The sequence below is a fragment of the Oncorhynchus mykiss genome, chromosome 1 (genome assembly GCF_013265735.2).
Source record: "Oncorhynchus mykiss isolate Arlee chromosome 1, USDA_OmykA_1.1, whole genome shotgun sequence".
Classification (NCBI taxonomy): Eukaryota; Metazoa; Chordata; class Actinopteri; order Salmoniformes; family Salmonidae; genus Oncorhynchus; species Oncorhynchus mykiss.
The window spans coordinates 36,187,883-36,259,971 of NC_048565.1; the positions used below are offsets into that span (position 1 = coordinate 36,187,883).

At 42.6% G+C, this 72,089-nt stretch overlaps 3 protein-coding genes across 10 annotated transcripts in view; 1 reads left to right on the plus strand and 2 right to left on the minus strand.

The window, feature by feature from the left end:
- Positions 1-1,824, minus strand: part of LOC110522050 (serine/threonine-protein kinase WNK1) — a 48,656-nt gene extending 46,832 nt beyond the window's left edge. Inside the window, exon 1 of one of the 2 annotated variants that reach the window (XM_036976806.1) lies at positions 1,632-1,824. The gene's annotated coding sequence lies outside the window, so the exon portion shown is untranslated. The remainder of the gene's footprint in view (positions 1-1,631) is intronic. The other variant, XM_036976802.1, reaches the window with a different exon arrangement.
- A 10,594-nt stretch (positions 1,825-12,418) lies between these two features.
- LOC110522068 (ELKS/Rab6-interacting/CAST family member 1) lies at positions 12,419-43,314 on the plus strand. Of its 7 annotated transcripts, none has more exons than XM_036976840.1 (21): positions 12,419-12,626; positions 18,569-19,352; positions 19,589-19,777; positions 26,766-27,057; positions 27,146-27,273; positions 27,428-27,502; positions 27,582-27,737; positions 27,967-28,134; positions 28,209-28,376; positions 28,494-28,631; positions 29,536-29,676; positions 30,923-31,063; positions 31,157-31,350; positions 31,579-31,590; positions 31,840-31,975; positions 33,169-33,300; positions 35,359-35,519; positions 35,667-35,820; positions 36,242-36,337; positions 37,763-37,838; positions 38,411-38,548. In XM_036976840.1, the coding sequence occupies exons 2-20, from the start codon at positions 18,795-18,797 to the stop codon at positions 37,787-37,789; spliced, it is 3,066 nt and encodes a 1,021-aa protein (XP_036832735.1). In that variant the 5' UTR covers positions 12,419-12,626; positions 18,569-18,794; the 3' UTR covers positions 37,790-37,838; positions 38,411-38,548. The 7 variants fall into 7 exon arrangements, with proteins under 7 accessions (XP_036832735.1, XP_036832718.1, XP_036832737.1 ...); XM_036976823.1 differs by lacking the exon at positions 37,763-37,838 and adding an exon at positions 38,813-43,314 and having other exon boundaries at positions 12,420-12,626; positions 38,411-38,596; XM_036976842.1 differs by having other exon boundaries at positions 12,420-12,626; positions 35,673-35,820.
- Positions 43,315-43,604: 290 nt separating this feature from the next.
- Positions 43,605-46,426, minus strand: LOC110522124 (F-box/LRR-repeat protein 14). The gene has a single exon (XM_021600252.2). It carries the CDS (start codon positions 45,840-45,842, stop codon positions 44,631-44,633), a length of 1,212 nt encoding a protein of 403 aa, XP_021455927.1. The 5' UTR covers positions 45,843-46,426; the 3' UTR covers positions 43,605-44,630.
- Positions 46,427-72,089: the final 25,663 nt, after the last annotated feature.

Consider the following 72,089-nt stretch of genomic DNA (forward strand, 5'->3'; position numbering starts at 1 on the left):
CTTGCAAACTTTCAGTTACAAATCCAACGCTCTAACCACTAGGCTACCTGCTGCCCACTAACAAGGATGTTAACAAATTTGTGCACAAAATTAGAACAACCTTTTGGTGCGTATTGAACATTTCTGGGATCTTTTTGGGTTCAGAGTTTGATAAATCAGAGAAGTGAAAGATTACTTCTTAGCTGTTCATTTTCTCGAACTCTAAAGTAACAACCTTGATTATAGCTTAAAACATTTCACTTTCACGAGGTTGGGAATAATAACGTGTTCAACTAGTTATGACGTTATTATTCCCAACCTCGTGAAAGTGAAATGTTTTAATTTCCCTAAAAGCAACTTGATATTAAAGGAGTGCCTTTGATTTTACGGCCTACACATGCGCAGTTCGGCCGAGACGACACCTATTTATATTCGAGTTTAGCGAGCCAACGTCGCCTGCAATCAAAGATGTTACAATTGTGATTGGGGATTTATATTGGATTAACAGTTTTAGCCTAACTTTTTCTCTATTTTCCCCTAAAATGACATACTCAAATCCAACTGCCTGTAGCTCAGGCCCTGAAGCAAGAATATGCATATTCTTGGTACCATTTGAAAGGAAACACTTTGAAGTTTTGGGAAATTTGAATTGAATGTAGGAGAATATAACACAATAGATCTGGTAAAAGAAAATACAAAGAAAAAAAAAACCGTTAAAAAAATAAATATGTATCGTCTTTTTATTTATTTTTCTGTAGTCTTTCGACAAACGTTAGCTACTAGTTAGTTAGCTCACCATCATTCCATGGCGACTGCGCAGTTAGTTAGCTAGTATTATTAACTTACCTAAAAAATGAGTGATAGAAATATAAAGTTTCTAAACCCAAAGCCGCAACATTGCAAGACCTCCGGGAATGCTTGAGAAACAGACCAACCAAACCAGAGAAGTGAACAATTCTTACTTGGTTGTTAATTTTCTCAAAATCTAAAGGCGCAACCCTAGATTGAAGCAAATGTCTTAAGTGGTTTAACATCTTATTCCTCCAACCTCGTGAAACTGACCAACTGGCACGTTTTCATTTTCGTAAAAAAATAACTTTATATCACAGGAGTGCCTTTGAGTTGACAGCCTGCACATGCGCAGTTCGGCGCGAGACGACCGTTAGACCCGACGACGTGTTTCTACGCATGAGCTAAGGTAGCCAAGGTCCCCATGGTATCGCCAACTAGTGTGGTCGGAGAAGCAGTTAGCCTACCTTCACACTGTACTGTCTTTGGAAATATCTCATAGTTAACTAACTACTTTAAGTTACCGAGCTACGATGGCGACTAGCAACTTAACAGTTAGCTACCCCAACTTGATAAAATAACAATTGATTAACGTTTGTCAAATTACATTATCGTGAAATCGAAACGATAACTAACACAAAACAATAATAATAATACAAAGTCAAAAAACGAACATGAGATTTGGCACTTGACTGTTTGAAATCTGTCTGATTCGCGTTGGCTAGCTGGAGCGAGAGTTCTTTGTTAGCCCATCTCCGCATAGAACATCGAAGGACAGTTCCGCGTTGCCAAAACTGCGATTTCTCTCCCGCTCATAGAATGCTAATACTAATAGAAATACGTTAATCTGTCGTTTCATTTACCGTTGTGTGGTCAAGTTTCCATCCATAAGTAGCCATCAAGCTGTGAGAAAACTCCGAGACGTTTGTTTACCCAAGAAGGTCCTTGCCAAAGGAGCCGGTTGGAGCCTTCCAAACACAAACAGGCAGCGTTGATTCTTCTTCTTTGGGTTTATTGGCGAACTACACGGAAACATGTACATTGTCACCACCAACTGGACAGGGGTGAAAAATTCACTAAAGAAAAGTAAATTCCACTGTCTCCAGGAAAAATCAAATGAACATTATTCCACACAAACTACGAAACAAAAACGGTGTGTGTGTGTATATATGTGTGTGTGTGTGTGTGGGCCAGTGACATTTAAAAAAAAAATGGATTTCATTTTAAATGTAAGCTGTATCACAACAAAATGTGGAAAAGTCAAATGGTCTGAATAGTTTCTGAAGGCACTGTTCATCATTGGTTACTGACTCGAATATGTACGGTGCCTTCAGAAACTATTCAGATCCTTTGACTTTTTCCACATTTTGTTGTGATACAGCTTAAATTTAAAATGATATATATATATATATATATTTTAATTGTCACTGGCCCATACACACACAATACCCCATAATGTCAAAGTGGAATTTATGTTTCTTTCATGAAAAGCTGAAATGTCTTTAGTCAATAAGTATTCAACCCCTTTGTTCTGGCATGCCAAAATACCTTCAAGAGTAAATATGTGCTTAGCAAGTCACATAATCAGCTGATTGGACTGTGTGCAATAATAGTGTTTAAAATGTTTTTTTAGTGACTACCTCATCTCTGTCGAGCAGTACATTTCAAACACAGATTCAACCATAAAGACCAGGGAGGTTTTCCAATGCCTCGCAAAGAAGGGCACCTATTGGTAGATTGGTTAAAAACAATTGGGGATTGATCAACAACTTTGTAGTTATTCCACAATTCTAACCTAATTGACAGAGTGAAAAGGAAGCCTGTAAAGAATACAAATATTCCAAAACATGCATCCTGTTTGCAACAAGGCACTAAAGTAATACTGCAAAAAAATGCAGAAAGGACTTAACTTTTTGTCCTGAAAACAAAGTGTAATGATTGGGGCAAATCCATTACAACACATTACTGAGTACCACTCTCCATATTTTCAAGCATAGTGTATGCTGCATCACGTTATGGGTATGCTTGTAATTGTTAAGGACTGAGGAGTTTTCAGGATACAAAATAAATGGAATGAAGCTAAGCACAGGCAAAACAATCCAAGTGTGGAACGCTCTTAGAGACAGACTTACCCATAAAAACTCACAGCTGTAATCGCTGCCAAAGTTGCTTCCACAAAGTATTGTATGTACATTTTATATTTCTACTTATCTAAAAAATATATTTCCTTATTTCATTTTCAATACATTTGCAAAAACATGTTTTCACTGTCACCCATCAACCAATAGGTGCCCTTCTTTGCAAAAAAAATTGATTTCATTTTAAATTCAGGGTGTAACACAACAAAATGTGTAAAAAGTCAAGGGGTCTGAATACTTTCTGAAGCCACTGTACATCATTGGTACTGACTCGTGTGGTCCCACCCTGTCAAGCCTGAGCAGGGGATTTTAGGTTTCAAATGACTGAAGGAGCAGGAATAAATATATATATCGTTTTTTTTTCTTTTTTTCGTAGTTTGTGTGGAATAATGTTAATTTGATCTTTCCTGTAGACAGTGGAATTTACTTTTCTTTAGTGAATTTTTCACACCTGTTGGTGGCGACAATACACATTTTTGCATGTAGTTCTCCAATAAACCCAAAGAAGAAGAATCAAGGCTGCCTTTCTGTGTTTAGAAGGCACCAATCCTCTCCTTGGCAAGGACCTAGTATGTGTAGATAGGTGAGAAAAAAATAGAGTACATTTAATCCATTTTTAATTCAGGTATGAAAACTTTCTGAAGTTCGGAAAGTATTCAGACCCCTTGACTTTTTCTACATTTTGTTACCTTATAGCCAGCCTTATTCTAAAATGTAGTAAATAAAAAATATCCTCAGCAATCTATGCACAATACCTCATAATGACAAAGAGAATACAGTTTTTTTTGCAAATGTATTAAAAATTAAAAACTGAAATACCTTATTTACATAAGTTTTCAGACCCTTTGCTATGAGAATCGAAATTGAGCTCAGGTGCATCCTTTTTCCATTGATCATCCTTGAGATGTTTTTACAACTTAATTGGAGTACACCTGTGGTAAATTCAATTGATTGGACATTATTTGTAAAGGCACACACCTGTCTATATAAGGTCTCACAGTTGACAGTGCACGTTGGAGCAAAAACCAAGCCATGAGGTCGAAGGAATTGTCTCTAGAGCTCCAAGACAGGATTGTGTTGAGGCACAGATCTGGGGAAGGGTACCAAAAAATGTCTGCAGCATTGAAGATCCCCCAAGAACACAGTAGCCTCCATCATTCTTAAATGGGAGAATGTTGGAACCACCAAGACTCTTCCTAGAGCTGGCCACCTACCCAAACTGAGCCATTGGGGAAGAAGGGCCTTGTTCAGGAAGGTGACCAAGAACCCGATGGTCACTCTGACAGAGCTCTAGAGTTCCTCTGTGGAGATGGGAGAACCTTCCAGAAGGACAACCATCTCTGCGGCACTCCACCAATAAGACCTTTATGGTAGAATGGCCAGATGGAAGCCACTCCTCAGTAAAAGAAACATGACAGCCCACTTGGAATTTGCCAAAAGGCAGCTAAAGACAACTAAGACCACGAGAAACAAGATTCACTGGTCTGATGAAACCAACATTGAAATCTTTGGCCTGAATGCCTGGAGGTAACCTGCCACCATCCCTATGGAACATTTCTGGGATCATTTATTTCAGCTCATGAAACATGTTATGTTTATATTTTTGTTCAGTGTAGTTCAGCTGCAGAAACAATGATGTCAATCTTTCTTGAACACTTTTCAATTTGTGCAGTGCCATTTATCACCATTGCTATAAAAGCGACAAAGTCCACTTTCTTCAGTGTTGATTCTAACAGACTAGGCGGGTCTTGATTCTCTCGTGCCACCCGAGGCCTAGATCCTCCTCCTTCCCGCCAATGACAGCAGTTTGCTAGCTAGTTTAAAACTGGGCACTCCCCCGAATTCATCCTGCTTGTGGCTACATAAGCTACTACTATGTGTGAGCTATGGTCATTCAACTAAATGGCCTGAAATGTAGGCACCACAGCTTGCCAGTGATCATCAATGAATACTGCAACCTCACATAAACACTAAAGTTACAGTGCAAGTTAAGAGAACTACCATAGCAGGTTAGGATAATTGAGGTGGCAGGTTAGAAGAATAAAATTAAGGTTAGGAAAGGGGTTAGCTTTGCTAAAATGTATAGCTAGTTTGGATAATTAACGTGGCAGGTTAGTTGAATGAGGTTAAAGTTTGGAAAAAGGTTAAGGTTAGGCTTAGCTAAAATGATACAGTTAAACAATAAACTGGTCGTGCATCCCAATCAGCCACGCAAAACGGTCTTGAGTGGCAAGAAATCTCCCCAATTAGATGATCCGCTTCTGTTGACAAGCCCACTTTCATACACACTCCAAGAATGCAGATAGAACAATGGGCCAGATATTCCACCAGATGTATAAATTTGAAGCAACCGGTTGGCGGTTCCACTAACTACCAAATATGGTGATGAGAGGAATCCCAGTGGCAGGCAGTTGGGGAAGATGAAGCTGACATTCTGCAAATGTTCTTATCGATTTAACAGGTTTCTGTTTCCAAAACTAGAAACGGAAACAAACAGAGTAGACTGTGTTTTGTAGACTTCACCCTTTGCCAACGTTTAAAAAAATTGCGAGAAGGAGTGCAAGGGAATATTGCGTTATTGCATACGGGGAAGGCGTTCCATAAAGGAAATATGCAAATAAATGCTAGAACGCCCACTATGAAGCGACCGGATTTGGTCTATCTTGGGTTAGTTATAACAATCTTTGGCCATATATTTGGCGCTGTCCCTGCCATACTATTGGCCTACTGTCCTGTCCACTGCTGCTCCAGAAAAACACGAAGACCCGGTGTAAACCATTTGATGATGAAAAAGTAAACAAGACCACCCCCTTCAGGTGAAAATTAAATGTAGGCAGAGTTTTAGAATGCATAATGTTCCGTTACCTATATATCATGACACGTTCGTGATAATGTAGAAGAGAAAATCATACAAGACAACAATGACAAAACGGGACAAAACATACCAAGAATTTGAGTAGACATTCTACAGGGAAAGTTCAATCGCTTTTGGTTCAAGGAACAGTGGACTTGAGGCCTCACTTTTATCATAAGGGCCTCTAGCCACTTCGTAGGTCGCAGGCCAGGCCAACTGTCTCTCTAGGCCACGCCTAGCCCACGAATTCGTAGTTTTTTTTCAATATGGCCCATGCGGTGATTGAGTTTGACACCCCTGCTTTAGAAAGTTGGGTTGCCTCCAATGATTTATATATACAGTGCCTTGCGAAAGTATTTGGCCCCCTTGAACTTTGCGACCTTTTGCCACATTTCAGGCTTCAAACATAAAGATATAAAACTGTATTTTTTTGTGAAGAATCAACAACAAGTGGGACACAATCATGAAGTGGAACGACATTTATTGCATATTTCAAACTTTTTTAACAAATCAAAAACTGAAAAATTGGGCGTGCAAAATTATTCAGCCCCCTTAAGTTAATACTTTGTAGCGCCACCTTTTGCTGCGATTACAGCTGTAAGTCGCTTGGGGTATGTCTCTATCAGTTTTGCACATCGAGAGACTGAAATTCTTTCCCATTCCTCCTTGCAAAACAGCTCGAGCTCAGTGAGGTTGGATGGAGAGCATTTGTGAACAGCAGTTTTCAGTTCTTTCCACGGTTTCTCGATTGGATTCAGGTCTGGACTTTGACTTGGCCATTCTAACACCTGGATATGTTTATTTTTTAACCATTCCATTGTAGATTTTGCTTTATGTTTTGGATCATTGTCTTGTTGGAAGACAAATCTCCGTCCCAGTCTCAGGTCTTTTGCAGACTCCATCAGGTTTTCTTCCAGAATGGTCCTGTATTTGGCTCCATCCATCTTCCCATCAATTTTAACCATCTTCCCTGTCCCTGCTGAAGAAAAGCAGGCCCAACCATGATGCTGCCACCACCATGTTTGACAGTGGGGATGGTGTGTTCAGCTGTGTTGCTTTTACGCCAAACATAACGTTTTGCATTGTTGCCAAAAAGTTCAATTTTGGTTTCATCTGACCAGAGCACCTTCTTCCACATGTTTGGTGTGTCTCCCAGGTGGCTTGTGGCAAACTTTAAACGACACTTTTTATGGATATCTTTAAGAAATGGCTTTCTTCTTGCCACTCTTCCATAAAGGCCAGATTTGTGCAATATACGACTGATTGTTGTCCTATGGACAGAGTCTCCCACCTCAGCTGTAGATCTCTGCAGTTCATCCAGAGTGATCATGGGCCTCTTGGCTGCATCTCTGATCAGTCTTCTCCTTGTATGAGCTGAAAGTTTAGAGGGACGGCCAGGTCTTGGTAGATTTGCAGTGGTCTGATACTCCTTCCATTTCAATATTATCGCTTGCACAGTGCTCCTTGGGATGTTTAAAGCTTGGGAAATCTTTTTGTATCCAAATCCGGCTTTAAACTTCTTCACAACAGTATCTCGGACCTGCCTGGTGTGTTCCTTGTTCTTCATGATGCTCCCTGCGCTTTTAACGGACCTCTGAGACTATCACAGTGCAGGTGCATTTATACGGAGACTTGATTACACACAGGTGGATTGTATTTATCATCATTAGTCATTTAGGTCAACATTGGATCATTCAGAGATCCTCACTGAACTTCTGGAGAGAGTTTGCTGCACTGAAAGTAAAGGGGCTGAATAATTTTGCATGCCCAATTTTTCAGTTTTTGATATGTTAAAAAAGTTTGAAATATCCAATAAATGTCGTTCCACTTCATGATTGTGTCCCACTTGTTGTTGATTCTTCACAAAAAAATACAGTTTTATATCTTTATGTTTGAAGCCTGAAATGTGGCAAAAGGTCGCAAAGTTCAAGGGGGCCGAATACTTTCGCAAGGCACTGTACATTAGAACAGGGGTTCCCAAGCTTTTTAATTTGGGGTCCCCCTTCCAGCATTGGGGAACATCCCGTACCCCGCCTGCGCGCTCCATGTCTATATCTACGGGCACAAGCACTGTTCATGACACAAACTGTAAACAGCCCTCATTGGTGGAGAGAATTTTGAAGGTTTAATGTTTAATTCCTACAATACTACACATTTTGTCATGGGGTGCAAAGAAAATGTTGCAACTGTGAAGCACATTTTCTTGCAATTCTATACCATGTCTAATTTGTATTCATTTGATATTTGAGTGACAAAATAATTACAACAATATCTATGGGCGGAACAACCTAAATAAAAAAAAGTTTGCTGACATGGGCTAGTTGATGACAAGTTATAAATAGCTCTCTAAGGTCTGCAATGACTAACATGACAAGAGGAACTGATGGTGCACTACCCAATTTAGAAATAGCACCTTGTGCGTTCTCAGTGGTGCGTTCTCAAGTATGCGTACTTAGTCCCCTCCTGTACTCCCTGTTCACTCATGACTGCGTGGCCAAGCACGACTCCAACACCATCATTAAGTTTGCTGACAACACAACAGTGATAACCCTGATCACCAACAACAATGAGACAGCCTATAGGTAGGAGGTCAGAGACCTGGAAGTGTGGTGCCAGGACAACAACCTCTCCCTCATCGTGATCAAGACAAAGGAGCTGATCGTGGACTAGAGGAAAAGGAGGGCTGAGCACACCCCCATATGGCAACTGCTCGGCATCCAACCGCAAGGAGCTACAGGCCATCATTGTAAAAAATAATTTGTTCTTAACTGACTTGCCTAGTTAAATAAAAGGTTAAATTAAAAATATATAAAAAAATACAGAGGGTAGTGCGTGCGGCCCAGTAAATCACTGGGGCCAAGCTTCCTGCCATCAGGACCTCTATACCAGACGGTGTCAGAGTAAGGCCCTAAAAATGGCCAAAGTCTCCAGCCAACCTAGACTGTTCTCTCTGCTACCACATGGCAAGCAGTACCAGGAACGCCAAGTCTAGGTCCAAAAGGCATCTTAGCAGCTTCTACCCCCAAGCTATAAGACTGCTGAACAGCTAATCAAATGGCTACCTGAACTATTTGCATTGACCCCGCCCCCATTTTTTTTACTCTTCTGCTACTCACTGTTTATTAACTATGCATAGTCACTTTACCCCTACCTACATGTACCGTACCAGTCAAAAGCTTGGACACACCTACACATTCAATGGGTTTTCTTTATTTTAAAATATTTTCTACATTGTAGAATAATAGTGAAGACATCAACACTATGAAATACTACATAATTCAATATGTGTTAACCAAAAAAGTGTTAAACAAATCAAAAAATATTTTAAATTTGAGATTCTTCAAAGTAGCCACCCTTTGCCTTGATGACAGCTTTGCACGCTCTTGGTATTCTCTCAACCAGCATCACCTGGAATGCTTTCCCAACAGACTTAAAGGAGTTCCCACATATGCTGAGCACTTGTTGACTGCTTTTCCTTCACTCTGCGGTCCAACTCATTCCAAACCATCTCAATTGGGTTGAGGTCGGGTGATTGTGGATTCAAGGTCATTGAATGCATCACTAAACCACTCTCCTTCTTGGTCAAATAGTCCTTACACAGCCTGAAGGTGTGTTGGGTCATTGTCCTGTTGAAAAACAAATGATAGTCGCACTAAGCGCGAACCAGATGGGATGGAGTATCGCTGCAGCATGCTGTGGCAACCAAACTGGTCAAGTGTGCCTTTAATTCTAAATAAATCACAGACCATCACACCACGTCCTCCATGCTTCACGGTGGGAATCACACATGTGGAGATCATCCGTTCACCTACTCTGCGTCTCACAGAGAGACTGCCGTTGGAACCAAAAATCTCAAATTTGGACTCATCAGACCAAAGGACAGATTTCCACCAGTCTAATATCCATTACTCGTGTTTCTTGGCCCAAGCAAGTCTCTTCTTATTATTGGTGTCCTTTAGTAATGGTTTCTTTGTCACAATTTGACCATGAAGGCCCGATTCACGCAGTCTCCTCTGAACAGTTGATGTTGAGATGTGTCTGTTACTTGAACTCTGTGAAGCATTGATTTGGGCTGCAATTTCTTAGGCTGGTAACTGTAATGAACTTATCCTCTGCAGCAGAGGTAACTCTGGGTCTTCCTTTTCTGTTGCGGTCCTCATGAGAGCCAGTTTCATCATAGTGCTCGATGGTTTTTTTGCGACTGCACTTGAAGAATTGTTCAAAGTTCTTGACATTTTCTGTATTGACTGACCTTCATGTCTTAAAGTAATGATGGACTGTTGTTTCTCTTTGCTTATTTGAGCTGTTCTTGCCATTATATGGACTTGCTCTTTTACCAAATAGGGCTATCTTCTGTATATCACCCCTACCTTGTCACAACACAATTGGCTGGTTCAAACGAAGACCCAGAGTTACCTCTGCTGTAGAGGAACTCCTTCTTGATATCATCAGACCAGAGACTCTTGTTTCTCATGGTCTTAGTCTTTAGGTGCCTTTTGGCAAATTCCAAGCGGGCTGTCATGTGCCTTATTACTGAGGAGTGGCTTCCGTCTGTCCACACTACCATAAAAGGCCTGATTGGTGGAGTGCTGCAGAGATGGTTGTTCTTCTGTTTCTCCCATCTCCACAGAGGAACTCTAGAGCTCTGTCAGAGTGACCATCGGGTTCTTGGTCACCTGCCTGAACAAGGCCCTTGGTGGTTCCAAACATCTTCAATTCATGAATGATGGAGGCCACTGTGTTTTGCTCTGACATGCACTGTTAACTGCGAGACCTTATATAGACAGGTGTGTGCCTTTCCAAATCATGTCAAATCAATTGAATTTACCACAGGTGGACTCCAATCAAGTTGTAAAAGCATCTTAAGGATGATCAATGGAAACAGGATGCACCTGTGCTCAATTTCGATTCTCAAAGCAAAGGGTCTGAATACTTATGTAAATAAGGTATTTCAGTTTTTTATTTTTAATACATTTGCAAAATTTTCAAAAAAAAATGTTTTTGCTTTGTCGTTATGGGGTATTGTGCATAGATTGCTAATGATTTTTTTATTTATTTAATCACCCTACCACTGAGGGGATTAGATTAAGCTGTCCCTGCTGCCCGTGTGGGCGGAGTTTGCACCGGGTGGACAAAAAAATAAAGTGTTGGTCCCATGTTTCATGAGCTGAAATAAAAGATCCCAGAAATGTTCTATATGCACGAAAAGCTTATTTCTCTCAAATTTTGTGCACACATTTGTTTAACTCCCTTAATGACCATTTTTCCTTTGCCAAGATAATCCATTCACCTGACAGGTGTGGCATTTCAAGAAGCTGATTAAACAGCATGATCATTTCACAGGTGCACCTTGTGCTGGGGACAATAAAAGGCCACTCTAAAATGTGCAGTTTTGTCACAAAACGCAATGCCACAGATGTCTCAGGTTTTGAGGGAGTGTGCAATTGGCATGCTGACTGTAGGAATGTCCACCAGAGCTGTTGCCAAATAATTTAATGTTAATTTATTTACCTTAAACCATCTCCAACGTAATTTTAGGGAATTTGGCAGTATGTCCAACCCGCCTCACAACCGCAAACCACATGTATGATGTCATGTGGGCAAGCAGTTTGCTGATGTCAATGTTGTGAACAGAGTGCCCCGTGGTGGCGATGGGGTTATGGTATGGGCAGGCATAAGCTACGGACAACAAACACAATTGCACAGATATACCGTGACGAGATCTTGAGGCCCAATGCAAGGCCCATTTTTTAAGCTATTTGTGACCAACAGATGCATATCTGTATTCCCAGTCATGTGAAATCCATAGATTAAGGCCTAATGTATTCATTTTAATTGACTGATTTCCTCATATGAACTGTAACTCAGTAAAATATTTGAAATTGTTTCATGTTACATTTATATTTTTGTTCAGAATATTTTATGGAAAATAGATATTAACAGTATTACCTTACCGTGCGGCTCAGATTACTGTTCGATTTAAGCTGGGAAGGCCTCCCTCATCGGTTTTGTCCCCTTACGTTACGGGCCATAGCCCGGTACAACACAGGCTAGCTCAGCAGAATCCCCTCAGTGCCTCAGAATCAGTTGAGGCCACCCCCTCTATCTTACTCTTTATGGTTTTTCAGATGGCCATTTTAACCTGCCCTAACAAGCAGTTCATGAGGCAGTCCATCTGCCTGTTTGCCACGCTGTACTTGGGCCCCCCAACGTACAGCTGCAGGGTCCGCTCCATGCCCAGCCCCTCACACCACCTATCTAGGACCATGACCGAGAGATAGAGGGAGAGAGAGAAAGTAAAACAACAAAAAAAGTCAAATAAGATTTACCTAGCATAGGTCTACTAGACCTATCCAAGGAGAATGCCCACTGGCTTCATAACCAAACTGAGGAATTATGTCAGGTATCAAACATCTGACTCAATTTTTTTTTTAAAGGAAATTAATTCATTTTTACCATCCTCCTCTTGGTGATTGCAACCCTAAAATTGGTTCTCAAACACTTTAGGCCTATCTGGTGAAACAGTTCTAGGCTACACAAAATAACACACTTAGGTAAAGAGGCTAGTAAATTAATTGTAACGTAAACCGACTTTCTGTACATTATGGTATGTCGTCGGGAACACGCCTTTGGGATTAAAGCGGTTCGATGACAGTCGTGAACGCGCATCGCGGGCTTGACGTCACTGAAGCGCCCAGGCTCTCCAGAGCGAGAGCCGCTGGTTGTGTTGGCAAAAAATATGGGAAAATTAGATAGAGGTACGCTGAGGAAATAAGGGAAAATGTCCGTATATGTGCCGTTTTCCATTTGACGCAGGATACAACAAACTGACTTGACTGACCCCCATCAGACAGAGCTACAGCACGGTAGGCTAGTTCACTCTATAAGTGATTTTCGTCATCATTGTGTTCATTTCTAAGGATTCTGATTGACCATATCATATTTATGAATATGTATGCATCAGAATATTATGACATTTTTGGAAAGTAAATAACGGCATTATTGTTAGTCTTTTTTAAGGGGGAGCAAATTTCTTTAAATGAAGGAAAACCACGTAAATTATGTTCAGCCCTACAGCAATGGAGGAGGAAAAGAATGGATATTTGAGAGGGTGCGATTGGGTGGCTCCTGTATTTAACGATTTTTTATTTTTTAGATGTTGTCCATTACTATAGATTTTAGACGTCTTGCCATCCAAGTTGACAATCGTATTACCTTCAGACCATTTATCAGTTTTGTTAGCAGTCTATCTTGCATCCATGAGGCTTTTATTCCCCAATGTTTAAATGGCCAGCCCTTTCAGTCATAGCTAACGTAGCGAACAAGAAACAATGTAGCACGCTACCGTGCGCGATATAGGCTAGTGCAAGATCCATCTACATTCAATTTCGGAACAGTGTTACATTGCAATATTTTTTTTTTCGATATTGCAGCAAAACGTTACATTGTAACGCTTGATAAGTCACATTAGCGTCATTTTTGCTCTTAGCTAGGCTGCCATTTGAAACTCCTACTAGCTATGGATACGTTTATGAGGAGTCTACAATCGAAATGGTCCGTGGTGTAATGTATCACGGATAAAGATTGTATTTGGGTTTTCTTAGGAAATTCTGTACTATCGGTCGCATTTTTGGGCCCACAATTCGCAGTCATTGGATACAATTGAAAAGGGGCGCTCCTCCCTACATTAGCCAGGTGACGTGACACATACTGTACCATAACGTACCAGCGTCCCTACTTGAAATTCTATTTGACGCTGAACGTAAGGGGGGGGGGGGGGGGGGAATCGAAATTATCTATACAAAACGGTCTTTGCAGTCTACTATTGAACTGTAGGTGTAGCGGATTTCACATATGTATTGATACAACTGTACATTCATTCATTCATAGTAGGCCTATAGGCCTACATTAACACGGCAATATGGGAATTATTCCATAGTAGCCTTTATACATTGGCTAGTAGAAATAAAAAATGTCAACTAACCTTTTCTTGCCGATACTGTCTTCGTTCTCTATTGGGAAGAAACGTATTTTACATGCCCGTATTCAGTTGCAGGTGGTTCTCAAAAAAATCTGAGAATATTCAGAAAGATAGTCAAATTCATATTTGTCCACAAAGTAAGGAGTTCCCTCCTTTAATCTGCAGGACATTTTACATTTCCCAAAATATTTTCAGGAACAAATCGGCGATAAGTCAGAGCAAAACAGGAAAAATATCATGATTGCTTTATGAAACATAATACACAACATCCGGGACTAGCATTAGCCACTGTAGCATGGTGGGGAAAAGGGTGTTTCATAAAGAAAGTATGCATATTTTCCCCGTTTATTTTTGCCTTCTCTCCATTAAGTCGAATGAAGGCGAAAAGCGACGCCTTTGCAGCCTGAATGGACAATGTTTTATGTACGAACCGGTCCACGGGGGATACGAGTATATAGCTGGCTGCATACATTCCCTTTGGATGGTAAGATGACATGACTCTATCGACATCGTTTCTATGTGACACAACCGGGGCCATGTGTAGAAGTAGATGACAGCGCAACCAAAACAAAAATCAACACAAATACAAGAGGGGCGCCATAAAGCTCAGGTGTGAGTGCTACGCCACTGCTTATTAATTAGTTAATTTATTTGCCACCTCTTAGATAGTTATCTCCAGTTCAGGGTTCCAGCTATATGTCTCCAGTTCAGGGTTCCAGCTATATGGTTTGCTAACTTTCCATCTAAGTGGCAAGCTTGCTAGATCAAGCGTCTTGGTTACAGCAAATACCTCTTGGATCAAGATCCCTGCTGCCTAAATTAGTTTTGTGTGCACTACTGGTAATACTGTATACCCTGGTATGGTATGAAAATCTGGATACCGCCCAACCCCATTTCTCACTCCATACAAAATGTGGATTTGACCATTTTTTATTATGTTCTCTTGTTTTTGGAGAACCGCATGCAACTGAGCACAGACATTTACAAGATGCATGCTTTGTTCTCAATTCGGTAGAAAAGTGTATCAGCTAAAACAGGTTCATTTGAAAAATTGCTTTAAACACTTTTTACTAGCCACGGTATAATGGCTACTATGGAAGAATTCCCATATCACTGTTTTAATGGATATCTACAACCAGTTGGTGGGCTGTCTATATGGGAATTTCTTACTGGACACGCTCAAAGCATCTGCCAAAATGCATTGGCCCTTTGAAAAACCTTAGAGCAGGTTTTATTGCAAGATTATGCCCATGGTAGGTAGTCTGGTTTCCACTCTGGTTTCTCCTTTAGTCAGCTTGTCTTTGTTGTATTTGGAAAGGCAACAATGTAGTGTTGTTGAATGCAGAAACATGAGTATGACCTCTTCTGGAGTGTACGGTACAGACTCATCTAGAGTCTGTTTCTTCCTAGTTCCTGCCTACTAAGTTTTATTTTCTTGCCACTATAACCTCTGCTTGCTCTTTGGGGGTTACGGTCTGCATAGTTGTGACATTTGAGGCACTCATCCTACACGCTTGGTGTAGGGACCCTGGATGTACTGTCGTGGCCAAAAGTTTTGAGAATGACACAAATATTAATTTTCACAGTCTGCTGCCTCAGTTTGTACGATGGCAATTTGCAAATACTCCAGAATGTTATGAAGAGTGATCAGATGAATTGCAATTAATTGCAAAGTCCCTCTTTGCCATGCAAATGAACTGAATCCCAAAAGAACATTTCCACTAAATTTCAGCCATGCCACAAAAGGACCAGCTGACAACATGTCAGCGATTCTCTCGTTAACACAGGTGTGACTGTTGACGAAGACAAGGCTGGAGATCACTCTGTCATGCTGATTGAGTTCGAATAACAGACTGGAAGCTTCAAAAGGAGGGTGGTGCTTGGAATCATTATTCTTCCTCTTGTCAAGCATGGTTACCTGCAAGGAAACACGTGCCGTCATCATTGCTTTGCACAAAAAGGGCTTCACAGGCAAGGATATTGCTGCCAGTAATATTGCACCCAAACCAACCATTTATAGGATCATCAAGATCTTCAAGGAGAGCGGTTCAATTGTTGTGAAGAAAGCTTTAGGGCGACCAAGAAAGTCCAGCAAGCTCCAGGACCGTCTCCTAAAGTTGATTCAGCTGCGGGATCGGGGCACCACCAGAACAGAGCTTGCTCAGGAATGGCAGCAGGCAGGTGTGAGTGCATCTGCACGCACAGTGAGGCGAAGACTTTTGGAGGATGGCCTGGTGTCAAGAAGGGCAGCAAAGAAGCCACTTCTCTCCAGGAAAAACATCAGGGACAGACAGATATTAATGCGGCAGAGTAGCCTAGTTGTTAGAGCGTTGGACTAGTAACCAAAAGGCTGCAAGTTCAAATCCCCAAGCTGACAAGGTACAAATCTGTCGTTCTGCCCCTGAACAGGCAGTTAACCCACTGTTCCTAGGCCCTCATTGAAAATAAGAATTTGTTCTTAACTGACTTGCCTAGTTAAATAAAGGAAAAATAAAAATAATTCTGCAAAAGGCACAGGGATTGGACTGCTGAGGACTGGGGTAAAATCATTTTCTCTGATGAATCCCCTTTCTGATTGTTTGGGGCATCCGGAAAAAAGCTTGTCTGGAGAAGACAAGGTGAGCACTACCATCAGTCCTGTGTTATGCCAACTGTAAAGCATCCTGAGACCATTCATGTGTGGGGATGCTTCTCAGCCAAGGGAGTGGGCTCACTCACAATTTTTCCTAAGAACACAGCCATGAATAAAGAATGGTACCAACACATCCTCAGAGAGCAACTTCTCCCAACCATCCAGGAACAGTTTGGTGACGAACAATGCCTTTTCCAGCATGATGGAGCACCTTGCCATAAGGCAAAAGTGATCACTAAGTGACTCGGGGAACAAAACAGACCTTAAACCCATTGAGAACTTGTGGTCAATCCTCAGGAGGCGGGTAGACAAACAAAAACCCACAAATTCTGACAAACTCCAAGCATTGATTATGCAAGAATGGGCTGCCATCAGTCAGGATGTGGCCCAGAAGTTAATTGACAGCATGCCAGGGCGGATTTCAGAGGACTTGAAAGAGAAAGGTCAACACTGCAAATATTGACTCTTTGTATCAACTTCATGTAATTGTCAATAAAAGCCTTTGACACTTATGAAATGCTTGTAATTATACTTCAGTATTCCATAGTAACATCTGACAAAAATGTCTAAATACACTGAAGCAACAAACGTTGTGGAAATTAATATTTGTGTCATTCTCAACTTTTGGTCATGGCTGTACAGTACCAGTCAAAAGTTTGGACACCTACTCATTCAAGGGTTTTTCTTCATTTGTACTATTTTCTACATTGTAGAATAATCGTGAAGACATCAAAACTATGAAATAATAAAAATGTATTTTATATTTGAGATTCTTCAAAGTAGCCAGCCTGTGCCTTGATGACAGCTTTGTACACTCTTGGCATTAACTCAACCAGCTTCATGAGGTCGTCACCTGGAATGCATTTCAATTAACAGGTGTACCTGTTTTAAAGTTAATTTGTGGAATTTATTTCCTTCTTAATGCATTTGAGCCAATTAGTTGTGTTGGGACAAGTTAGGGGTCGTATACAGAAGATACCAATTCCATGTTATGGCAAGAACAGCTCAAATAAGCAAAGAGAAACAACAGTCCATCGTTACTTGAAAACATGAAGGTCATTCAATACGGAAAATGTCAAGAACTTTGATGAAACTGTCTCTCATGAGGACCGCCACAGGAAAGGAAGACCCAGAGTTACCTCTGCTGCAGAGGATATGTTTATTACAGTTACCAGCCTCAGAAATTGCAGTTCTTAGAGTACAGTTCAAGTACAGACACATCTCAACATCAACTGTTCAGAGGAGACTGCTTGAATCAGGCCTTCATTGTCGAATTGCTGCAAAGAAACCACTACTAAAGGAAACCAATAATAAGAAGAGACTTGCTTGGGCCAAGAAACACAAGCAATGTACATTAGACCGGTGGAAATCTGTCCTTTGGTCTGAGTCCAAATTTAAGATTTTTGGTTCCAACCTCTGTGTCTTTGTGAGACGCAGAGTAGTTGAACGGATGATCTCTGAATGTGTGGTTCCCACCGTGAATCATGGAGGTGGGGGTGCTTTGCTGGTGACACTGTCTGTGATTTATTTAGCATTTAAGGCACACTTAACCAGCTTGGCTACCACAGCATTCTGCAGTGATATCCCATCTGGTTTGCGCTTCGTCCAACTGTCATTTTTTAATCAACAGGACAATTGTGTGCCGCCCTATGGGACTCCCAATCACGGCCCGTTGTGATACAGCCTGGAATCTAACCAGGTTCTGTAGTGACGCCTCTAGCACTGAGATGCAGTGCCTTAGATCGTTGCGCTACTAGGGAGTGAAGGAAAAGCAGCCAACAAGTGCTCCGCATATGTGGGAACTTCTTCAAGATTGTTGGAAAAGCATTCAAGGTGAAGTTGGTTGAGTGAATGCCAAGAGTGTGCAAAGCTGTCAAGGCGAAGGGTGGCTATTTTGAAGAATCTCAAACATAGAATACATTTTGATTTGTTTTGTTTAACACTTTTTTGGGGTTACTACATGAATCCATATGTGTTATTTCATAGTTTTGATGTCTTCACTAATTATTCTACAATGTAGAAAATATAAAAATAAAGATAAACCCTTAGGTGTGTCCAAATGAGTAGGTGTGATATTCAACTTGTTCCTCATTTCATGCATCATGGCTAGATCGATATTACAGTAACGCAGCGATGGTATGCTTTTGCCTTTCGGTGTACAGACTTTCTAATTTAGCTAACTCTGTTCCTTCTAGATCAGTCTCCTGTGTATCGACCCTCTGAATGGTCGTTATCTAACTCCAAGAGCAGCTGTCACTCAGTCCCTTCTGAGATTGAGAGAGCGCTCAGCTGTTTCACATGAAACAAGCGCTCACTTACTTCAGTTGAGTCCGTCACACAATAGACAAGGCTACATCTCCACGTTTCGGACACTGCACCTCCTCCCACCATCCAGCCGTCCACTCCTCTGCTTCAACGAACATGTACGGCAGCGCCCGTTCCGTTGGCCGAGCGGATGCCAACCACAGCGGAGGAGGGAGAGACGCTGGGAGGGATGGGGGGAGCAGCCAGGGTTCTGGGCGCTCCCCTCGTCTCCCCCGCTCACCACGGATGGGTCACCGTCGCACCAACAGCACGGGGGGCAGCGGAGGATGTCCAGGCGGAGCGGGGGGTAAGACCCTCTCCATGGAGAACATCCAGTCCCTCAATGCAGCCTACGCCACCTCAGGACCCATGTACCTGAGCGACAACGAGGTCGCCATGTCCGACCGCGTTAACAAGAGCGGTCGGGAGATGACCACAATGGGGCGACAGAGGGTGACATACGGGTCAAGGGCGAGCGCAGGTGGGGGTGGAGGCGTGGCAGCCAGCACACCAAACATCGCCACGTCGGCCCCAGCCAACGCTGTGCTCCCTGGGGGAATGATGGCAGGTGACTCCCTGGCTTTTGGGGATCACCACATGGCCTCTACGGTGCCCCACTCCCTGAGACAAGCCCGGGATAACACCATACTGGACCTGCAGGCCCAGCTCAAAGAGGTCAGTAGCCCCAGTTGCAGCTATCTAATTTACTGATTTGCATATTTTAGTGAGACTGGAAGCTGTGATGTCATAAGGACACGTTTGACATGTACCGTATTTTGAGCAGCGCATCCAGTTTGACTTTTGCATAGTGTCTGCCATTCCAAGGTTTGTGTGAGAACGTTTCGGTGCAGAGTGTGTGTGAGTGAAAGTCAGACGGTATGTTTGACTGACTGAGTCTCCTTGTCCCTCAGGTTCTGCGTGAGAATGAGTTGCTGTGTCGTGAGGTGGAGGTGAAGGAGAGCAAGCTGAGTTCCTCCATGAACTCCATAAAGACCTTCTGGAGCCCTGAGCTGAAGAAGGAGAGAGCCCTAAGGAAGGACGAGGTGTCCAAGATCACTGTCTGGAAGGAACAATACCGCGTGGTGCAAGACGAGACACAGGTTAGTGTGGGTGATATTTTACATCCATGTAATTGTTAAAGAAAGAATTGGGGGCAATTTACTACCTCGAGCAAAGGGAAGGTTAGAGCCTATTGGCTGTGTGTGTGACGGGGAGAGACGTAGGCTCTAACCTATCCTATAGCTATCGGCAGTGTGTGTCTGAGGGAGGATGTGTAGCTTTAGCAACATCAGCTAATCCTCTTATATACAGCTATGTGCTCATGCTACAAACTGTAGATGAAAGAGGGGTGTTAGTTTAGTGGCTGCATAAGTCTGTACACAACATCCCCCTTTTGTTAAAGGAATGGGAGGATGTAGTGAGCAGATATGAGAGGAAACCTGTGAAAAATGAGCTTCAGATTGAGCTAGGGGGATGTTACAACGCTACTGTACGCTACCTGCCATAGAGAGAAAATAAATAATGGAAACAGCAGAACAGTCTCTTGGGGATAAGACGTAGAGTAAATAGCAGGCTCTTGGGAAAAGCATATAAAAGCAAGCGTTTAGTCCCCCCCACCCCCCTGTGTGTGTGTGTGTGTGTGTGTGAGAGAGAGAGAGAGAGAGAGCAAGCTTTTAGTTTCCTCACATTGCTGTCTTATGTGGTGACAGCTCACAACTCGGCATACTGAAGACGAACTTGCTAATCAGAGACCAAGGGCTCTATTTTTGGCTGCTGCTACGCCGGTGCGAGTACCGAACACACGGTAGTTTGCATTTTCAGCATGTAAAAACTGGCCCCATGCGCCAGGTTCATGCCTAATATCAGCTCACTTGTGCTGAGGTGGGAGAGATGGCAATGTTTGAGGTGTGTCCTTAAAAACAAGCACAAAATGGAATTTAATGCGGTGCATATCGGGAGATTTAAGACCAATGAAAAGCAGGTAGGTCTTAGCAGTAACGCGGTTGGTAATGGCATGGATTTTGTGAGTGGAAGGGCAACCAACCTAGCCGTGACGCACAGTGCCCTTATGCTCATCGAACAAGAGAGGGGATGTGTTTTTTTTGTAGGTAGCCTTGTGGTTAGAGCGTTGAAAGGTTGCTGGATCAAATCCCCGAGCTGACAAGGTAAAAATCTGTCGTTCTGCCCCTGAACAAGGCAGTTTACCCACTTCCCCAGTAGGCTGTCATTGTAAATAAGAATTTGTTCTTTAACTGACTTGCCTATTTAAATAAATAAAATAATAAACCAAGCATATAGCCTCCCCTCAATTAATGCTGCTTTCAAGCCTGAAAGGGTTTGACTCGTGAGAGTGCTTTGAAATTAATCTTAATCTCCAACGCTTTATTAAAATATAAAGTTTGGGAGCAGCAAAACAGTGAGCCAACATCCCCTTTTTATGTGTTGCGTAGGCCTACATTATTTTAACCAGCTCTCGTTTTGGGCGTGCGTAAACCACCTCCAAATAGGCTACATGTGTCCATATGCCCATCACCAAACGAGATATGAGATGATGCTGGTGCCCCTTGTGTTTAGAACTGATTTTCCTCGAACAATTGCTTGTTTTCCATTTCACATGATTAAAAAGCATTCCCTCCGTAGGCTACCCTCACCCTAGACCTATAGGCTGTAACAACACATGATTAAAAAGCATTCCCTCCGTAGGCTACCCTCACCCTAGACCTATAGGCTGTAACAACACATGATTAAAAAGCATTCCCTCCGTAGGCTACCCTCACCCTTGACCTATAGGCTGTAACAACACATGATTAAAAAGCATTCCCTCCATAGGCTACCCTCACCCTAGACCTATAGGCTGTAACAACACATGATTAAAAAGCATTCCCTCCGTAGGCTACCCTCACCCTTGACCTATAGGCTGTAACAACACATGATTAAAAAGCATTCCCTCCATAGGCTACCCTCACCCTAGACCTATAGGCTGTAACAACACATGATTAAAAAGCATTCCCTCCGTAGGCTACCCTCACCCTAGACCTATAGGCCGTAACAACACATGATTAAAGAGCATTCCCTCCGTAAGCTACCCTCACCCTAGACCTATAGGCTGTAACAACACATGATTAAAAAGCATTCCCTCCGTAGGCTACCCTCACCCTAGACCTATAGGCTGTAACAACACATGATTAAAAAGCATTCCCTCCGTAGGCTACCCTCACACTAGACCTATAGGCTGTAACAACACATGATTAAAAAGCATTCCCTCCGTAGGCTACCCTCACCCTAGACCTATAGGCTGTAACAACACATGATTAAAAATCATTCCCTCCGTAGGCTACCCTCACCCTAGACCTATAGGCTGTAACAACACATGATTAAAAAGCATTCCCTCCGTAGGCTACCCTCACCCTAGACCTATAGGCTGTAACAACACATGATTAAAAAGCATTCCCTCCGTAGGCTACCCTCACCCTAGACGTATAGGCTGTAACAACACATGATTAAAAAGCATTCCCTCCGTAGGCTACCCTCACCCTAGACCTATAGGCTGTAACAACACATGATTAAAAAGCATTCCCTCCGTAGGCTACCCTCACCCTAGACGTATAGGCTGTAACAACACATGATTAAAAAGCATTCCCTCCGTAGGCTACCCTCACCCTTGACCTATAGGCTGTAACAACACATGATTAAAAAGCATTCCCTCCGTAGGCTACCCTCACCCTAGACTTATAGGCTGTAACAAAGGCTGGTTCAACAGACGTCCGTCATGTCTCTTTTTTCCTGTTGGTTTTATGATATCATGGTTCTGACCCCAAGCTATTTAGAAATATTGTTGTAAAAAAAAAAAAAAGACAGTGATTTTGTTTTAATTTGATTAAAAAAACAACTTATTAGAATGATTCACCGTCCTAGCTTTGTGATGAGATCGTCCAGCTCGCATGCAATGGAATTTAGGAACCTTCTGTTATTTCTGGAGAAGTGTGAATGCCATCTGTAAGATGGCTCCATTATGTTTCTGAAACATATTTGGGAGCAGTATAACGGTTGTTCTCTTGATATTGGAGCTTTGTCCAGCTTCTGTGAAAAGTTTGATGTGTGTAAAACCTTCCATTGTCTGCATTGCCTTATATTATGCTCATGGGAACAATTTATGGTGCCTGTAACTATATTTATGTATAGCATATTTTAAAACAAGTTTTATTTAAATTTTATTCACATTTTTCGCTCTTTTTAGGCCTTGTCAATAGTAAATTCAATCTTGCTTATTGACTACATTTGGCATGTTCTTGGCTCAGACATAATGCAATTTACAGTAGTCTTATCCCCTGATTCAGAGGGTTGGGTATATATTATGTATTTATTTATAGACAACCATTTTTTTCACCTCTTCCACACTGACTTTACGAATTCAAATGTACAATTCTTGTCTTTCATAATTTGGTCCGGTATACTTGGGATGTGTAGTGTCAGCATTTGTTGCTGACATGTCATCTCTAAGTTTGCTTATCTTGCCAATGAAAAAGTAATTAAATAGTTTGCAATATCAGTTGGTTTTGTGATGAATGAGCCATCTGATTCAATGAATGAAGGAGCCGAGTTGCCTTTTTTCCCAAAATGTCATTTAAGGTGCCCCAAAGCTTTTACTAGCATTCTTTATATAATTTATCTTTGTTTCATAGTGTAGTTTATTTTTATTTAGTTTAGTCACATGATTTCTTAATTTGGAGTACGTTTGCCAATCAGTTGGGCTGCCAGACTTAATTGCCATACCTTTTGCCTCATCCCTCTTAACCATACAATTTTTTTCTCATCAATCCAAGGGGATTTAACCGTTTTTACAGTCATTTTCTTAATGGGTGCATGGTTATTAGTAACTGGAATAAGTAGTTTCATAAATGTGTCAAGTGCAGTGTCTGGTTGCTCCTCATTACACACCACAGACCTGCAAATATTATTTACATCAACAACATATGAATCACAACAAAACTTCTTGTATGACCTCTTACACACTATATTAGGCCCAGCCTTTGGAACTGTGGTTTTCCTAGATATGGCTATTATATTGTGATCACTACATCCTATGGATTTGAATACTGCTTTAAAGCAAATATCTGCAGCATTAGTAAAGATGTGATCAATACATGTTGATGATTTAATGCCTGTGCTGTTTGTAAATACCCGGATAGGTTGACTGACAACCTCAACCAGGTTGCAGGCAATGATTGCAGTTAGAATTGTTTTCCTGAGTGGGCAGCTTGATGATAGCCAGTCGATATTTAAATCACCCAGAAAATATACATCTCTGTTGATATCACATACATTATCAAACATTTCACCCACATTATCCAGATACTGACTGTTAGCATTTGGTGGTCTATAGCAGCTTCCCACCAGAATGGGCTTTAGGTGAGGCAGATGAACCTGTAGGCATTTACTTCAACAGTATTTCACATGAGATCGTCTCTAAGCTTTACAGGAATGTGGTTCTGAATATAGACCGCAACACCCCCTCCGTTGGCGTTTGTCTTTTCGCTAGATGTTAGAACCATGTATTTCTACCACTGTAACATCATAGGTATTATCTAAGTGCGTTTCAGAGATAGTCAGAATATGAATGTCATCTGTTACAAGCAAGTTATTGACTTCATGGACCTTGTTTCTTAGGCTACATATGTTAAAATGGGCTATTTTTTTTTGTGCTTTTCTGGGTTGTTTGATTGTTTTTAATGCTTTACTGGGAAGCTTATCAGAGGTAGACTTACTCATGTTATTTACATTGGAGCTGATAGTGCAGGGTGAGCTGCATAAAGATGTCTTCCTACTATTGCACACCGCCTCAGTGCTAACAGTGGAACTCTGGTTCATAGGCTCATGATTAAATGCGTAAGACACATTTCAGTTGGACAACTGACCAGGTATCCCACTTTCCTTTCCCTATATTAGTAGGAAGGCTATGTTTTAAATATATATTTCAATATTGAAGCCATTCAATTACTTAAAACAATGTGGACTGAAAACTTGTTCAACATATTATGCAAAGATGGGATAGGCCGACATTTTGTTTCTGTAGACTATTTAATAAACTGGGCTATAAAAGACTAACATTCAAATTGGAATTGATGACAACACGGTACATAAGACTTCAAATACACAAGTTGAATCAACTGCATATTTAGCCAAGGAGCACATTCTGATTGGCTAGTGAGGGGTCAAGCCTCCAACTTATTTATTCATCAAAACTCCTACTTTAGCAGTCAATGGCATTTGATTCTTACCCCCTCCTGTCTCCTTGGATTTGTGCCAAGTTCAATTCCACATCAGGTGCTTTAAACACAGCTACCCGCCTCTCTGTTTCTCCTGCTCTTCAGAGTGAGTGAGCGGAGACGCTGCCTCTGCGTTTAGGATAATGCCCAGCTCAGCACCCCATCACTGCGTGTGTAAAATGTGTGGATGCTGGAAGGGGGATTTTCTGCACTCCAACCTTCTGTCATCGTGTGTGTGTGTGTGTGTGTGTGTGTGTGTGTGTGTGTGTGTGTGTGTTTGTTAACTAGCAATAGCAATCCTGGTTTAACAGGAGATTAACTGTATGAGAAATGGGGATAAATTCTGTTTCAGAACTAGTGTATTTAGGAAATCATCTATAATCCAGATGTCTGGAAAACATGGATGATTTTTCACTTCATGTTTTGGACTTCACTAATCAAATTAATGTATTTATTTCCCCTCTGAACACTGGCATCCTGACATAAGGCATGTCTTTAATGATTAATGGCCTGATCTGGATAATTTGGTGTTTCTTTTCCTGCCCATTATGCCCTGCTGAGTCACACACACACACACACACACACACACTCACACACACACACTACGGGAGAGTGGCTGTGTGAGGGGGCTGACGGTTAGACGGACAGGGTAATTACCCAGATGCCTGTGCAGTGGGGGGCTGACAGTCTGAAAACAGCCATCTATAAATTAGAGCATTAGAAGCTAGTGAGGCTACTGTAGGGCTAATCAGCGGGTGCTCGAATTTAAAGATGGCTGTTTTCAGACTGTCAGCCCCCTCACACAGCCACTCTCCTGGTTGTGTGTGTGTGTGTGTGTGTGGCGTGTGTGCGTTGCGTGCGTTGGTTGCAGCTCTTGTCATCCCAGTAGAAAATAGAAGACATTGATCCCCTTCATCCCCAGTGATAAGTGACTGCTATTAGTCTCAGAATGTGTGGCGAGCGCTGTAAAATGGCTGTCATCTTCCATCTCCTACAGTAGTACGACTGATACTCAGCTATTTTATATTGCCTGTTACTCACTAAACACCACTCGCCTCGCCACTCAGATACACCATTTGTCATGTCAGAAATGTTAAAAATGCTTAATTGGCTCATATTAAAGTGGATGTATAAGAGATTTGTGGTAAGATAGGGAATGAATACAAATGGGAGGGAGGGATAAATATATAAAGAGAGGGAGGGAGTGTCAGTGTTGATATGTTAGTGTTTATCCTACGTTTGACCCATATATAGCATTGTACTGCAGTGTGTTGTGCTGCAGAGCTTTGCCTAGTGTGTGTGTGTTCTGTTTAGATCAGCTTGCTGTATCCAATCTCTTAAACGCCTCTCTGTTGTCTCTTCTCATGAGGGAGAGGAATGGAGCGAGGGATCAGTGAGTCAGACTTAGTCACTGGGTCTGGGAGGGGCGAGGAGGAGAGAGGATGAGGGAACGTGTGACAGAAACGGGAAGGTGAGGAGGGGAGTGAAAGAGACAGAGCGCGAGGCATACAGACACGGACTTGTCTTTGTGCTGTTGTCTGAAACACCTCCCAGCTGATCCAAAGCAGAGAATAGAGCACAGCATTGTATTTCTGTCACATAGCTACTCTGTCAAAGAACTGTGGCAGTACAGGCTGCAAACAATGAATGCTGGCTGATTTGTGCTTTTGCTCTCTGTATTTCACTACATGGGAACGCCAAAATGTCCTGATTGAGTAGGTGGTGTATTTGTTGCTGTACCCACCGATCCTTCTCTTCTCTCTCCTTTCCTCCCCTTTTTGATACATATAACTTCTCCCCCTATCTCTTGCTCTCTCTCTAGCACCTCCACATGACGGTCCAGGCCTTGCAGGATGAATTGAGGATCCAGAGAGACCTGAACCAGCTGCTCCAGCAGGACCCTGCCAGCCAGGGTCGCGAACTGGCCCTGAACTCTGAACCCACGGAGGAGAACTACCGGCGGCTTCATGGGGACCACGAGCGTCAGGCCAAGGAGCTGTTCCTGCTCAGAAAGACCCTGGAGGAGATGGAGCTGAGGATAGACACCCAGAAACAGACCCTGGGTGCCAGGGACGAGTCCATCAAGAAACTGCTGGAGATGCTGCAGAGCAAAGGTGTGTTACTGGGACACAAACTGGGACCCATATTAGTCATTTTCCAATGTTAACGCATCTTCTAAATGACCATATTGTTGTATTCCAGGGCCGTCGGCTAAGGCCTCAGAGGAAGACCAGGAGAGAACCAGGAGACTGGCTGATGCTGAGATGCACAGACACCATCTAGAGTCCCTACTGGACCAGAGAGACAGGGAGACGACTGCTCTACGAGAGGTGAGGGACACTGGGAGAGATGAGGAGGAGAGAGGGGAGACGGAGGAAGGTAACACATAGAGGGGCTTTAGTTGGGTCACAATACAAACCATTTGGGATTGAGTGTTGTGTAGTAGACAATGTGTATGAGCTGTGACAACCTTGTTCTCTTTAGGAGCTGCATCGTCGATACGAGGGAACCCCAGAGTCCACCAAAACCAAGGCTCTACAGACAGTCATCGACATGAAGGTACCTGTCTCTGTGTGTGGCTGTGTCTGTCAGTGTGTTTGTCTGTGGCATAACCCCTTATCTCTCCGGTGTGTGTCAGGATGCTAAGATCAACTCTCTGGAGCGAGGTCTGAGGGACATGGAGGAGGAGGTGATGATGCTCAAGTCCAACGGCCTGCTGAGCTGTGAGGAGAGACAGGAGGATATGAAACAGATGGAGGTCTACCGCAGCCACACCAAGTTCATGAAGAACAAGGTTAGACCAGTTCCCATTGGTCTGAATTCAGTTGCCCTTGGTTCTGATAGGTCAGAATTCAGGTCAATATCAATCTGTTCTATAGTTGTTCGTGTTCTCATTATGTTCTCTTCATAGCCATGCACTCCTTCCTCTCCCTCTGCTCATCACCCACTACTTCTCTACCATTCCTCCTCTCCCCTCTCCTGCTCTTGTTTTCCCTCTTCCTCCACCTCTCTCTCTCTCTCAGATGGACCAAGTAAAGCAGGACATGTCCAGGAAGGACACAGAGCTGCTAGGTTTACAGACCAAGCTGGAGACTCTGACCAACCAGTTCTCTGATAGCAAACAGCACATTGAGGTCCTCAAGGAGTCGCTGACCGCTAAAGAACAACGAGCAGCCATCCTACAGACAGAGGTACACACACACACACACACACACGCACACACACACAGAGCCAGTATGCTGAGCGGTTCCCCTCTGCTGGCCAGGTGGATGCGTTGCGCCTGCGACTGGAGGAGAAGGAGACCACGCTGAACAAGAAGAGTAAACAGATCCAGGAGATGTCTGAGGAGAAGGGCACGCTCAACGGAGAGATCCACGACCTCAAGGACATGCTGGAGGTCAAGGAGCGCAAGGTCAACGTCCTGCAGAAGAAGGTGGAGCTTGACTATATATCACGCTGTATAATGCAAAAGTCATACTACGTCCTGTTTAGTAAGCGTTTTGTATATGTTTTTCGTCTAGCTCACCTAATTTTGTGTGTGTGTGTCCAGATTGAGAACCTGCAGGAACAGCTGAGAGACAAGGAGAAGCAGATGAGCAGCCTGAAGGAGAGAGTCAAGTCTCTACAGACAGACACCTCTAACACAGACACAGCTCTTAACACACTGGAGGAGTCCCTCGCTGAGAAGGTACACACACACACACACTAGAGTTTTACATTGGTCAGTTTTATGGATCCGCGCCTACCACATCAATTCCAATACCTACCTGACATCAGGACAGGTTGTTCTCCCAAACCGACCCACGCGCTTAGAATTGTTCCCGAGAGCCGGTCCATTACCCACCAAATTGCATCAATTTATTTAATTGTTTTTATGACTCCAGACAGTAGGCTATTCCTTTTCCCTGCTAGAATGAATTTGTCTCCATGTCTATTCAACAGTTGGATAAAAGAAACCATGCGGCACATTGACACAACTCAAATAGCTTTGAATGAGAGCCTTCTTACCTAAAGAAAGCTATAGGCTTAGCCTACATAACAAAACATGACCTTTGCATTCAATATTGTTTTGATTTTCAAATAGTTTAATTGAAACTTAAATAAATAATTGCCCGAATTTAATATAGCCCACATACTTAAACCTTTTCCAGCGTCACCGGTCAAATGCAAATTATATGGCCAGTGTATGGTGAATGAAAGTCTGAATTGCGAATGCCTCTTCACGTGGACAAATTAAAATGTTTCTGCCGTAATAACGGACAGTTCCCTGCTCCACACTCTCACTGTGGCTGGGTCTGGCACCGCTCACACAATGTGATTTACACCAATAAAACAAGCTGCTGGGTTTGTACAAATTGTATAAGCATGATTTAAAACATTTCCGACCCGCAATATAATCGTTCTGAACTGCGAGTCAACCCACGGGTTCAAGGAGTGCTTTCATTCCACCCGCCAGCAGATTGTTTGTTGTTGTTCTGGGTCACCCGTGGGGAACCTTCGGTACCCGATGCAGTGCTCGAACACACACACACACACACACTGTCCAACTCCGGCAGTACTCTCATATGGACTCTGAAATGACGCCTCTGTAGGAGCGCATCATCGAGCGTCTGAAGGAGCAGAGAGACCGAGACGACAGGGAGAAGACTGAGGAGATCGACAGCAACAAGAAAGAACTGAAGGATCTGAAGGAGAAAGTCAGTCTGCTGCAGGGAGATCTGTCTGACAGAGAGGTACACACACACACCCAAAATGTACTGACACTGTTGACACATTTGAAGTTTATTTTTTATTTTTTATTATTATTTTTTCAAAACGCTATATCATAAAAAATGATTGCTTATGAGTACCTTCGTGTGTGTAAAATATTACAGATTTTTTTATTATTAAAAGATGAATAATAATTTGTGTTATTGTTGGGAAAAACACGATATATCCATTGTTTAGCTGGAACGGAATGTTCATATCCTGTATATCTGACTGTGATACGTGGTTGTCTCACCTAGCTATCTTAAGATGCATGCACTAACTGTAAGTCTCTCTGGATAAGGGCATCTCCTAAATGACTAATGTCAAATGTAAATGTTTTACATAGAGGTCATATTACTGTATAGAATTATTATTTTTTTAAATGTAAATATTGATGTCACAAATGTATTTAAAAAAATGTAATGTAGTTATTTGTTACATTTTACTATGTAAAACCAAGCAGTACTCCTTATTTCTCTGAGAGTGAGTCATTTACACTGAGTGTACAAAACATTTCCATGACAGACTGACCAGGTGAATCCAGGTGAAAGCTATGATCCCTTATTGATGTCACTTGTTAAATCCACTTCAGTCAGTGTAGATGAAGGGGAGGAGACAGGTTAAAGAAGGATTTTTAAGCCTTGAGACAATTGAGACATGGGTTGTGTGTATCATTCAGAGGGTGAATGGGCAAGACAAAAGATTGAAGTGCCTTTCGAACGGGTATGGTAGTAGGTGCCAGGTGCACCTGTTGTAGTGTGTCAAGAACTGCAACGCTGTGGGGGTTTTCACGCTCAACAGTTTCCCGTGTGTATCAAGAATGGTCCAACACACCCAGCCAACTTGACACAACTGTGGAAAGCATTGGAGTCAACATCCCTGTGGAAAGCTTTTGACACCTTGTAGAGTCCATGCCCCGACAAATTGAGGGCAAAAGGCGGGGGTGCAACTCAATATTAGGAAGGTGTTCTTAATGTTTTGTACACTCAGTGTATGTAGCATTTAGCAACAAAAAAAACATGATTATTTGTCTCTGGAATGAAACCATCAATACATGTATTTGTTTCAAACCTGTCATTGAACAACCCCATGCCATGATTAGTGAAAAAACACACATCCCTTTCATAATTTCTTTAAACAATAAAAGCTAATTTACCAACATTTCTGAAATGGATTTATAGCATTTTGGAATGAAACTCTTTAATTTATTAACCCCCTCTCCCTCTCCAGACCAATCTGTTGGACCTAAAGGAGCATGCATCATCCCTGGCCTCCTCGGGGCTGAAGAAGGACTCCAAGCTGAAGAGTATGGAGATCTCTCTGGACCATAAGAAGGAGGAGTGTCTCAAACTGGAGAACCATCTTAAGAGGGTGAGATGTTGCTTCTAGACAATGATCTAAGGCCACGTTTACTTACTTGTCTGATCATAGAAAAAAAATGTGCCTGACTGTGTGTGTTTTCAGGCCCAGAATGCGACTTTGGAGGCCAAGGCAAACACGGAGCTGTCGGAACGCATCACCTCCCTGGAGCAGGAAGTGACCCGACACAGAGAGGATTCTGGCAAGGCTCAGGCAGAGGTGGACCGGCTGCTGGAGATCCTGAGAGAGATGGAGAATGAGAAGAACGACAAGGACCGCAAGATCAACGAGCTGGAGAAGTATGTGTATCTTTCTCTGACCCTGACTCTACTTGTTTGTGACTAACTCAGTCTCTGTAAACAGCACTTTATCTATATACATGTGTACCTGGTCTAATCTAGGTGTTTTCCTCTGAAATACCACACGGTCCTCCTCTTCTCCTTCCTGTCATCTTGTCTTCTTGCTCTCTGAATCTGTTTCTCTTGCCTTCTTGTCTTTATGCCGGAACTCTCTTGTCTCCTCTCCAGTCAGTCCTCCAGGTTAGTAACATGTTCTCTGCTCTGTCTACTGGCTGGACTTCCTACCTTTCCCCCACCACCCCCACTCTCTTTTAATCTCAATTGCTTTTGCTCTCCCTGCCCTCTCACTTTCACCACTCTCTTCACTTTATCCCACGTCACCCCCCCTCTCTCTAACACCCTCTCCCTCTGTGATGCTTTAGTGTTATGAGTGTAACCTTATGGGAATGTCTGTAACCCAGTCCTCTTGTGTCCCATGGTGCCTTGCAGGCAGACCAAGGACCAGAGTAAGAAGGTGGCGTCCCTGAAACATAAGGAGCAGGTGGAGAAGAGTAGGAACGCCCGACTGGTGGACGAAGCTAAAAAGAGAGAGGACAACATCTCAGAGAGCTCTCAACAGGTCAAGGTAAGGTGTGTGTGTGTGTGTGTGTGTGTGTGTGTGTGTGTGTGTGTGTGTGTGTGTGTGACTAATAACAACACTGATATAGAAAGCTCTTCTTGTTGCACAATTTTTTTTCGACATACAGAACCAGTTTGGAGTCAAAAGTTTGGACACCTACTAATTCAAGGGTTTTTATTTATTTGTTACAATTTTCTAAATTGTAGAATAGTAGTAAAGACATCAAGACTATGAAATAACACATATGGAATGACGTAGTAACCAAATAAGTGTTAAACAAATTAAAATATATTTGAGATTCTTCAAAGTAGCCACCCTTTGCCTTGATGACAAATTTGCACACTCTTGGCATTCTCTCAACCAGCTTCACCTGGAATGAATTTCAGTTAATTTGTGGAATTTATTTTCTTCTTAATGCATTTGAGCCAATCAGTTGTGTTGTGACAAGGTATGGGTGGTATACAGAAGATAGCCCTTTTTGGTAAAAGACCAAGTCCATATTATGGCAAGTCAGCTCAAATAAGCAAAGAGAAACGACAGTCCATCATTACTTTAAGACATGAAGGTCAGTCAATCTGGAAAATTTCAAGAATTGTAAAAGTTTCTTCAAGTGCAGTTGCAAAAACATCAAGTGATATGATGAAACTGGATTGCATGAAGACCGCCACAGGAACGGAAGACCCAGAGTTACCTCTGCTGCATGACCTCCAGGCGGTGTAAGGGTTATTTGACCAAGAAGGAGAGTGATGGAGTGCTGCATCAGATGACCTGGCCTTGACAATAACCTGACCTCAAACCAATTGAGATGGTTTGGGATGAGTTGGACTGCAGAGTGAAGGAAAAGCAGCCAACAAGTGCTCAGCATATGTGGGAACTCCTTCAAGACTGTTGGAAAAGCATTCCAGGTGATGCTGGTTAAGAGATTGCCAAGAGTGTGCAAAGCTGTCATCAAGGCAAAGGGTGGCTACTTTGAAGAATCTCAAATCTCAAATATTTTTTCATTTGTTTAACACTTTTTTGGTTACTACATATGTGTTATTTCATAGTTTTGATGTCCTCACTATTATTCTACAATGTTGAAAATAGTACAAATAAAACCCTTAAATGAGTGTGTGTGTCCAAGCTTTTGACTGTTACGGTAAACATCCTTTATGTAAAATGTCTTTATCTACCTCAGTCTTCTCTCCCCTCCCATCTAGGACTCTCTGCGGTTGAAGACTGAGCGTATCGAGGAGTTAGAGGAGGCTCTGAGGGAGAGTGTTCAGATTACAGCAGAGAGAGAAATGGTGCTGGCACAGGAGGAAGCTGCCAGGAACCACCAGGAGAAACAGGTACACATGCACAAACACCTGGAGGAGGTGTTGGAGATGAAACGTGCAACACAAGGGTACACACGCAAAACACACGCACACATGTGTAACACAAATACAGCTTCTATATCCTTTCTCCTCTCATCCTATCTGCTGGCCACATTTCACTCTGTCCCTCCCTTCCTACCTGCTGTCCCACCTTTTCTCAGTTTTCTTGTCTCTCATTTTCTCCTGTCTTCTCTGTTACTTACTGCCTCTCAGAAGCACTCACACAAACCAATGCATGAGTCCAACCACGTCCACTTTAAGTGGTCTAAGGTATGACGTAATGATCCTCCTCTGTTGTATTTCACCCTTTTGGATCAGTAGCTCTTTAGACCATGTTATCATGTACCATTTACCTACTATTCACTTTGAAATGACATGGTGTAGACTAAACCAGAACCATCTGATACTTGTTTCTCGTGACGCCAATCTGTAACTTGTTGGTAACCAATGATACCAACATTGCACCTCAGAGAAAGTCAATAGTTATTATTTAGCAATGTTGGGCTGTACTATTAACCATGTGACTTCTAAGTAAATGTCAGTTAAATGAAAGTACTACAGTGAAGTCGTACCTATTATTGCTGTTTAGATCTGTCATTGGACCCCCTTGTTGTACGTTCAACACCTCAGTGGGGTTGGATCCAGAAACAACCCCTAGCCCTGTTCACCATATTGCTGGTCTATTACCCATCAATCCGTTCAGATGTACACTAGCACCTAGGTGCTATAGGGTGTAAGAGCTAGTGCCAATGGGATAGGGTGTAAGAGCTAGTGCCAAGGGGATAGGGTGTAAGAACTAGTGCCAAGGGGATAGGGTGTAAGAGCTAGTGCCAAGGGGATATAGGGTGTAAGAACTAGTGCCAAGGGGATAGGGTGTAAGAGCTAGTGCCAAGGGGATAGGGTGTAAGAGCTAGTGCCAAGGGGATAGGGTGTACGAGCTAGTGCCAAGGGGATAGGGTGTAAGAGCTAGTGCCAAGGGGATAGGGTGTAAGAGCTAGTGCCTAGGGGATAGGGTGTACGAGCTAGTGCCAAGGGGATAGGGTGTACGAGCTAGTGCCAAGGGGATAGGGTGTACGAGCTAGTGCCAAGGGGATAGGGTGTACGAGCTAGTGCCAAGGGGATAGGGTGTACGAGCTAGTGCCAAGGGGATAGGGTGTACGAGCTAGTGCCAAGGGGATAGGGTGTACGAGCTAGTGCCAAGGGGATAGGGTGTACGAGCTAGTGCCAAGGGGATAGGGTGTACGAGCTAGTGCCAAGGGGATAGGGTGTACGAGCTAGTGCCAAGGGGATAGGGTGTACGAGCTAGTGCCAAGGGGATAGGGTGTACGAGCTAGTGCCAAGGGGATAGGGTGTAAGAGCTAGTGCCAAGGGGATAGGGTGTACGAGCTAGTGCCAAGGGGATAGGGTGTAAGAGCTAGTGCCAAGGGGATAGGGTGTACGAGCTAGTGCCAAGGGGACAGGGTGTACGAGCTAGTGCCAAGGGGATAGGGTGTAAGTCAGGAATCATCAACTAGAGCAGCCGCGGGACCATTTTGTTTCTTGCGCGGATGTTCAGGGGGCCGGAATCTAATTACAAATCATTTGTAGACTGCAAATTCAACACAAGAAGCCCAAACTGATGTAATGTTTGACTAAATAATGTCAGTCCTTGCTTATATTTGTATATGATCATGTGTGTCTTTCTATTTTGCGTGGGAATACTTGGGAACAGATTTACAAAATTATATAACTTGGAGCTGATTTCCTGACTTTTTTCCAGTCTTTTATGTCCAACAATGAACATTAGAAAACTTATCGGTGGCAAATATTTGGCCTGCAGTCTGCCAGATGGGTAACCCTGGTGTAAGGGCTAGTGCCACGGGTGTAGGGGCTAGGGGTTCTTTCTTGTGTGCCTTTGATTGACAGCTCATCAAAATGGGTCTGTCCTTGAGGAAGGTTATGTCTTTGAATGATAAACATGATCTAATACATTTTCACTCGCTCTGCTTGTATTTGTATTGTCTTATTTGTATTATGTGTGCGTGTGTACAGATTGAGGAGCTGCTGGGGGCCATGGAGAAGGTTAAACAGGAGCTGGAGTCTATGAGGGCCAAGCTATCATCTACCCAACAGTCCCTGTGTGAGAAGGAGACTCACCTGACCACTTTGAGGGCCGAACGCAGGAAACACCTGGAGGAGGTGCTGGAAATGAAGTAAGACACGCACGAAGACACACGCATCATACACTGTATATACACCCATTCCCTCCACTTTCACATTTTGCAACATGTCTGCTGACTTGGTAGTCAGGTAATGCTGTAATACAGTCAGGTAATAGAATATCCGGTAAATGACTCCTGGTGCAGACAGGAGGCGCTGCTGGCAGCCATCAGTGAGAAGGACGCCAACATTGCCCTGCTGGAGCTGTCTTCGTCCAAGAAGAAGAAGACGCAGGACGAGGTGGCTCTGCTAAAGAGAGAGAAGGACCGTCTGGTACAACAGCTCAAACAGCAGGTAGGGAACAATCCCTCGTCATGTTACCTAGGTCCAGCAACATAGGCCTCTGTAAAGTCACTTCCTCTACTCATCTCCTTCACCTGAAATGGGGGGAGACTAAACAGACCTCAGACAGTTTTATAGGTATAGCTTTTAACTTTGCAGCAAGTGCCAAAATCAAAAAGTAGGCAGCCATAAACTTTTCTGAGCTGTCTGCTCAATGCACCATGATTAGGGTGGCAGGTAGCGTGGCGGTTAAGAGCGTTGGGCCAGTAACCAAAAGTTTGCTGGTTCAAATCCCCAAGAAGACTAGGTGCGAAATCTGTCTGTGCCCTTGAGCAAAGCATTTAACCCTAATTGCACCTGTAAGTCGCTTTGGATAAGATTTCTCTCTCCCTCCCTCTCTCTCTCTCTCCCTCTCTCTCTCTCCCTCTCTCAGACTCAGAACCGTATGAAGCTAATGGCAGACAACTATGAGGATGACCACTTGAAGACCGCTCCCGACCAGACCAATCACAAACCTTCTCCAGATCAGGTGGGTACACAGTCAACCAAACAGAATCATATTTTTTGCAGTTGAAGGCTATCTAGATGCTATTATTGTGTGAACACACGTGTAGCTTAACCAGAATATACCATCTTTCTCCAGTATATAAAGTTATCAGGGCCGGCCAGCTCATTAGGCTGGATTACACCTGCATGCTTGCTGTTTGGGGTTTTCGGCTGGGTTTCTGTACAGCACTTTGTGACATCAGCTGATGACAGAAGGGCTTTATAAATACATTTGATTGAAATTGGATTAGGCAGCCACCTATGGCGGCAGATTGATGAGGGCGGCATCTTCCGAACTAAACTGACCTAGACACACCTCCACCAACAAATAAAACCTCACATTATTCTGCTCAAATACAATGACAATTTCTCTCAACCAGTGGCATATGGGCTTTTTAGGTGATCGCTGATTCCGCCCTGTGATAAGCAGTGCCCACTTTGTCAAAGGTAGGGGCGAACAATATGTTGCTTCCTCATTCCCAGCGTGCCTCTCCAGGGTGCTGTTGGAGAGACTCATCGCTGCGGCGCTCCACCAACGTTCCGTCAAAAAAAAGAATCTAACATAAATCATGTAGCAGATATAGAGTAGGGTTTCCCAAACTGGGTGAACTTTTTGTTTTCTGGCCCATGACCGAGTTTGGGAAACTCTGATATAGGATATGGTAGAAAGAGTATGTAGCCTTTTCTGTAGCTTGCAGGCTGGAGATAAAATGTAAGACAATGTAATGAGACGGACACTTTTTACATCATGCAGGTTTCTCCGATCAAATAGCCTAACTAACCTAAATGGTGCTAAATCAAATAAAATATGTGCTGTAATTTTAACAAACAACATATCCTAAAAACAGGACAGGTCAAACAAAGTAAAATGGACAAAATGGAATGGACAATCACAGCTGTTGTCCAGGAGTTTCACCCCTTTGTCATGATCAATGGTTTAAAGTTTGTATCTGTACAAGCTGATCACAGTGAAAAATAAAATACTTCTGCTTTCCCCGCCGTGTAAACACATTGCAAACAGGCTCACGATAACTCCTGATAAAGTTGAGTAGCTGATATTCAGAGCTTAAATAGCCAAATTGATTATTCACAGGACTAATAAAGCCAATACAACAGCCTGTTTTTACAAATGGTGGTCCTACCACATGAATGGGCATTCATAACATGCAGACATGGTAGGCTACACCTCAGTAAGCACGGACTGACGCAGATGCCTTGTGGACATCTTTTTTTGGCATGGTCCAGACCGGCCTTGATTTCAACGTCCACAGACATTGATTTTTGGTCAGTTTTCTGTCTCGCACTCCTATTTTTCTCTGTCACACTCTCTCTCTCACACACACATACACACACACTAACCAAGTGTTTTTTTCTAACGCTGCAATTGGCTAAACCATCTGTCCAATAGGATGATGAGGAGGGTATTTGGGCATAGCCAACCCCGCGCCCCCCTCCCCTCTCTCTCAGCCATTTTGTTCAGAAGGGTGAGAGCACAAATGAATGTCCGAGTCATCTGTCCATTTTTTCACCACCTTCCTGGCATGTATGCCCGTCTCTCACTCCATCGTCAGTGTGTCCCGTTTTGCTCCTCCATTTTGTTTTGTCATCCGTTTCTCCTCTCACCATTTTATGTTGGTGCAGTGATTTGGTCCGTGCAGTGTTTTCATGTCATCTGTTCTCATATTTGTATTTTTTGCAGGAATGATATTTCTGTTGTTACTGTGTTACCTTGGATGGTGTTTCAGTGTTTGTCTGCCCACCATGTACTGTAGCTTGGACACTGTTTGTGAACAACTGAGGCAGACACACACACACACACACGACACACTTCTGTCCCACATACCAGACTCCACAATCTTTTGTCCTTGTGATCTAATGCATGTGAGATGCAGCCTTTTTCCTCCTCCTTCTGCATGCTCCATGATTTTGGTTTAGCATGGTTTAGTCTCTGAAAACACACAGGGCCCGAATGTCATTTTTCTTCTCTCTCTCTTATCCAATTGGCTCTTCCATTTCTTTCTCCCTTTCCTCTCCCCCTTGCATCTTTCCCCTCCAGATGATCCCCCCTCTCCTGTCCCTGAGTGAGAATCGCAATAAGCTTAAGCTCTACATTGCCCACCTGACTGACCTCTGCCACGACCGAGACCCCAGCATCCTCAGCGTCCTGACCCCACCCCCCCACTATCACCACGCCAACCCACCAGCCTGGGAGGAGGAGCTACACAAGATGACTTTGGAGCAGGTAACAGAGGAGTCCCTCCCTCTGGTGTTTTCTCTCTCTCTTGTTCCCCGTCTCTTTCTCACCCTCTATCTTTATTTCTGTGCTCTGTCATATCTTACTCTTAACAGGAATGAGTAAAGTTTTTAAAGCCTCAAGGGAGATGGTGGGGGAGGAGAAGTATGCTAACTCATTATCTCTCCCTCTGTCCCTTTTTCTCCCCCCTCCCTTCCTCCTTAGTTGGAACTGGAGTTGGAGTTGTGTGAGAAGGAGAGCGGGGAGCTGCAGGAGTATGCCAACTCAGTGCTGCAGCAGATCGCTGACTACTGCCCTGACATCCTGGAGCAGGTGGTCAACGCGCTGGAGGAGTCCTGCTGAACTCTCACCTTTATAGACCACCCCCTGATGACCCCAGGACCCTGCATGAGCTTCAGACAACCTTCCTCCCATCTATCCACACGTGATCTTGGCGGAGGGAGGACTGAGCGATCATACTACACCCCCACATGCTCAATTCTCATTCCTGGGGAGATTCACCAGCCTGAGGAGATGATGATGATGATGATGATTAACTGATGAAGAACAGTCACACAGTGGGCTAATGGTGGAAGGATGTAGATGCATGCTGGTCATGGGTTGTGTTCAGTAGTGCACATCGCACAAAAACGTTTTGAAAGAGAAAACAAAGTTAAGGTAGCACCTCCCTGTTTCATTTTTTTCAAAGTTTTCTGAGTTTTTGTCCCTACTGACACAACCGTTGTTTTCTCTTTGTATCTAAACCAGTGTTTTTTCTGAGTGGTGGGGAGTCATGGCATGGAAATGTTTAGAAACCAGTGACCATTTAAACAAAAACATTTTAGCATATATTATGTGTTATTTCCTATGTTTGACATTAAGAATCTCCTATATGAGTTTCTGGACAACAAAACTTTTCCCATTTCCCCTCAACCACCCAATGAGAGAGAGAGAGAGAGAGAGAGAGAGACTAGCTGGGTTTTAGGGCTTGTGGGGCTTTATCTATGGCTGACTTACTGCATGTTCTGTGAACGTATCTTAAGACATAAGAGGGAGGAATCCTAACTCAATATCCTAACTTGAACTTCCACACGCATCTCCCATTGACATCAGTGTCTGCTTTACATCAAGTAAGGATTTGGACTGGGGGGGGGGGGAGGGGAGGAAGGCAGTGGTTGGTTTTAGATGGTTTTGCAGACAGCACCCTCTTCAATATGTGGTATGTAATGTTAGTTTATTTTAGCCACGTACACTTCTAGTAGTGGACCACAGGAGGTTGGTGGCACCTTAATGGGGGAGGACAGGCTCGTGGTAATGGCTGTAGGGGAATGGTATCAAATACATCAAAAACATGGTTTCCATGTGTTTGAATCCATTCCATGTACTTCGTTCCAGGCCTTATTATGAGCCATCCTCCCCTCAGCACCCTTCACTGTAGTGCACTATATGGAATAAGGTGTCATTTGGGGACAGTACGATAGAGTGGCCTTTGAGTGTGCAAAGGGATCAATACTGGACCTACATGAGGGACCTTTTTATTCCTCAGTTCTATTGGTGCTACAGCTTGACATAAGACATGAAGAGATTACCAGTCATAGGATCTATAGATAGGACTTTGTAAAACCTTATCATTGTTTAATTTATGACTGAATTATGTTCCCTGAGATTGACGTTGCCCCTTTTGTGCATTTTTCCAAAGCTTCCGAGTGTAATGAAATGATAGTGAATCCTACTTAAAAGGATATGAAAGTCCCTTCCCAGTGGGTTTGAACCTTTTTTTAAATCAATTTGTAAATGACTCATTAAATACGTAGTGACTAGGGTTGAATATTTTCCCGGTGTTTTAGAAATGTTCCGTCCCGAAAATAAATCCCTTTTCTCCTGGGTAACCTGGTGTTTCCCACCAAAACCAGAGGTTTCATTCAAAATAATTATAAAGCATATATGTTTGGATTTGATTAGAGCTTTGATCAGCATGAACATTCTAACCTGAATCTACCTGAGCCTGATGAGCCATATATTTTAAAAACATTTATGAGCCCTACATTAACAACATTTAATGAGCCTAAGCCCAAAAATGCCCAAATGATTATGCCATTATCCAATACATGTATGATAAATGCTACTGCACATTATGCGTGACAGAAAAACATAGAAGCCCTTAGATGTAGCCAGCTATAGCCTATGCGCTCTTGGGTAAATAAATGAAACTAGCTCCAGTAGGCGAATATTTTTGACTGTGGACTGTATTGTATTATATGGACTGGAATTAGGCACGTCATTGAAACCATGATGAAGCAGAAGAGAACATGCCATTCTGGTGCAGCACATGCGGCCTACAAAGTTCAAAGTATTGGCTAGCGAATTTGATTTTAATTTTGAAATATAATTGGGCCTATTTGTGTAATTAGTAGGCTGACATATTTCTATACCTACCTGTTTATATACCCTGGTTGTTTTCCTCTTTCTCTCATTCTTTCCGTGCTTTCAACAATTAAATTAAATGCGTTTCGTTGTCCTTATCTTCATTACTCTAATGACATCCTTGAATAATATAGGACTAGAATTAGATGCAACAGGCTTTCACTTCGCTTCACAAAGATTGAATGGTTATGGGTCTAAATAAATAACTGCTATAGCCTACCGCCATCGCGAGTTCACTCATCTTTCAAATTACCCATGAGTTCTATTGACTTCTGTGTATAACATTCAGCTAAAAAGAGAAGGCATCCCTCTTCAAATAGTCTATTGGTATAAAAAATGTTTTAAAAAAATTATCCAGCAAGCTATTCTGGTCTAGCTTTTCCTGCATGGGACTCCAAGAGCTAAGGAGTGTTTTTTTTAAGGATAGAGGTCAGCGGAGCACAGGTGCTTGCGTATTGGATAAGAGACAGAGGCTATAAGTTAGAAGCTTATTATGCATAACCCATCATTAATTAGCTAAATATAAGGCTAATACTGCATTGAACGTATTACCCGTAGAAGATAGGCTAGAACATCTCTATATATATAGGGATATATATCAATCTAGAACAGGATTATCTATTTTGGATGGAGTTGATGGAGAGCGACAGAGAAAAAACAAGACCCCCGAAAGCCAGAAGGAGATGGGTAAATTAGACGTGCATTAGATCTTTATATTACTGTAACATAGGCCATGCTGCAGCAAATGTAGTCCCACCTGTCACAAGAACAAAAAGTTGAGATGATAGGTCTACATGTATTATGAACTGTGCTCCATACTGAGATGGGCTGTCTGTCCCCACCCTGAGCGCTGATTCATGCAGAGGCCGTAGAGAAGCCAGATTTAGATATAGCATATAATATAACAGTTCCATTTCACACCATGCTGTTCATATAAATAATGTATTATAATTTACCAGTTTCTCGCAGTTATTTATCCCAGGGAAAAGCGAGTGATTTTTAGAGGTAAATCCCGGTAACCGGGTTCCCACCGTTCAACCCTAGTAGTGACTACATAAATGTAACCCAGTGAAAGATGTTGTGAATTCTGTAAAAAAAACAAAGTGAGAAGCTAAAAGCAGTGCAGTTAGTTGTCTATTTTGTGTGTGTGTGTGTCTCAATTTGTCTGAAGACAAAAGATATGACCATACTGCCATAAATTGCAGAAAGTCATGTTCTATAAATATATATACATATAAAAGTATGATGTTGACCATATGGATATATATGCATTGAATGTTTGCACAGAATCGTGAGGAGCAAGGCTCTCTGAACAAAATGGCAGACCATTCTAGTGTCTTCAGCTAAAACTGGAGAAATATTTCTAAAAAAAAAAACACTTTTATAAATGTCAAATTACATGTAAACTTCAAATGTTTTCAAACTGTGACTGTGTAGAGGGAGAGTACTTTTTATTTTATTTCATTTATGTATATTTCTTGAATTTTTTATGTATACTTTTTCCACATGATGTAAACGTATTACCCTGAGGTTCCAGTGTTTAGTTATTTCATATATCCGAGATGTTTGTGGGAATGACGCCCCCTAGACTGTGTTCCCCTGTTCTCCACATGTCTCACACAGTAGTCTGACCGTTTAGGACAGAACGGTCTCCAACCATGGTTCTCCTGATATTCAGTGGCCTGATTTACAGAGCACGCTGCCAGTCTCTGGCATTTAGAACTGCTCTGTCCATGGTTGAACAATGATAAGTTACAAATAAGCTTGGTCTCCAGGACCAGAGTTGGAGACTAGGCTACTGTTTAGGTTCTCTTATCCTGCCCCTTGTCCATAAACCAGGATGTGATTCTAAAGTACTCTCTATGGTCATCTCCCTTTCCAGAAGTCATTACTGACCTGATAAAATCGTAGAGGTAAAAGCAAAGGGTTTCACTGGTCAGCTTTCACCTATCCACGTCATGAGAACAGTTTTATTTCACGAAGGAGGAAAAAAAGTATTTCAAAAAAGTTGCAACAGGGCCCTAGCCTGTGTATCCCTGCCCTTGCCTTAATGTCTGTGGACTCACCAGTCTGTGATAACTTTGTTTTCAACTCTTCATTCAGGAACACAGTGCTGTTAAAGGGGCTACTTCTAAAGTCATGGTTCTTGTTTTATTTTTTTTACTTTCTTTTGCATTTGTTAAAGAAATGTACTGCCTTCTGTCTGTGTTAATGATGAAAAAATGTATGTAAAATTAAAGCAAAACAGACACGTTTGAGTATTTGCATTTTGTATGTATGTAAATAAACATATCCTATCAGTCTCTCACTCTCTGTGGGGATTTTTGTTTACGGTACTGCCATTGTGCATATTTATAAGCATAATTAAGTGTAACATAAAATAAAATGATTTGTCACACACCGGATAAATGGCACAGTGATGCTAAAATGTTTTTGTTTTTTTTACCCAATAAATTACTGGGAGGTTATACATATGAAGTGTGCGACCCCAAATGGTTGTTTCTGGACCAGCATAACTTGTATTAGAGTAAGATAATGGAATGGCCCCTAATGTTCTGAACACCCTGCACCTTCTGCAATATTTAGTACCTGCTTTTTCCATAGTAAGGCCCTCCTATAAACCTCAAATGGGCGACAGAACTCAAAATAAACCATTTTGCAAAAAAACCATTCAGCATTTTTATTAATAAATATCACTGTTGTATGAATATAAAACCATTTTAAATTACCCTTTTTAAAAAAACACAATGATCTTTCCATGAAGGCTTTACATGAGAAAATATGATGTAGGTTATTGATATGTTGCATACAGACTTCAAATACATGCTCTTGATAACCAAGGGCAAGATAGTCTATTTTGCCACTCTCCATTCTAAAGTCCCCAGGGGGGAGAAGGCAGATAGTTTACCCCTGTCATATCCACACTGTTCATGTTTACCAGAAGGAATTAGGAAAGGCAGATTACAATGTTAGATACAGTACAACTCCTCAGGCATTGAAACTACCAATTCAAAAAGGTGTACTTCAAAAACAAACTATTCACTTCAATTTGAAGTACAATGTTCTGGCTTACAGCCATTCATTATAAAAAATATATTTATTAACATAAGAAAAATACTTCTTAGTCAAAGCTTCAATCCAAGGCATTAAGGCCTTCATGTGCAGTGTTAAGAGGGACTGTGTTAGAACATAGTTGTTTTGCATGAGTCTATCATCAATACTGGTAAACAGTTAAAGGGAAAGTTGAAAAATGTGGCAGATATCCCATATTTTTTTTGTTTGCATGGAAAGACAGTGGGGTTGTGTCCCAGGCACTCCAGTTTCTTCAATGAATGAGGTAGCTAGTAAAAACCTTGTAAAATGTGATACAATGACAGGATAGTTAACATGGAAATTAGGGAGAAAGCAATTATACCAAAATAAGGGGTGGAATAATGCTATGACAGTGAATGTTTAAAAAAGGGTTGATCCCTTCTACTAAAATTAAGGTCACAGTATTATAGTTATTAAAAGGTAAATGTAAAAGTATACAAGCTGACCCGCTCTGGTATTCTATGAAGATGAAAAATAATACACCTTCCACAGTGAAAACCCCCACTTCTTCCTCCCAGCTTGGCTTTCACCTCACTTTCTCACTCTCCGTCATCTGCCAGAGTCCCAGGTTTAACACTTTAAGGCACGGGAGCTGCGTTATCCTCTCCAGCCCCCGCTTGGTGATTTTGGTACACCCGTACAGGTCGATACCGGTGAGCTGCGTCAGGTGGTCGGCGATTAGCTCCAGTCCCTTGTCAGTGATGCGTACGCACTGACCGATGTTCAGGGTCTTGAGCTCGTGCATCTGGCGCACCATCCGGTTGATCCCGTCGTCACTGATGTGGCAGGAGCACAGGGACAGAGACTTGAGCTGGTACAGCCCCTGGGCAATGTAGGCCAGGCTCTGGTCACCTATCTTGTCGCAGAAGGACACGTCGAGGCCAGAAAGCTGTAGAGAACCCATTGCCAGGTGCATGATGCCTGTGTCACTTATGTTGTCACACGACCGCAGGTTGAGGCTCCACAGGTGAGTCATATTCGACAGGTGGATCATACCGGCGTCCGATATTCCTCCGCAAAAGCTGAGGTTGAGCACCTTGAGATTGGCCAGTCCCTTGGAGACGTGTTTGAGGGACAGGTCCGTCAGCTTTTGGCAGTCTTGCAGGGTCAGCTGCTCCAGAGAGAGGCAGCCTTCGGCAGCACTTCGGGTCATCCCAGCCAGGTGACCGATGCCCACGTCTGACACATGCCTGCAGCTCCGCAAATTAAGGCTCTTGAGTTTGTGCAAGCCCCAGGCAATGAGCAAAAGGCCTGTGTTAGTGATGTTACTGAGGCCACCGAGTTCCAGCACCTCCAGGTTTTTCAGATACTGGGCAATCCTGCCCAGGCTTGAGTCTGTGATTGGTTTGCAGAGGCTGAGGTTGAGGATCCGCAAGGAAGGGATGTCCTGAACAAAAGCATGTCCGAGGCCATTGTCCGTGAGGTTAAAACAGCCACATAGGTTAAGGCTTTCAATGTTTGGCATCCCCTGGATCACGTAGCTCAGGCTGCGCCGCAGGCTGAGGATCTGGACCTTCTTGATGCCCCGGGTATGGAGGCTGGGGAACAGAGACGGATTGGCCCTCCGCAGATGAAGCTTCGCTTCCACCCCCCTCCACACAGACTTGTGGTACGAAGCGTCCCTCCAGGCCGCACACACTTGGGCCACCCTACCTTTGTCCCTTACGTCCAAGTAACTGAAAATCATAGCTAAAATTTCTGGGAAAAGGCCAGATATGTGTGTCTCCATTTCAAACATGTTTGGAAGGGGAGAGGTTAGCCAAAACTAACCAGGTATCCTATTATTCGAGTAGGCTAGCTAACGTTAACTGTTCGCGAAGTTAGCTAATGTAACTCAGAAAAAGAACATGTTCAAAGTCCAGGAATCCCAAGCCAGCTTTACATAATACATATCTGAAAATCCAACGCGAAGTTTTCAGGTTGTGTTATATTATTCCAAATCAACTGAGATAGTTAGCTAACTGTTTCCCATGAAAACGTAGATAACTAGCTGACGTTAGCTTGCCTGGCTAGTAGCCTAGGCTAGCTAGCGAACCATAAGGCGGAAAACAGAGACGGTCAGGCGACTCTACCCATGTTCAAGTCAGATGACGGTTGTCGTTCTTCAAGTGGATCCAGTCGGTCGTTCATTTTCAAAATAAAAACTGAAAATGTATCTCGTAAACCCGCAGTATTCTTTTCTTCTGTGTAATGGGTAAAAGGGAACCGTTTATATTAGCATTTCAGTTCTGTTGATGGATTCATGGCGCTTCTTCCCGTGGCTACGCTGTGCTGCCTTTGTCTGGCCAACCATTTCAAACTGACGACGTAGGAAAAGCAGTGCTTGGTGGGGGGGTACAAAAACAATTAACATTAATATGAGAAGACGTAATAAATGTAATTGGCCGTATTTAATAACTTAAATATTAAAACGTTTGAGATTTTATACATAATCACTTTCCTCAGAAATTATTTTAAAGATAATAACCTTTTTTAGGACCACCACATTTTTTTATTTTTGGTTTCGCCCAATTCGCTACAAGTTAGTGGTCCTCTGGAAGCGACTGTAAATCAATGAAATTATTTTATTTTAATCCATTGTGAATGATAATATATTCTCACAGTGTGAAATAGTATAATGTAACGCTCTGAGGACCCCATATAGCCAGTGGAAATTTCATAAAATGCCTGAAATTCTTCCCCACAGATAGAAGGGTAAGTCAGACAAGTCACGTGGGCTATTAACCGTTTAGAACGTTTTCTCACTACCAAATATGGTAGTGAGAGGAAGTTCAGTCGGTAGCGGGAAAATATGCAACTAGGTGAAACTGGTCCGATCTTCTGCACATTGTCTCATCGATTAAACATCTGATCTCAATACATTTTCTGTTCCCAAAACTACAAATCTGTTACGAACACAGTGCCCTAAAATTTCTAGACTTGACGCTATGCCAAAGATTTTTTAGCAGGAGTACAAGGTCGAATTGAGTTTGTGCGCACGCACACTTCACAGAGGAGGGGTTCCCTAACGGAAATATGCAAATAGGTGCTACAACGCGCCATTAAACTCGTGCTTGGTTTTGAACCTCCTTGCTTGTTCTGCTCACGATGCTTCATTTGCTCCCATGTAAACGACAGAGATTCATTATCTTGGGTTAGTTATACATTTATTTGATTTCCCTTTTCAAAAACGTCTGTGTCTGTCCAGAGATTACTGACGCGGGGACATTTGAGGGCCTGGAATAGGCACATGAATATCCCGTTATTATTCGGGATACTAAAGTATTCTGTTTTTGAGATAATCAAAAAACCTTGTATCCAGGTTATGTTAAACCAGGGGCCTGTTGCACAAAACTAGGATAAGGGATTAAGCCAGGATATCTTGGTGATCCTGGCTCAATTGATCCGTAATCCGGTTGCACTAAAGATGGATAGGGGGCAGGAGGATATGTTATGGTATAAATTACCATGGAGATTTATTCTGTGGAGCTAGCCTGCTCCAGACCAGGCTAAATTCCAGGATCTATTTAATCTCATCCCTAATGTCAGTCAGCAGTCACCACAAATGGAAACCAATAGTTATTTCACTGCTCACTATACATTGTTATCACATATAACTAGACCCACTGTTATTTAAACGTTTGTGATCATTAATTTCAATGATTTTGGATAAAAAATGATTTTTAGATGATGTTGCTATCATTAGATAATTTACAGTTTCCCATAGACTATAAGGCTATATATAAAATGCTAGAATATTAGGGCCACAGAGGGGAAAAAAACACAAGTCATAATATTGTAACCAGTTGTTTTAAAGGAGGACAGTTGTTAAAATGACAGATGTGGGGCATTTCGTGAAATTGTACTTCAGTATGGTTTCATAAACAAAGACATGCTGATGTGCCAGAATATTAAGTATCACATTGTCATAAGTATCAAAACTGTAAAAACAATATGTAGCTTTTCTGCAGAAAGAACCAGCCTCATAAATTTATGACTTTATCCTTTTTCTTCAGTGTGGCCCTAGTACTCTGTCATATAAACAAATACACATTCCATATGAATATAAAAACACAATGTGTAACATTATGTTCCTTTATTGAATAAGGACAAAACAAAGCAGGTAAACCATCAGCTCCTTTCAAAAGTGAAGTCACAGTGACTCTACAAGATGGAAAGCACAGAATCTAAGCATATTATACAAAATGATACATATACAGACCTTTGAATGTGTATAACACACCCTGCATGTCTGCACACTAAAATAAATGCAGGACAAATCCATACACATCAACTGAACAGACAAATGAATGGATGCAGTAGCCTCCCTGCAGCCTTGTATTACACACAGTATACCGCACAAACATCATAAGAGGCCAAATTCGTCAAAAAACGAACCCAAAAAAACCCAAATTCCTCTGCCACCGCAGGACATATTTAACCAAAATTGAAAGCACACATACTAACTAAAATAATTCAACACATATTGGTCCCTCAGCAGCCGACCACTGTCGTCATCAGGGAAGATTGCCGGATTGTCCCAGTCCATGGCTGGTGGCACTCTGGGGGCCCTCTCCTTCCTCAGGCAGGCCACATTGTGAAGGACAGCACAAGCCACAGTAATATCACATGCCCTAACAGGGCTGACCCTTAATTTGTGAAGGCAGTGAAAGCGTGCCTTCAGGAGGCCAAAGGTCATTTCAACTCTGGCCCTGGTCCTGGCATGGGCATGGTTGTAGGCCTGCTGTGCTTCCTGGGGGTCTGTGAAAGGTGTCAGGAGAAAAGGCTGGCAGCCATACCCCCTGTCTCCCAGCAACACACCAGAGAATTCACCTGTCAACACAAAATCTCATCATTACTACCTCATAAACACAGTGATATTCTTGACACAGCCATGATGGTTATAAATAGGGGTTGTGTGGCTTACCTTGTGATAGGCACTGATAGATTTCAGAGGCCCGAAAGATTCTGGAGTCATGGACTGAGCCAGGCCATTTTGCCACAACATTGCTGATCACACAGTCAGCATTGCAGACCATCTGAAATCATAAGATGAGGAATATTACACCAATCAATGCACATCACTGGCAATGCAGAGTGTTCGTCAATGGACAATATCAAAAAGTTATGTTCACCTGAACATTAATGCTGTGAAAGGATTTCCTATTCACAAAATCGGCCTCATGGGCACCTGAGGGGGCTTTTATCCTTATGTGTGTGCAGTCCACTGCACCAATGACATTGGGGAAACCTGTCACACAAAGTAATGAGTATCCTACTATGTGTTAACAGTTGTCCTGTAATTTGTAGATCCTCTTACCTGCAATCCTATAGAACTCCTCTTTGATGTCACAGAGTCTTCTGTGGCCAGGGAAGGAGATGAAGACATCTGCTAATGCTTTGATAGCCAGACACACACTCCTTATTGTGCGGCAAATTGTGGCCTTGTTCAGCTGTTCTGCATCCCCCACTGAGTACAGGAAGGCTCCACTAGCAAAAAAGCGCAAGGCCACACAAACCATTTGCTCCACACTCAGTGCATGGCTCCGTGCAGTGCGGTGCTTAATCCTGGGACCCAGTAGTCTGCATAGATACCTGATGCCATCTGCAGAAAACCTGTATCTTTCATATAGATGGTCATCAGGGAAGGCCAGTGGGTCCAACCGGTCCCTGAAGACCCTTTCTCACCTGAAGGCTCTCCTCAGCACAAGTGCTTCTTCATCCACCACATCTCGCACGAATGGGCATGCCATTGTCAGAGCAGAAAGGAACACACAATTTTGGGCCTTCATATAGGCTAGTGGCCACACCTGGTGCTGGGGGGGGTGGGCAAAAGAGGGCGATGCCTTATAACGATGACTTGGTTGTACTGATTGCTGGGAAAATAAAAAAAACCTTAGAAAGATGCCACCGTCCTGTGTGCTCACAATAAGAGCTCATATGTCATGGCTCACTTGACTTTACGAGAATATACCTAATTTTTATTTTGAGCTGTGTCATCTTCTTGGAGCTGGGGGAGGAAAGAAAAATAATGATTAATACATTTGTGTTACAGTTAGCATACAGTGTACATTGAAGGCATATCTCACCTCCCTCTCAAGTTTTTTTATTTCAAGGTCCAGTTTCCTAATTGTCCTCTTTTTTATTTCGAACTCCAGTGCAAGATTTTCCATCTTTTTCTTCTTGTACTGAATGTCTATGTCTGCCAGTTCTATTTGGCACCGGAGGTGGTTGCCATACAACTTTCTGATAGCTTGTGAGCTCTGTGAACACAATACAATTAGCGCAGCTGGAATTTGGCAGGATGTGGTGTCCTTTTATTAATACGCACTATGTTGCCAGGCTGGTTTTCCCACTGTATAGCATCTGGGTCCTGTAAAAGAAATTAGATTTTTTGATTTTGATGAGGACTCCTCACCATTGTAGAGTAAATAGTACTTTCACAGTCTTAACATGATACCTCATGCCTTCTGGAATCCAGAGAGATGGTCTCCTCCTCATCATCGTCTCCATCATGTGCTGTTGCTGCTGCACTGGGGCCTTCACCCTATCACATTTAATCGGATTCATATTGAAGCTAGTAGACAAGACATGCCAGGCCTACAGTATGCCTTTGATGGAGTACTCACTGGATCAGCATCGTCTGGTGCTTGTGCTGGTGGCTCTAACAGGAACACAGTGCTGCCAGACACTGCAAGGCAATAGGTAAACCAAAGTCAGACAGTCCAAATTGATTCAATATGAATGTGGTTGTATCCCATGTAGAGATGGAAGGACATACCTTGAATGAAGCGGGTGGCATCTTGGGAGGAACCTATGCTCGTCTCTTTCCCCCCAGGGATCCCCTCTAAGACGGGCCTGCCTTTATTTAGCTCCAAGGCCATGTCCTCTGCTGGGGTAAGGTCAGCCTTTGGTGACCCACCACCCGTGCCTTGTCTGTGGGTATTCTTTTTCACTGCTAAAACAGTACAGACAATGTGTGAGCAGGCACCTTCTGGGTACAATATATGCTTGTGCTTTGTTAAATATTAGTCAGGGACCATACCATTCTGCAGAATGTTCTTGTATTTGATTTTGACCTGCTGCCATGTCCGTTTTGGCCCGTTCATGTTTAATCTACACACACACACACACACACACACACACACACACACACACACACACACACACACACACTTAATGGAGTCACACTGCAAAAAATTACTTGGTATTTTTGTCTTGTTTTCAGTAAAAATATCAAAAATTTTATCATAGCTTTATACAGTGTGATGGAGTTACTTTACACAATTTCACTCATATCTGCAGTGCATTTCAATAAAAAAAATTAACCGTTTCATAATTACAGTACAACTGCATTTTTGGAGATGTGAATTAAATATTTGAATTGTAATTGTGATGTTTCAGCGGAGCGGTGAGTGTGTAATTGTGCACTACTTACGCATTCAGGCGGTCTGCAATACTTTGCCACGCTTTTTCTCTTTGCTTTATCACTGTGGCGGTGTTGCCTTTCTTCTTAATGATATCTTTTACCTCCTCGTATGCCTCCATGAGGATTTGTGCTTCCGACGGGGAAAAGTACGCGGCTCTAGTTGCCATGGTAAATCAGTTAATCTGTGATCTGTGGCGGGGTCTATTTGAGTGAGCCGTGAGCGCGCACCTATCCAGGATTGGTTTCACCTGGCTTAATGAATCCGTGTCTGCTCATCCTGGCTTGGTCTTTGTGCAACCAATTAAGCCTGGACGCACATGTTTTGGCTTCATTGAGCTCAGCTGAGTCATTTATCCCGGATGTCTTAATTCTACTTTTGTGCAACAGGCCCCAGGACAAAATGCCAGGGGTATGCTGATTTTAACGGGATGCTGTGGCATATAAACATTTGATCCCGTTTACTGTTATTTTTCGCGGTCTGCGCAGGCTCAGTTGTGCATATCCTGGGTGTTGCGCAGTCTATGGTGTTGTGTTATGATGTTTTTATCTGATTGTCAAACAAATCACTTAAAAAAGTTGTCTACCTGCACAGTTCGATCCACCATAATATACCATACTCGTACTTTCACCCCTAATTTACAAACGTTCTTGCTTATAATTTCCGACATTTGGTAGGCCATATTACAATTTTGGACATTTGGTAGTCCATTTGTTTGTCAACTACAACAGTAAGAAATAAATAATTTTTCACAATTCCTGACATTTAATCCTAGTAAAAATTCCCTGTCTTAGGTCAGTTAGGATCACCACTTTATTTTAAGAATGTGAAATGTCAGAATAATAGTAGAGAGAATGATTTACTTCAGCTTTTATTTCTTTCATCACATTCCCAGTGGGTCAAAAGTTTACATACACGCAATTAGTATTTGGTAGCATTGCCCTTAAATTGTTTAACTTGGGTCAAACGTTTCGGGTAGCCTTCCACAAGCTTCCCACAATAAGTTGGGTGAATTTTGGCCCATTCCTCCTGACAGAGCTGTCAGGTTTGTAGGCCTCCTTGCTCACACACGCTTTTTCAGTTCTGCCCACACATTTTCTATAGACTTGAGGTCAGGGCTTTGTGATGACCCTCCAATACCTTGACTTTGTTGTCCTTAAGCCATTTTGCCACAACTTTGGAAGTATGCTTGGGGTCATTGTCCATTTGGAAGACCCATTTGCGACTTCCTGACTGATGTCTTGGGATGTTGCTTCAATATATCCACATAATTTTCCGTCCTCATGATGCCATCTATTTTGTGAAGTGCACAAGTCCCCACAGCAAAGCACCCCCACAACATGATGCTGCCACCCCCGTGCTTCACGGTTAGGATGGTTTTCTTCGGCTTGCAAGACTCCCCCTTTTTCTTCCAAACAAAATGATGGTCATTATGGCATTATCTATTTTTGTTTCATCAGACCAGAGGACATTTCTCCAAAAAGTACGATCTTTGTCCCCATGTGCAGTTGCAAACCGTAGTCTGGCTTTTTTATGGCGGTTTTGTAGCAGTGGCTTCTTCCTTGCTGAGCGGCCTTTCAGGTTCTGTTGATATAACACTTGTTTTACTGTGGATATAGATACTTTTGTACCTGTCTCCTCCAGCATCTTTACACTGTCCTTTGCTGTTGTTCTGGGATTAATTTGCACTTTTCACACCAAAGTACGTTCATCTCTAGGAGACAGAACGCATCTCCTTCCTGAGCAGTATGACGGCTGCGTGGTTCCATGGTGTTTATACTTGCATACTATTGTTTGTACAGATGAACGTGGTACCTTCAGGCGTTTGGAAATTGCTCCCAAGGATGAACCAGACTTGTGGAGGTCTACAATTTATTTTCCTGATTTATTTAGATTTTCCCATGATGTCAAGCAAAGTGGCACTGAGTTTGAAGGTAGGCCTTGAAATACATCCACAGGTACACCTCCAATTGACTCAAATGATGTCAATTAGCCTATCAGAAGTTTTTAAAGCCATGACATCATTTTCTGGAATTTTCCAAGCTGTTTAAATGCACAGTCAATTTAGTGTATGTGAACTTCTGACCCACTGGAATTGTGATACAGTGAATTATAAGTGAAATAATCTCTGTTAAACAATTGTTCGAAAAATGTATTTTGTCATCCACAAAGTAGATGTCCTTACCAACTTGCCAAAACTATAGTTTGTTAACAAGAAATTTGTGGAGTGGTTGAAAAATGAGTTTTAATGACTCCAACCTAAGTGTATGTAAACTGAATAGATAAGAGCATATCATGAGTGCACTACTTACAAAACAGAGCTGAGAGCTCCCTAAGGCAGAATGGGGACCATATATAAATAGCCCATGTTGTATTTCTCTTCCCTACTCCAATGCCATTATCATGTATATCAATAATGTATCAGAAAAATAGTTTAATCATTTTTTATTGTAACAACACAAATTCTTGCAGTTTTACCATCTCACTAACAGGGGGTGCTGCAGCACCTTCAGCACCAGTATTTCATTCTGCTATGTCAATTGATGTTTACTGATCATGAAACATATGCAGTTACTTGCTTTATAATGATAGGCCTAGAGCTAGATGTGCGCAATTGTTTTTCATGAAATAATCAGAAATGTGTATTTCTGACTATGCTCTTCAAGAGGTGATGATATTAAAACCAAATAGTTAAGTTATTTACCAATCCCTGGAAAACGGCACACGGTTGTCAATGATTATAATGGAACTTGGGGTCTCCTTGCCCTCCAGCAGGCAAATCGACTGCTCTGCACCTTATTGTGACAGAAATGAATCAGAAATGTCGCCCGAACAAGGAGATGAACTGACTTCGAACTGACTTCGGCGGAAGTCGTGACAAGGTTAGACTACTACAATGCTCTACTTTCTGACTACCTGGATAAAGCACTAAATAAACTTCAGTTGGTGCTAAACAAAGCTGCTAGAATCATGACTAGAACCAAAAAATTTGATCATATTACTCCAGTGCTTGCCTCTCTACACTGGCTTCCTGTTAAGGCTAGGGCTAATTTCAAGGTTTATCTGCTAACCTACAAAGCATTACATGGTCTTGATCCTACATATCTTTGCGATTTGGTCCTGCCGTACATACCTACACGTACGCTACGGTCACAAGACGCAGGCCTCCTTACTGTCCCTAGAATTTCTAAGCAAACAGCTGGAGGCAGGGCTTTCTCCTATAGAGTTCCATTTTATGGAATTGTCTGCCTATCCATGTGAGAGACTCGACCTTTAAGTCTTTATTGAAGACTCATCTCTTCAGTAGGTCCTATGATTGAGTGTAGTCTGGCCCAGGAGTGTGAAGGTGAACGGAAAGGCATTGGAGCAACGAACCACCCTTGCTGTCTGCCCGCCTGGTTCTCCTCTCTCCACTGGGATTTTCTGCCTCTAACCGTATTACGGGGGCTGAGTCACTGACTTACTGGTGCTCTTCCATGCCGTCCCTAGGAGGGGTGTGTCACTTCAGTGGGTTGAGTCACTGACGTGATCTTCCTGTCCGGGTTGGCGCCCCCCCCTTGGGTTCGTGCCGAGGGGGAGATCTTCGTGGGCTATACTCGGCCTTGTCTCAGGATAGTAAGTTGGTGGTTGAACATATCCCTCTAGTGGTGTGTGGGCTGTACTTTGGCAAAGTGGGTGGGGTTATATCCTGCCTGTTTGGCCCTGTCGGGGGTATCGTCGGACGGGGTCACAATGTCTCCCGACCCATCCTGTCTCAGCCTCCAGTATTTATGCTGCAGTAGTTTATGTGTCAGGGGGCTAGGGTCAGTCTGTTATATCTGGAGTATTTCTCCTGTCTTATCCGGTGTCCTGTGTGAATTTTAGTATGCTCTAATTCTCTCTCTTTCTTTCTTTCTCTCTCTTGGAGGACCTGAGCCCTAGGACCATGCCTCAGGACTACCTGGCCTGATAACTCCTTGCTGTCCCCAGTCCACCTGGTCGTGCTGCTGCTCCAGTTTCAACTGTTCTGCCTGCGGCTACGGAACCCTGACCTGTTCACTGGACGTGCTACCTGTCCCAGACCTGCTGTTTTCAACTCTCTAGAGACAGCAAGAGCGGAAGAGATAATCTGAATGATCAGCTATGAAAAGCCAACTGACATTTACTCCTGAGGTGCTAACCTATTGCACCCTCTACAACCACAGTGAGTATTATTATTTGACCCTGCTGGTCATCTATGAACGTTTGAACATCTTGGCCATGTTCTGTTATAATCTCCACCGGGCACAGCCAGAAGAGGACTGGCCACCCCTCATAGCCTGGATCCTCTCTAGGTTTCTTCCTAGGTTCCGGCCTTTCTAGGGAGTTTTTCCTGGCCACTCTGCTTCTACACCTGCATTGCTTGCTGTTTGGGGTTTTAGCCTAGGTTTCTTTATAGCACTTTGTGACATCAGCTGATGTAAGAAGGGCTATATAAATACATTTGATTTGAAAATTTGATTTGATGTTCCTGGGATCATATGGTATCACATATATGATCCCAAAATTCTAAATCGTCTAACTGAAGTTCACACCCGTTCCAGGAGGTTCCAGGAAGATCAATATGGAGTAATGAGAGCAGCAGCTGCCTGTCTGCCAGAGTCTAGGACTTTTGCATTGAAAGAATCACTGCTGGCCTCGTGCGATAACTATCATATCTCTGTTGAGGATGCTGAATTGGCAGTGTTTATTCAGCAACTGCGTAGGAAAGTGGTGGGAGGTCAGGAATTCCCATCCCTTATTGAAGTTTTGGACAGCTGCAGCCCTGACATTTTCCCCAACATCAATAGACTACTAAGGGCCATTCTCAACCTTCCTATGACTTCATACTGTTGAGAGACTCTACTTCACTACATGTCGTATTACAACATTCATCAGATCTTGCATGCTGACTGTATGTCTCAACAATCTAGTCCTATTGTCCTTTGAAAGGGAATACAGTGACCTTTTGGACTATGAAATAATCTCCATCTTCAACACTAAGCCTAGGCGTCTATGCCTTGTGCTGTAAAACGTGAAACACACAAGAAGCCTGAATGCTGTTTATTTAGGATTTAGCCTAATGTTTTCATGCCTGCCTTTATGTGTTTGATTCCGGGTGAACCAGTGTATTCATACCCACCGTGATATTAGGCTATGTATGATGATTTCATGTTTTCATGCCTGCTTTGGTAGGCCACGTTGATGTTTACTGATTCAAGTGAGCTAGTGTATTCATATCCGTTGTATTATGCATAATGATTTTCTTTTTTCATGCCTCAATGCCTACAGTAGCGTTTGCTTATTCAAAGTAAGCTATTCATTTCAGACTCGCCATACAGTTCAAGATATACAGTGCCTTGCGAAAGTATTCGGCCCCCTTGAACTTTGCGACCTTTTGCCACATTTCAGGCTTCAAACATAAAGATATAAAACTGTATTTTTTTGTGAAGAATCAACAACAAGTGGGACACAATCATGAAGTGGAATGACATTTATTGGATATTTCAAACTTTTTTAACAAATCAAAAACTGACAAATTGGGCGTGCAAAATTATTCAGCCCCCTTAAGTTAATACTTTGTAGCGCCACCTTTTGCTGCGATTACAGCTGTAAGTCGCTTGGGGTATGTCTCTATCAGTTTTGCACATCGAGAGACTGACATTTTTTCCCATTCCTCCTTGCAAAACAGCTCGAGCTCAGTGAGATTGGATGGAGAGCATTTGTGAACAGCACTTTTCAGTTCTTTCCACAGATTCTCGATTGGATTCAGGTCTGGACTTTGACTTGGCCATTCTAACACCTGGATATGTTTATTTTTGAATCATTCCATTGTAGATTTTGCCTTATGTTTTGGATCATTGTCTTGTTGGAAGACAAATCTCCGTCCCAGTCTCAGGTCTTTTGCAGACTCCATCAGGTTTTCTTCCAGAATGGTCCTGTATTTGGCTCCATCCATCTTCCCATCAATTTTAACCATCTTCTCTGTCCCTGCTGGAGAAAAGCAGGCCCAAACCATGATGCTGCCACCACCATGTTTGACAGTGGGGATGGTGTGTTCAGCTGTGTTGCTTTTACGCCAAACATAACGTTTTGCATTGTTGCCAAAAAGTTCAATTTTGGTTTCATCTGACCAGAGCACCTTCTTCCACATGTTTGGTGTGGCTTGTGGCAAACTTTAACCGACACTTTTTATGGATATCTTTAAGAAATGTCTTTCTTGCCACTCTTCCATAAAGGCCAGATTTGTGCAATATACGACTGATTGTTGTCCTATGGACAAAGTCTCCCACCTCAGCTGTAGATCTCTGCAGTTCATCCAGAGTGATCATGGGCCTCTTGGCTGCATCTCTGATCCGTCTTCTCCTTGTATGAGCAGAAAGTTTAGATGGACAGCCAGGTTTTGGTAGATTTGCAGTGGTCTGATACTCCTTCCATTTCAATATTATCGCTTGCACAGTGCTCCTTGGGATGTTTAAAGCTTGGGAAATATTTTTGTATCCAAATCCGGCTTTAAACTTCTTCACTACAGTATCTCGGACCTGCCTGGTGTGTTCCTTGTTCTTCATGATGCTCTCTGCGCTTTTAACGGACCTCTGAGACTATCACAGTGCAGGTGCATTTATACGGAGACTTGATTACACACAGGTGGATTGTATTTATCATCATTAGTCATTTAGGTCAACATTGGATCATTCAGAGATCCTCACTGAACTTCTGGAGAGAGTTTGCTGCACTGAAAGTAAAGGGGCTGAATAATTTTGCACGCCCAATTTTTCAGTTTTTGATTTGTTAAAAAAGTTTGAAATATCCAATAAATGTCGTTCCACTTCATGATTGTGTCCCACTTGTTGTTGAGTCTTCACAAAAAAATACAGTTTTATATCTTTATGTTTGAAGCCTGAAATGTGGCAAAAGGTCGCAAAGTTCAAGGGGGCCGAATACTTTCGCAAGGCACTGTATGTCACGAAAGCTAGGAGTAGTGGGTGTGGAGTCAGGCGCAGAGAGCAAAGCTTCCAATGTAGACGTATTTATTCAGCTGGGTCTAGCCAACTAACAGGCACAACAACCAATAAACAGTTAAGTCCCCCAAAACCAGGGAAATTAACGAACAGCAAAAATACGTATAATCAAAACAAAAATCTACCACTGACAGAGAGGAATAAACCCGCACAAAAGCAGGCGGGCCCTGGAAGTTTAAATAGCCCCAAATTAACAACAAATAAGGTACAGGTGAAAACAATCGAGACAAAACCAACAGAAAAGAAAAAGGATTCGGTGGCAGCTAGTAGACCAGTGACGACGAAGGTGAAGTCGTGACAATATAGGCCCAACGTGTTTGTATTGTATTGTTTGTGGCTGTTTCCATATGGCAGAAAAGTGTGCACTTTTGGGCAAAATTGTGGCCAAATTAAATGAAAACACTCAGGGCTTTCTATTCTTTGTGCATTAAGCTGTTTGCGCATATTCCAATCTAGTGCCAAGTTGGTATCCAGCTGATGCGCTGACCATGTCACTGAATCTACCTGTTGTGCCTGTACTGTAGATCGTTCCTTTTGAGTGGGGTGGTCGATCTGATCTGATAATATGTGAATATTTAATGAGGTTCGACTGTCGGATTGAAAACTTCACACTATCCGTATTTTCTGACAGTATAATCTTCCCCATTTTATCACTGCACCTTTTGCTCTCTCTCTCTGTCTCTCTCAACATGTGCATTTCATGATGTTTGTTTACTGTCTGACTTGGACAGTCGGCCTGTTTTGTCAGCAGTGTTGTTGTAAACGCATGGGGCTTGTTGATAAGGGGAATATGTGGTGTTTTTTGGTCGCATTTATCCCGTGTTATGTGTTAAATCATGCAATATGTAACGGTCGTCGTCTTCTGATGAGGAAGAATCGGACCAAAGCGCAGCGTGGTACGTGTTCATGACTTTTATTAACAACTGAACACTAGAACAAAAATAACAAAGTGCAAAATGACACCGAAACAGTCCTGTCAGGTGCAGAACACTAAACAGAAAACAACTACCCACAAAACATAGGTGGGGAAAAGCTACCTAAGTATGGTTCCCAATCAGAGACAACGATAGTCAGCTGTCCCTGATTGAGAACCATACCCGGCCAAAACAAAGAAATACAAAACATAGAAAAAGGAACATAGAATGCCCACCCCAAATCACACCCTGACCAAACCAAGATAGAGACATAAAAAGCTCTCTAAGGTCAGGTCGTGACACAATGTGATTCCAAAAATCTTCACTTAAATATGTTGGTGTAGTTTTGCTGGAGAATGTTTCCCTAGGCATTTTTACTTATGCCCAGGCACACAACAATTTCTGCCTACAATGTCATTCATTCTCTTTCCTCAATTCAGTCCCAGGAGAGAGGTATAAGGCTAATGTGAAAAAAATATAGAGATGGTGTCACACCCTTTGTGATTGTCTCCACCCCCCTCCAGGTGATGCCCATCTTCCCCATTATCCCCTGTGTATTTATACCCGTGTTCTCTGTCTGTCGCCAGTTCGTTTTGTTTCGTCAAGCCTACCAGCGGTTTTCCCTCTGCTCCTGTCTCTCGATTGTTCCTGTTTCCTTGTTTTCCCGGTGTTGACCATTCTGCCTGAGCCTGCTTGCCGTCCTGTACCTTTGCCCCACCTATCTGGATTACTGACCTTTGCCTGCCCTGACCCTGAGCCTGCCTGCCATCCTGTACCTTTGCCCCACCTTTCTGGATTACTGACCTTTGCCTACCCTGACCCTGAGCCTGCTTGCCATCCTGTACCTTTGCCCCACCTATCTGGATTATCGCCTCTGCCTGCCCTTGACCTGCTTTTTGCCTGCCCCTGTTCGATTAATCAACTGTTGTTACTTCGACGTTGTCCGCATCTGGGTCTTACCTGAAACATGATAGAATGGAAATGAGTAAAACATTTACAACATCGATGAAACAGTCTTTAGATTCCCATTGACTGACACTTGGTCTAATTAATGAATTATGTTATTGTAATAATGTAACCTTTTTAGTGTGTATTATTGACTGATGATTAGAGTAAACATAATATCTATGTATCTGACATCACAGATGGTAGAACAAAAAACAGATTCCCTGTTATTCATCCTCCTCTCTCTCTCCTATCTTTTCTGCCAGTGCCTGTGGCAAGGAGGAGGCAGATAGTGGCTATGTCCCAATTATCTCTCCTTCCTCCCAGTGTGCTCTTGTTCACTTCCCTTCACTGATTTGAAAGGAAATTATTGGTAGAAGAAATATGATGGAATTTCGCACTAGCCCAAGCCTCCACCAATCCACTGCTTTGTGGGAAGTAGTAAATGAGTGCACACTTTGGGAGAAAATACATATTATTGGGATATACACCCAGAGAGAGTGAAACTGACCCCAGACTCACACTGATCTTCAATGACCCTGACCCGGGGGAGGCCATCTTACAAACAATCATCTCCTTTCATGTAGCGACCAGAGGTATATACTACGTTCCGGGTTTGAGGAGTTAGTGAGTCAACTTTGAGTTCAACTTGGGATAATCGGTCATACGAAAGTGGCTCACCTTTTTGTCAGATACATTTCTATGGCAACAAATCCTTAGGGGCACGCTAACTCCGCTAACTTCATTAATTCTGAGTAACTAGCCCCCCCCCCCTAAGAACAATGTCTAATTTCTGTCACAAAAAAAGCAATGTTTGGAAAAATAATTGGTATATGGATGAAGGTCATGTTTAGGCAAATAACTATAAAGGGAAATAAATGGCTACAGTTTACACTTTTTTAGTTATTTCATGAAATGTTGTTTATAGGCGTTTTTTTAAAGTCCGGGGGGTGCCAGTTACCCTGGTAGAATATTATGGGATAGGGTTTCAGACAAGTGTGTTAAAATCCATTTAATAATTTTATGTATAAATTCTTTAGTAAGGGCTAAGTCTAGTTGCCCCCAACAAACTCATCCAAATTACTACTTTACTCAAAAATGATCTACATTTTTCTCTCTAAACAAGTGGATTATTAATCTTAAGGCTTTCTTAATTTTATATTTAAAAAAAATGTATAGATCTAACTTCATTGGAATATATCTACAACTTTTTCTCAAATTAAAACAATTAGATCAGCGTACTGCAAATTAATTTATTTTTTAGGTAGTTACCCCCTACTATTCAATTGTTAGTGTACCTACTCATGAGTTTAACAGTCAAATTGACAGGTTTAGAGGTTCCAAAACCCTTTAATGGATTATATGTCTATGGCCACCACAACGCAACAAGCTGTTCTGTTGGTTCGACAGATAGCAGAAAGCGCGATAGGAGTAGGAAAAATGTGCTTGTGCATTGATAAGCACACCAAAGATGGCATTAACGATAAGTAATACAACAAAGACGACACTTCTAAAAGCCTATTTCACACCATAGCATGCTGAATGGGCAAGATAACTTTTCTTCCTCTTAGATTTTGGCACAAATAAACATGTGGCACTGACTCGCCCATGGATTGATGTTTAAGCAGTGTCTCAATGAAGAGTTCCGCATTCGACTGGCCATGTGCGATATGCATGCGCAGTAACAAGCCTGCTAGAGTTAGTGGCAGGTGTACGAGCAAAGGGCACTAGGGGGTAACCCCCCCCCCCCCCCCCCCATAATTCACAATAAGACCACAAGATGTCACCAAATTATTTCCCCAACACTTTCCCTGGCTGCCACTGCTCTTGCTCAAATATTTCCTCTGTCTTCACAAGTTTTGGAGATATTTCAACAAAATAATTTTGTAGTAATTTTATTTAAAAAATTCTATTTGGAAAAAGTTTAGATATATTTCAACGAAGTTAGATCTTTAATATATATTTTTTTAAATATACAAGTAGTAAAGCCTTTAGATAAACTATTAACTTGTTTCGAGAGAAAAGTACAGATCATTTTTGAGTAAAGTAGTAATATGTTGGATGAGTGTGTTGGGGCGTAGCGAACATTCTGCTGTTGTAAAGCACATTTTCAGCAATTCTACAAATGTTTCCATTGAGCTGAGAGAAAATGATGCAATTTTAAAGCTAATTTACTGCAATATTATGTATTTTGTCATTGCTGATGCTGTGTTCCTGTGCTCATACATTATAACAACATCAATGCGTATGTTCCCTGAATGCCCGGATTTTGAAATTTTCTAGTTTTTATTTGATTTGTTACTCCTCAAAGATGGTATTATAAAAAAAAAATATATATATATATACACTACATAACCAAAAGTATGTGGACACATGCTCATCGAACATCTCATTCCAAAATCATGGGCATGTTAGTCCCCCCTTTGTTTTTATAACAGCCTCCACTCTTTTGGGTTGGCTTTCCATTAGATGTTGGAACATTGCTCCAGGGACTTGTTTCCATTCAGCCACAAGAGCATTAGAGGTAGGGCACTGATGTTGGGCGAGTAGGCCTGGCTCGCAGTCGGCGTTCCAGTTCATTCCAAAGGTGTTCGATGTGGTTGAGGTTAGGGCTCTGTGCAGGCCAGTCAAGTTCTTCCACACCAATCTCAACAAACCATTTCTGTGTGGACCTCATGGTTTTATTTGGGCCCCCGAGTTTTCTGAGCAAAACATATTTTTAAATGTGTGTGGAATTTTCAATGTTGGACATAAAAGACTATAAAACCACCAGGAAATCAGCTCCAAGTGGTGGAGAAACCAGCCGACGTGGTGGAGTGGTGTAAAGTTCAACACCATTGGACTCTGGAGCAGTTGAAACCCATTCTCTGGTGATGAATCATGCTTCACCATCTGGCATTTCTGATGGACGAATCTGGGTTTGGTGGATTTTAGGATAATGAATTTTTTTATTTTTTTATTTTACTTTTATTTAACTAGGCAAGTCAGTTAAGAACAAATTCTTATTTTCAATGACGGCCTAGGAACAGTGGGTTAACTGCCTTGTTCAGGGGCAGAACGACAGATTTTGTACCTTGTCAGCTCGGGGGTTTGAACTTGCAACCTTCCAGTTACTAGTCCAACGCTTCCAGTTACTAGTCCAACGCTCTAACCACCAGAATGCTACCTGCCCAAATGCATAGTGCCAACTGTAAAGTTGCGCATGGAGATCATAGGCTTGTGTGCGGCTGCTCGGCCATGGAAACCCACTTCATGAAGCTCCCAACTAACAGTTCTGCTGACGTTGCTTCCAGAGGCAGTTTGGAACTCAAAAGTGAGTGTTGCAAACGAGGACAGACGATTTTTGATCCCAGACGTTTCCACTTCACAATAACAGCATTTACAGTTGCCCAGGGCAGCTCTAAAAGGGAAGAAATTTGATGAGCTAACTTGTTGGAAAGGTGGCATCCTATGACGGTGCCACGTTACTCTTCAGTAAAGCCATTCTACTGCCAATATTGTTGTGGAGATTGCATGGCTGTGTGCTCGATTTTATACACCTGTCAGCAATGGGTGTGGCTGAAATAGCCGAATCCACTAGTTTGAAGGGGTGTCCACATTCTTTTGTATATATAGTGTAGGTCAATATCTTTTATGTATGCTTTCTGTCTCATTATAGTTTCTTAAGCTGACACTGAAACTGTTGTTCCATCCCAAAAATGTACACTTTGACGGCCCGCCTAAGAATGTTCTATACAGAAACCCCCCTGTAATTAGCTCAAATGACAGTCATTTTCTCCATAGGAAATGGATAGTTTGAGATTTTGACAATCAAGCCATTTACTACTTCCCCAGAGTCGGATGAACAGGAACAGCTAGCATGCTAACGGTTCCTGTACACTTCCAGATATTGCACTAACGCAAGTAAGCATTGGCTCGTGAAACTACCTCTAACTTCCTTCATACTGGACCCAGAGACATAGCCTAGCATTTAAGAGTGTTGACCTAGTAACTGAAAGGTCACTGGTTTAAATCCCCGAGCTGAGTAGGTGAAAAATCTGTTGTTGTGTCCTTGATCAAAACACTTAACCCTAATTGCTCTTGTAAGTCGCTCTGGATAAGAGCGCCTGCTAAATTACTAAAATGTAATGTAACAATTGTATACACAATGGTATTCTGTTACAGCTAGCAATATTAATAAAACAAATATTTTTCACCTAAGAAATGTATTTTATATTCATGGACCCCCTGCAGTAGGCTATTTCCGCGGACATCTAGGGGGCTGCGGACCCAAGTTTGAAAACCCCCGACTTAATGTATTTAAAGACAAGTCTACTATACACAATGATTACATTGGTAGAGTTTGTTTGAATGATTTTGTGTAAGTACATCAAGTGGACCACTGACATATACAGTGCCTTGCGAAAGTATTCGGCCCCCTTGAACTTTGCGACCTTTTGCCACATTTCAGGCTTCAAACATAAAGATATAAAACTGTATTTTTTTGTGAAGACTCAACAACAAGTGGGACACAATCATGAAGTGGAACGACATTTATTGGATATTTCAAACTTTTTTAACAAATCAAAAACTGAAAAATTGGGCGTGCAAAATTATTCAGCCCCTTTACTTTCAGTGCAGCAAACTCTCTCCAGAAGTTCAGTGAGGATCTCTGAATGATCCAATGTTGACCTAAATGACTAATGATGATAAATACAATCCACCTGTGTGTAATCAAGTCTCCGTATAAATGCACCTGCACTGTGATAGTCTCAGAGGTCCGTTAAAAGCGCAGAGAGCATCATGAAGAACAAGGAACACACCAGGCAGGTCCGAGATACTGTTGTGAAGAAGTTTAAAGCCGGATTTGGATACAAAAATATTTCCCAAGCTTTAAACATCCCAAGGAGCACTGTGCAAGCGATAATATTGAAATGGAAGGAGTATCAGACCACTGCCAATCAACCAAGACCTGGCCGTCCCTCTAAACTTTGAGCTCATACAAGGAGAAGACTGATCAGAGATGCAGATCAGAGATGCAGCCAAGAGGCCCATGATCTACAGCTGAGGTGGGAGACTCTGTCCATAGGACAACAATCAGTCGTATATTGCACAAATCTGGCCTTTATGGAAGAGTGGCAAGAAGAAAGCCATTTCTTAAAGATATCCATCAAAAGTGTTGTTTAAAGTTTGCCACAAGCCACCTGGGAGACACACCAAACATGTGGAAGAAGGTGCTCTGGTCAGATGAAACCAAAATTGAACTTTTTGGCAACAATGCAAAACGTTATGTTTGGCGTAAAAGCAACACAGCTGAACACACCATCCCCACTGTCAAACATGGTGGTGGCAGCATCATGGTTTGGGCCTGCTTTTCTTCAGCATGGACAGGGAAGATGGTTAAAATTGATGGGAAGATGGATGGAGCCAAATACAGGACCATTCTGGAAGAACCTGATGGAGTCTGCAAAAGACCTGAGACTGGGACGGAGATTTGTCTTCCAACAAGACAATGATCCAAAACATAAAACAAAATCTACAATGGAATGGTTCAAAAATAAACATATCCAGGTGTTAGAATGGCCAAGTCAAAGTCCAGACCTGAATCCAATCGAGAATCTGTGGAAAGAACTGAAAACTGCTGTTCACAAATGCTCTCCATCCAACCTCACTGAGCTCGAGCTGTTTTGCAAGGAGGAATGGGAAAAACTTTCAGTCTCTCGATGTGCAAAACTGATAGACATACCCCAAGCGACTTACAGCTGTAATCGCAGCAAAAGGTGGCGCTACAAAATATTAACTTAAGGGGGCTGAATAATTTTGCACGCCCAATTTTTCAGTTTTTGATTTGTTAAAAAAAGTTTGAAATATCCAATAAATGTCGTTCCACTTCATGATTGTGTCCCACTTGTTGTTGATTCTTCACAAAAAAATACAGTTTTATATCTTTATGTTTGAAGCCTGAAATGTGGCAAAAGGTCGCAAAGTTCAAGGGGGCCGAATACTTTCGCAAGGCACTGTATATCATTTTAGATTACTGTACATCTAACAGGTTAATTCAGGAAATCTGTGCCCAAGTATTCCCACAAATGAAAAGAGAGACATACAGTGCCTCAAGAAAGTATTCACACCCCTTTACCTTTTCCACATTTTGTTTTGTTACAGCCTGAATAAAACATTTATTAAATTGAGATTTTGTCTCAATCTCCTTGGCCCTCTCCACTCCCTCTTCCACAATTGTTCTCTCCCTGTCACTTGCCCCCTCTCCCTCCTTGTCCATCTCCATCTTACTTTCTCTGTCTCCCTGTCTCTCTACCTCCTTCTTCCCCTCTTTCTTCTTTCTCCCTCACTCTGTCCCCCAGCCTCTCTCTCTTCCTCTCCATCTTGCTCATCCTGCACTCCATGCAAGCTCTCTTCAGCTGCTCCACGGTCTCCTTTAGCCTCTGCACCTCCTTCACCGTCCTCTCAAGTGGTTCTTCCTTTAAAAGTTGCATCACACTGCAGGTACTGGGTGCCACAGAATTCTATGGCACGTTATTTAATTGTCAGCAATTGTTGACATTAATGCTAGTTTGACCACCAGAGGGCATCTTTGAGAAGTTAAGTTAATGAAATGACATGGAGCTGTGGACCTAAGAGTCCTGCTTACTGTACAGTAGCTGTTTTAGCGTAACTTACTTATTGGCATACTGACCTACTTCAATATACAGTATATCAATCAATCATTCATTCATTTGTGCATGTCATCACACAGTGTAGAAGTCATCCATGTCTTTAAATACATGCAAGCATTTTTGTTATAAAATGAAATAACAAAGGTAGCCTTGAATATTTAAACAATGAATAAACCTCAATATGTCGTCTAAAGTGATTGAGTTCAGGAATACATTTGACTGTTGCCTATGCCTTTGCCAAGGTGGTGGCAAAGGCATAGGATGGGAGGCAGGCTTAAGGTCAAGAGTAGGCAGAGTGGTCAGGCAGGCAGGCTCAGATTCAGGACAGGCAAAGGCCAAAACCAAGAGAGCGGGAAAAAGAGAGACTGGGGAAAAGTAGGAGCTGAGACAAAACGCTGGTTGACTTGATAAACAAGACTAACTGGCAACGGAAAAATAGAGGACACAGGTATAAGTACCCAGTGGATAATGGGGAAGATGGGAAACAGGAGATAAAGGGCTGTGAGACATGGGTTTACATCTAGACACATGACAAGTAGGAAGTATACAGAGGGTACTGGGCAACAGAGGACGAACAGCAGAGGGGCTAATGACTCTGGAGCAGGGGGAAAAGGTCTCAGCTTCTGGGGGTGTAGCCGCGGGGCTATAGCGGTGTGCCAGTGCCCCTGGCTTAACATCCTTGGGTACCGGTCGGTGTTGTGGAAGCTAAGTGGCTCAGGCCTTACTGAACCCCTCCTGGAGGTCCTGGTACTGTGTGGGAATGGCGGACAGTTTTGGGGCAATTTCCATGCCCCCAGGAAGACGTCCCGGGGCTGATTTCAGCAATGAGCGTGGTAGAATGGGCTCCAGCCCACAATGGCATCAGTAGACCAGTCAATCGAGGGATTGTGTTGCTGGAGCCAAGAGAATCCCAATACCACAGATACCTGTGGAGACTCAATTAGCAGGAATTGGATCATCTCGCTGTGGTTCCCCGACAGACGTAGGTTGATGGGGTGGTATGGTGGGTGACCCGGCCCATAGAGCGCCCGTCCAGCGCTCTAACATTCATGGGAATGGAGAGGGGTTGAGTGGGGATGTCCAGCTCGGACACCAGAGTCGATGAGTATCTGGAGAGACTTGGACTGGTTGCCCCACCGCAGGGTGGCATGGAGAGGGGGCGAGTAGGGGGAGAAGCAAAATTATCCTTAAGACCCATTCCTACCAAAGAGCTAGGTCTCTTGAAGGGACAGGTTGACACATAATGACCGGCAGTACTGCAATACAGATAACTCTGGGTGTTAAGTCTGAGTACGCGTTAGGCTGGAGACAGCCTAGTCCTGCCGAGCTTCATCGGCTCAGGAAGAGGCAAATCGGCAGTCATCGGAGGCTCATGAAGGAAGTCGGGTAAGCTCAAATCCTCTAGGGGACTTCCGGAGTTCATTAGATGCAAGGTGGGATCCTTGAGTGAGCGATTGGGACCACAATCAGACCTCTTCTTCCTCCTACATTCCCGTAGCCAACCATCGTTAAAGTGATGAGTGAGTCGAGATCCGTCGGTAGTTTCCGGGCTGCAAGCTCATCCTTTAATTCCCCCGATAATCCGTGCAGGAATGTGTCGAACAGCACTTCCGGGTTCCAGGCACCCCCCGCTGCTAGCGTGTGGAAATCCACTGCATAATCGGCCACACTGAGGGAGTCCTGCTGAAGCTGGAGTAACTTCTGGGCAGCCTCTCTCCTGGACACCGGAGCCTAGAAAATGTTTTGTCCCCTCCGCCACGAATACCTCCAGACTGAGGCAGATGGCGGATTGTTGCTCCCACACCTCTGTGGCCCAGGCGAGTGCCCTCCCGGACATCTGCGTAATAATGTACGCTATCTTTGAGTGGTCCGAGGGGATCGAAGAAGGCTGCAGCTCGAAAACGAGGGAGCACTGGGAGAGAAAGGACCGTCAGGTTCTGGAATCTCCATCGTAGCGCTCCGGGGAAGGTAAACGGGGTTCCCGGGAAACCGGGGTGACGGCGCTGCTAACAGCCAGGTTACTGAGGGGCTGGGACGTTACCGTCATTGTAGGCTGCCTGGTAGGCAGAATTGATCCCACGATGCGGCCAATGCTAGGTCGTGACGTTTGGCCACGTCCTGGAACCCTTCCATCAGACCACGAAGCATCTCTTCGTCTCTACTAATGGTGGCTCCTTGGGAGGAGATGGTGTTGCGGAGCTGGTCCAAATCTGCTGGGTCAGTCATGGCCAGTTCATACTATCAAGTTTCAGGTAAGACCCAAATGCCGACTGTGTTAAAGTAACAATGTGTATTACATTAACAGGGGCAGGCAAACAACAGATCAAGGTGGGCAGGGGTCGATAATCCAGAGTAGTGGCAAAGGCAAAGGACGGCAGGCAGGCTCAGGGTCTGTAGCAGGCAGAGTGGTCAGGCAGGCGGGCTCAGAGTCAGGACAGGCAAAGGTCAAAACCAAGAAAGCGAGAAAAAGAGAGACTGGGGAAAAGCAGGAGCTGAGACAAAATGCTGGTTGACTTGGCAAACAAGACGAACTGGTAACAGACAAACAGAGAACACAGGTGTAAGTACCTAGGGGATAATGGGGAAGATGGGCGACACCTGGAGGAGGATGGAGACAAGCACAAGGACAGGTGAAACAGATCAGGGCATGACAATTAGAGCTTTCAGGAGGAACAAAAATCTACTGGAGACATTTCAAAGATACTGTTAGATTTAGGATTTATGTAGCTGAGATGTACGGTAGTTGAAATAAACATCTGCATTTCCAAAGAGTATTTTTATCAATATTTTATTAACGAAAAAATAAAGATGTTGATGAAAAAATACTGTACATTAAATGCTTTGTCCTACATTTTGCGGTTGTATGAGGTTTGGAGATAGAAATGTAAAACTTTAGAGTACATAATACACTACTGTAAATAAAAACACAGCATCTACAGTGGTACAAATCTATTATTGAATTTGAAAAAATATATACAAACGCACATAATTTTCAATGTAATACTAACAAGTGGTTACCATGGTGAATAATCCAATAATAATTGGTATGACATGGCTCTCGGGAACTCATTAAGAGGCGGCTTCTAAATGAAAATACCTGCAGATCAATAAACTGTAGGTCTAATTAAATTTAGAGGATTGGAGGATTCTAAATTAATATCTAAGAGGCATTTTGCGTTAGGACAAATCTGGTCTGTGAGAATATCTAAGGGGCTTTTATATAATTATAATAGAGGGTTAATAATAATAATAATAATAATAATAATAATAATAATTGTTGGATAACAGATCGGCTCTCGGAAGTCATTAAGTTGCTTCAATATGCTTTAAATACTCCAGGACCACTGACAGTTTTTTTGCCTGATGCAGGACAAATTAATTAAAAATGAAAAGCTGAAATGTTTTGAGTCAATAAGTATTCAACCCCTTTGTAAGTTCTGGAGTAAAGATTCTGCTTAATAAGTTGCACGGACTCACTCTTTGTGCAATAATAGTGGTCAACATGACTTTCAAATGACAACATTCACATTTTAGCAGACACTCTTATCCAAAGCAACTAGGACTAAGTGCCTTGCTCAAGAGCACATCAAAATATATTTCACCTTGGGGATTTGAACTAGCAACATTTCCGTTGCTGGCCCGACACATTTTACCACTAGGCTACCTCATCTCTGTACCCCACACATACAATTATCTGTAAGGTCCCTCAGTCGAGCATTGAATTTCAAACAGATTCAACCACAAAGACTAGGGAGGTTTTCCAATTCCTCACAAAGAAGGATGGATAGGTAAAAAAAAAAAAATGTAAACAGACACTGAATATCCCTTTCAGCATGGTGAAGTTATTAATTACACTTTGGATAGTGTATACCCCGTCACTACAACGATACAGGCGTCCTTCCTATGTCAGTTGCCGGAGAGGAAGGAAACTGCTCAGGGATTTCACCATGAGGCCAATGGTGACTTTAACACAGTTACCCAGTTTAATGGCTGTGATAGGAGAAAACTGAGCATTGATCAACAACATTGTAGTTACTCCAAAATACTAGCCTAATTGACAGAGCAAAAAGAAGGAAGCCTGTAAAGAATACAACATTTTCCAAAACATGCATCATGTTTGCTAAAAGGCACTAATGTCATACTGCAAAAAAAATGTGGCAAAGTAATTAACTTTTTGTCCTGAAAACAAAGTTTGGGGCAAATCTAATACAACACATTACTGACTACCACTCTCCATATTTTCAAGCATAGTGGTGGCTGTATCATGTTATGGGTATGCTTGTAATCGTTAAGTACTGGGGAGTTTTTCAGGATAAAAAGTAAACTATACTGAGCTAAGCACAGGCAAAATCCTAGAGGCAATCCTGGTTCAGTCTGCTTTCCACCAGACACACCAGAGATATCTACTGCAGCCCTCATCCACCACATGCAACACCCGTTCTGCCAGTCACATTCTGTTAAAGGTCCCCAAAGCACACACATCCCTGGGTTGCTCGTCTTTTCAGTTCGCTGCAGCTAGCAACTGGAACGAGCTGCAACAAACACTCAAACTGAACAGTTTTATCTCAATCTCTTCATTCAAAGACTCAATCATAGACACTCTTACTGACAGTTGTGGCTGCTTCGCATGATGTATTGTTGTCTCTACCTTCTTGCCCTTTGTGCTGTTGTCAACGCCCAATAATGTTTGTACCATGTTTTGTACTGCTACCATGTTGTGTTGCTACCATGTTCTTGTCATGTTGTGTTGCTACCATGCTGTGTTGTCATCTGTTGCTGCCTTGCTATGTTATTGTCTCTTTATGTAGTGTTGTGTTGTCTCTCTTGTTGGGATATGTGTTTTGTCCTATATTTATATGTTATTTTATTTTTATTTTTAATTTGTAGTTTTTAAAACCCAGCCCTAGTCCCCGCAGGAGGTATTTTGCTTTTTGGTAGGTCGTCATTGTAAATAAGAATATGTTCTTAACTGACTTGCCTAGTTAAATAAAGGTTAAATAAAATAAATAAATAAAAAACACTGAAAGATGAATTCACCTTTCCGCAGG

Excerpts from the sequence above, each read along its gene's own strand:
- LOC110522068 (XM_036976823.1), top strand. The coding sequence starts at position 18,795 with ATGTACGGCAGCGCCCGTTCCGTTGGCCGAGCGGATGCCAACCACAGC. Across the intron at positions 19,778-26,765 it reads TGGTGCAAGACGAGACACAG|CACCTCCACATGACGGTCCA; the intron begins GTTAGTGTGGGT and ends CTCTCTCTCTAG. Across the intron at positions 27,738-27,966 it reads CCAAGTTCATGAAGAACAAG|ATGGACCAAGTAAAGCAGGA; the intron begins GTTAGACCAGTT and ends TCTCTCTCTCAG.
- LOC110522124 (XM_021600252.2), bottom strand. The coding sequence starts at position 45,842 with ATGTTTGAAATGGAGACACACATATCTGGCCTTTTCCCAGAAATTTTA.